Raw genomic sequence first — 68556 nt, forward strand, 5'->3', positions numbered from 1 at the left:
CAATTGGTCCATGCAGGCGCTGGACTTTGCGTTCCTCCTTCTGGAGGTCCACCCCCCTCAGACCATGACGTCCCAACTTGGATGCAAAGATGCTGTGGCAGACCATGTCCAAAACCTTGTTAAAGACAAGGGAGACAACATCGCCTGTTGTCCCTCCATCCATGGATGGATATAGTGAAGAGGACTTGCTCCACGGCCTTCCAAGGGACTGACGTGAGGCTGAGTGGCCTGGGGTTCCCCAGATAGTCTTTATTCCCCTGTTTGGAGACTGGTGCAGCACTTGTCTTTCTCCAGGCATCAGGGACTTCCCCTGCTCTCTGCTCCCCAATCTGCAGAGCCCCCAAGATGTCTCTTTCTGTCTTGAAGGTACAAGCCAGCTTTAGGGTCTCAGCTCAAATGTTGTCTTTGTGTGTGTGTGGACTTATTCACAGGAGAAAGAGCTGTGGTGGGAAAGTTTCCTGCTCATGCGACAATCCCACCTCACTGCCTGCCCTGGGGAAAAGAGCTTTCCTGTTAAACGGTTGCAGAGTTGAAGGGAAGTGTCCAGATGGTGCGTATGGTGACAGCCCAAGAAGGATGACTTCTCTTTCTCATTCTAGCTGGGTTGTTTCAGAAGTGTGTTAACACCCCGCTCTTCTAGTTTGATCTGTCATTAGAGGAGAGACTAACAGGGCGGGGATTCATTAGCCAGGAGAAGACCATGCTGAGGAGGAACTTATCAATGTGTATAAAAGCTAGGCAACAGTGATGAATTCAGAAGCCTGCGGCGGGAGCCTTCACAGGGCTACTGGGAAGCTCTCAGGGCAGAGATGGAGAAATTTCAGGAGTCTGGTGGCAGGAGAGAGTGAAACTCTGGGAAAGGAAAAAGAGAAGGGAGTGAGGAGAGGGGGAATCCTTATCTTGGAGCTCAGCAGTGAAGGATTTTCTTTGGAAAGCTGCCTACTTTCCTGCGGAGTCATTGTGGGACACGCCACGTAATGTGGAGAGTCTGATCTCACACAAGATCATTTCCCCCATAGCAGGCATGAGGCTGGCACTGTGAGGGTCAGCTGAGAAATGGAGGTAGCAAGCACTAGAGAGCAGTGTGATGGCATTCAGTATTTGCTTCCTGGAAGTACCCCTACATTGGAAAAAGAGAAGGGAGCGAGGAGAGGGGGAATGAAGGGCTGAAGAGCTGCATGAGCGAGGGCACGTGATGCACAGTCCAGCTTGTGTGCTAAACGGGACAGTGTTACTAGCGAACTTAGCCTGAAAAGAGGATTTGTACCACACAGATTGCCTTCAGCTCATGCCCCTCCTCATGGTGAGCATGGCTATCAGCCATAGTGGAATTTAGCCATGACGGACACCTGAAGCTCAACAGCAAGGAAGGACCCTTTCACCGTGACTGATCCCACGAACCCATCCTGCCCCTGGGACTGACAGCAGTGCCCCTTCTCCTGCCCTTTCCCCATCCCCGCCTCTGAAGCCGTTTTGGGCGCTGGCTCCCCGCATCGTCTCTCCTCCCTTGTCCCTGACGGCCGGTTCTGCCTGAGGGATCCAGCGCTGGGTCGCAGAAGAGCTGAGGTGGGAAGGAACCTCTGGAGGCTGTCTAGTGCACTCCCATGCTCAAAGCAGGGTCCAGCAGAGGGGGCTGCTCAGGGCCTTGTGCAGTCAGGTTGAGAATGGCTGCGAGGATGGAGCCTCCAGAAGCTCTCTGGGGAACCCATTCCCATGTTTGACCACCCTCACAGGAGAAGAGTCGTCTTCTGTGCGCTTAAGTGGGATTTGCTGTATTGCAGCTTGTGCCTGCTACTGCTTGCCCTGTGGTGGGGCCCCAGTGAGAAGCAGCTGACTCTTTCTTCTTCACTCCCCTGCCCCTGCCCTCTCCACCGCCTCAGGTACTGATGCATATCAATAAGGTCCCCCTGAGCCCTCTCTTCTCTTCTCTTCTCTTCTCTTCTCTTCTCTTCTCTTCTCTTCTCTTCTCTTCTCTTCTCTTCTCTTCTCTTCTCTTCTCTTCTCTTCTCTTCTCTTCTCTTCTCTTCTCTTCTCTTCTCTTCTCTTCTCTTTTCTCTTCTCTTCTCTTCTCTTCTCTTCTCTTCTCTTCTCTTCTCTTCTCTTCTCTTCTCTTCTCTTCTCTTCTCTTCTCTTCTCTTCTCTTCTCCAAGCTGAACAATCCCAGCTCCTGCCCAGCCTCTCCTGCTTTGACAGATGATCCAAGGCCTCAACCATTTTCGTAGCCCTTTGCTGGCCTCACGCCAATAGGTCCATCTTCCTCGTACCGGGAAGCCCAGAATGGGACACAGCACTCCAGCACTCCAGGTGGTGTCAGCAGTGCTGAGGAGAGGCAAAGGGAAGGATCTGCTCTCTTGAGCGGCAGGCAATTCTCTTTTCCCTTTCTTGCTGCCAGGCCTTTCATCCTCGCCACTCATCACACCCTTAGGTCTGCCTTGCCTTCCTGACACAAGCGTCACTCTCAGGAGATGCAACATCCGATGGGATGCTGAAGTTCAAAGAGGACGCAAGGAGTCACCAAATCTGCCTGGTTTTGAGGGTCCGCATTCCCTTGTGCAAGGGCACATTTGCTGACTGCTGAAAATACCTATTGCCACCCTTCCCGGCACGCTCCCTTACGGCCTCTGCCCTCCACCTCTCTGCATCCTGCCCCTGCACAGCAGCACAGCAAGCAGCTGAAGGCAGGTTCACCTGCAAGCAGCAGAAGGGCTCCAACTCCACGTCCTTCTCGAGGGCAGTGGGCTGCCTGGCGGGCTTCCAATGTATGGAAAGAGGGAGGCAGCTCAGCACAATTCCTAAGACACGTTCAAGGCCCACCGGGTACGTTGGCAGAGGAAAATGAAGACCCCTGAAGGGAGATTGTGAGTGCTTTTGGTGGAGGGCCTCACAGCTGACCCTGAGAGCCATCGGGGGGCCGGGATGACCAGGCAGCAGAGTCATGCTCTGTTCCTCTGAGGCTCACAGAGACTGAAAAGTCGCCTTTGCCTGTGGCCTTGATAGTGCCGGTCTTCCATCCTTCTGAGCCCATTTGCTTAGTTTTGGTGCTCTGGGATCCATTGAGGGAGCTCCACCCAAATCTGGCAGTGCCCCATGCTTACAGGTACCTGATTACACGTGTCCCATGTGCTGGGAGAGGGGAGGTAGTCCCTCCCCAGCTGCCGGCAGAGAGAAGTAAGCTCAGGACAGAGGGCAATGCTTTTGCAGGCAGAGCGGGTGGCTAACGGAGGCTGGAGGAGAAAGAAACAGCACCACAAGTCTCCAGCTATGCTGCACAACGTCTTTAATGAGAAGGGAGGCAAAAGGGCAGTGAAGCAGTACAGAGAGCAAGACACACGTTCCCAGGGTTCAGTGAAGCACAGAGAATTGCTCGTTTCCCCAGCACAAGCACCAGGCAAAGTGCTTGCCTCTTCCCATTCCCCCTCTACCTTGTGGCAATCACGTCCCCACAACAGCAATTCCTAACCCTGGTACCCTGTGCCCATCAAGCGGAGATGCAGCCAAGTGGAAGAGCAGGAGCTCTTTCCCGAGGAGTTTGGAGAAAAGCAGAGCCAGAGGCAGCGTGGCAAGACCTGCCATGCAGCGAGGCGCAGCGGGCACCGTTGGCTCGCCCCAGGTGGGATGGGGGTACCCAGCTCGTCTGCAAGCCATGGCCGTGCTTGCAGTCTCGGGTGCCCATTTCCTTCCAGGTTCCTGGGTGGTGGCGCCGAAGGGGATGATCGTCTGGCTTCAGCAGTTTAGACTGCAGCGGGGGGGAGGCAGACACAGTCCGACCGCGCCCAGATCAAGGGAGCCGCCAGATGTGATGGGCACCCCCGCAGCACTGAGGGAGCTGCCAACAGCAGCTGACAGAGAGGATCCCACGGCTGTGCTCTGAGGGAAGGAGGTGAGAATGGGGCCAGGCAGGGTCACCACGACCGGGGAGGCCTGGATGGCAACCGTCGAGTCAGCGCAGCGGGCGATGCACGGCTCATTGCAGCTGCTTGCAAGTGGGGATGGGCCAGAGGTGCCGCAGGGGCGTGGCAGGCAGGGTCTGAAGCAAGACATCTCTCTGTGAGGGAGGCAAAGCTGAAACACAGAGCAGGGGAGGGAAAAGAGGGCAGAAGTTGGAGGACCCCGGATAATGCCGAGTGTGTGGCAACTGCCCCGCGCCTGGGTTTGGAGCAGAACTGATTTAGCAAGGCCAGCCCCATGCTTGGACGAGATCCCGCAAGGAGCTGCAGGCATGGTTTGGGCAAGCCCACAATGCCTTCCCCTAGCTCTTCGTCTGCCATGCCACACAGGCCTTCCCCTGTGGCTGTCCTATTGGAAACCACCAAGCTGGAAGAGCTCTGCTCCCTCTTCTCACTCAAGAGGCTGCCCTCGTCCCTGAGAGCGGGGGGAGGCTGCTGAGGCCTCCCTTCACTCCTGCTTCCAGAGCGACCTCAGGACGCACGGTTGCATGCCCCCCAAGTCACACAGCACGGGAATGCTGACCAGCTTTTCACGTGAAATGCATCAGAGTGGGCTTAAAGCAGCTCTGCAAAGACCGCTCATACCACATCTCCAAAAGAAATGTTTCTGCCTTCAAGATGGCAGGGGATGCGCTGGGCTATTTGGTTAGGGACGACCTGCTGCAGGTGGAAATTCTGGGGCACTCGCATGCCCGCAGCTGAACCCAGAGATCCCCCTTCTGCTTGAATGCACCCTCCTCTTCCCAGCTCTCCATCACCACCCCGCTGGAAAGGAGAAAGAGGTAAAGGACCTTAAACATTTCTTTTCAAGTGCCAAGCTTGCCAGCCACCTATCAAGGTTGAGTAGCCAGCATGAGAGCCGTTCAGCCCGTAGGAAGAGAGGGAGCGGAGCCAGGCTTACCTAGTTCCCCAAGGAAAGTGAGGCAAAGAGAGGAGGATGGCAGAGCCTGGCGCAGCACAGGCTTTTATGCTGTGTCCCAGAGCCCCAGGGGGCCCAAAACATTCCTTGCTCATGAAGCACCCAAACACTCGTGGCTGCTGCTGCTTGCAGAGCTCTCGCTGGTGATTAAGCCCTTGCCTCTCTCAGCTGAAATGTTTTGCTCCCACTTCATAGGAGTTGATGGTGGAACGACTCATCTGTGTCGCAGCCACCCCTGCGGACTCCTAGGGTCCGTGAAGTTGGAGGTGTCAGGCTCGCTGTCCAGAGAGGTTTTTAAGCGGATTTGCGTCATGCGGATTGCCTTTGGCTCCTCCGCCTCTGCCCGTGGTGAGCATGGCCATGAGCCGTGGTGAGGTTTGGCCATGAAGGACACCTCAAGCCAGCGCTCGAGTGCTTTCCGTGGAGGGACTCAGGCTGACCCTGAGAGACATCTCTCCCTGCAGGTTATGGCAGACGCTCCGGAGGTGGTGGGCTAAGTTCAGGGAGAACGTGAAGGCTGCGCAGTCCCGTAAGGGAGACGAGAGTCAGGTCTGCAGGGCCGAGGCAAAGCTCCACAGCAAGGAAGGATGCTAGTGAGCTGGAGGCAAGCGCCTTGGGGGCAGGAGTGAGGGCTGTGACAATGTTGCTAGTTCTGATGCTGGTCAGGCTGCACCACAGCCTCCGTCAGCTGCCTTGGAGCCTGGGAACGACGGCAGGTTCATGGTGAGCAGGACGAAGCCAGAGAGCGGGTTGGTCTCCTCCAGTGTGGAAAGGGCAAGCGGTCACTCTCTGGGATCTCCATAGCCATGTGCGTAGGGGACTTGAGTGGGCCTTCACGCTTCTTGCAGGCGGGGGTCTGGGCTCTGCTTGGGCAGTGGAGAATCTCCTGCAAACAAGCAGATCAAGGTGTAGGAGGGAGATCAAAGAGGTTCCTGCGTCCTTCCCTGAAAGTGACCCACACCCAAATGGACCTGTTTTGCGCAGCAGCTTCATTGCGGAGGCCAAAAGCCTGCATGGGCTGCTTCTTAGGAGTGGCTCGGGGCAGCGAGCTGCAGCGTGCGGCTGTTTCTCCTGGGTGAGGGATGGCGTGGCGCATTCAAGGCATTTTCATTCCAGAGCAACGTTGGATCGGTCTCCCGGAGCAGCTGGGAGCCATCGTACTGTGGAAGAGCTGGGAAAATCCCTGAACTCCAGGGAAACGTGAGTCGCCCTGCTGTTGACTTTGGTGGAGATGGCGTCCTGGCCTCAGGCGTGCCAGGAATACCGAGCTTGTGTCCTCATTCTTCCTGAAGTGCCACTTTCCTGAAGGGCATTTCCAAATGGTTTGCGTTATTGCTGAAGCCCCTGGTGCCTCTAGGCAGTCGCATGCTCCTGCCTTCCAGCCCTTTTGTGGCTGGTCAAGGGCCCTTGTGACTCAGCACATCCCCAAAGAGGTGAGGGAGGAAGGACCGCCCTAAAGGTCCTCAGGGCCAACGTCCTGCTCCAAACAGGCCAAACTTCCCAGCTCCACCCGGCGGCTCAGGGTCTGAGCACCGACACGCACGGAGATGCCAGTGTCCCTCGCGCAGCCTGTGTCAGGGCTGCACCGTACTCACTGAGGCTTGTTTTCCCATTGCCAGAGCTGGGTTTTCCCTTCCCCGCCTCCCCTCCGGGCCTTCTCTCCTCCAGGCTGCACAAAGCCAATGCCGTCGACCTCTGCTCCTACGGCATGGGCTTCAGCCCCGCCTGACTGAGTCTGGCCCTGGGCCTGTTGCTCTCTCCAGGTTTCTGATGCGTCTCTGGTCCTGGGGGACCCAGACAGGGCACTGCAATGCAGGTGTTGCCCCAGCAGCAGTGAGAAGGGCAGAGCATCGATCGCTTTGCTCAGCTTGCATTGAACCGTTTGAGTTGGAAGGGACCTCTGTGAGTGAGCTAGTCCAATGCCCTGCTCGAAGCAGTGACGACTACGTCGGGTTGCTCAGGGATGTGTGTAGGCAAGCTTTTTCCTCTCCCCAAGAAGGGCAATCCAGCAACCACGCTCTTCCAGGGCTTGACCACCCCCATGATGCAAAAGATTCTTCATCTTAATCTGTGTTATATGTAGCTGGACTTTACAGTGCTACAGCTTGTGTCCTCTGCTCCTTGCCCAGTCACTGTGAGCTCCAGAAGCGCCTTCTTTTCTTTCTCCTCCCGCGGGGCAACTGCAGAGAGGAATGAGATCTCCCCTGAGCCTTCTCTTCCTAGGGCTGCCAAAAGCTAGCCTCTCCTCATATGTCACATGCACCAGACCCCTAGTCACCCTGGTGACCCTGTCTTCCTGCCTGGGACTCGCTCCACAAGGGCAATGCCTTTCCAGTACTGGAGATTCAAGACCGGGCACACTGTCGGTCTCCCAGGTGCCAAAGAGAGGGGAAGGGTCGCTGCCCTCGCCCTCGCTGTCGCCGTTGCCCTGCTGGCTGCAGCTTGCCAATGCAGCCCAGGATGTGGCTGTCTGTCCTCGCAGCCAGAGCATAGTGCTGGCTCAGGTTTGGCTTCTTGTCCGCCTGGCCCCACCAAGACCCTTTTAAGCAAGCTGCTTCCTAGCCAGTCGGCCTCCAGCCTGCCCTGTGTTATTTCAGCCCAGGGGAGGACGAGCCTTTGCCGTTGTTGACCTGTAGGCACTGGCTGTCAGCCCCTTTCTCCAGCCTGGTGAGTTTTCCCTGAATACCAGCCTGGGCCTCCAGTGTGCCAGCTGCATGTCCCCGGTCTGGCCTCTTGTAAGAATGTACTGAAAGTACCCTGTGGCACCGTTCAAGCTGCTCAGGACACTGTCCAGTCCGGTGTTGAATATCTCCAGTGATGGAGACTCCACAGCCTCTGTGGGCAGTGTGTTGCAGCGCTTGGCCACCCTCACCATCAGCAATTTTTTTCTTATGTGGAGATGAAATTTTCTGTGTCTCCATTTGTGCCTAATGCCCCTTGTATGCTCACTGCATGACACTGAAAAGAGTCTGGCTCCATGTTTGCTACACCCTCCCACAGGTGTTCATGCGCACGGAGAAGATCACCCCCCTCCTCGCCTTCTTCAGGCTAAACAGTGCCAGCTCTCTCAGCCTCTGCTCGTAGGACAGATGCTCCAGCCCCTTCATGCTCTTTGTGGCCCTCTGCTGGGCTTGCTCCAGAAGGTCCATGCCTGTCTTGTCCTGCGGAGCCCAGAACTGGACGCAGCACTCCGCATGTGGTCTCGCCAGGGCTGTGCAGCGGGCAATCATCAACGCCCTTGACCTGGTGGCTCTTCATGATGCAGCGAAGGATGATGCTGGCTTTCTTGTTGCAGAGGAACCTTGCCGGCTCATGTTCAACTTGGTGTCCACCCAGAGTCCCAGCTCCTTCTCTGCAAAGCTGCTTGCCAGGCGGTCGGCTCCCAACAGGTACTGCTGCATGGGTTATGAGCGCTGAGGGCCCTCTGACTGGCACTACACCCTTCTGGTGTATCGGCCACCCCTCCCCGTTTCGTATCATCTGCAAACCTGCTGAGGGTGCGCTGGGGTCCCATGATCTAGGCCATTAATGAAGAGGCTGGAGAGCACTGGACGCAGTATCGACCCCTGGGGGACGCCACTGGTGACTGGCCTCCAGCTGGTCTTTGTGCTGCGGATCACAGCCCTTGTGATAAACAGCATCTGCTGCTCTCCCCTCATCCACTAACTCAGCCATCGCATCGTAGAAGGCCCGTAGGAGTGCATAGTTGTGCATGTCCCGCCTGTTCAAATATTGCCTAGCCTGATCCTCCTCCACTGAGGGCAAGTGTGCCTGGGCCTGGACTTTCCCCCTGGTTTCAGGGACCTGGGATTCCTGACGTGCGGTCACCCCGGTAAAGAGCAAGGCAAAGAAGGCCGTCAGTACCTTGGCCTTTTCTTTGTCCTTTGTGACCGGGTCGCCTTTGCCAGTGAGCAGAAGGCCCCTGCTTTCGCTGGTCTTTCTTCTGCCGCTGAGGTACCCGTAGAAACACCTCTTGTTCCCCTTCACGTCCCTCCTGAGATTAAGCCCCAGGTGGCCTTTGGCCTTCCTAACCCCATCCCTGCATGCTTGGAGAGTGTCTCTGCGTTCTTCCCAGCTCACATGTCCCTGCCTCCACCTGCTGTATGCTTCCTTTAGATGTCGGAGTTCCTCCAGGAGCTCCTTATGCACCCATGCGGGCCTCCTGCGGCCTTTGCTTGTTGGGATGGACCATTCTGGAGCTTGAGGAGGTGATCCTTCCTTGAAACTCAGCCATCACTCCTGGACCCCTCTTCTCTCCAGGATGGTGTCCCATGGGATTCTTCCAAGCAGATCCCTGAAGAGGCCAAAGTCTGCTCTTCTGAAGTCCAGGGCTGTGATTGTGGCTTTGGGCTTTCTCTCCTCCGCTCAGGAGCCTGAACTCCATCTCGTGACCACTGTGCCGAGGTTGCTCCCAGCCTTCCCGTTCCCGACCAGTTAGGTCTTCTTTGTTCGTAAGCATGAGGTCCAGCAGAGCACCTGCCCTCCTCAGCTCCTCCGTCGCCTGTGTCAGGCACTTGTCGTCAAGACCCTCCAGAAACCTCCTGGATGATCCGTCTTGGACAGGGAGCTCTCTGTGATAAAAGCTCACAGCACAGGCATTTCCACAAGGTGAACGCAGGATCTCCTCTTGACAGGGAAGGGAGTTAAACCAGAGCATGGGTGGCCCCTCCTTGCTTGGCCAGCCTCTGAGAGGAGCAGCAGAGCAGCCTGATGCTCCCCAGGGGATGCATCAGAAGCAGGTCTGACCCCCAGCACAGCACTTCTCCCAGCAGCAGAGCTGCAGTCTGCTTCCCTTGGCCCCGCTGCCCTCCTGAGCCAGAGCTCTCCAGAAGGGACCCCCCAGGAATGATGGCGCTACCCCGCTCTGCGCTCTGGAACTGGAGCTGTGAGTTCACATCTCAGTGGGGCCTCAAGCTGCTGCTTCTCTGGTGGCTTTCCTCAGCGTGTTTGCATTTTTATACCCGTGCATGGCTGTTGGGTAGATTGCTTTATGCACTCTGGTCTTCCTTGCTTCCCTGCCCTCCGGCTCTGTTCTTTCAGCGTGACTGAACCCATCCTGCGCCTGGGGCTGACAGCGGTGTCCTTTGTCCTGCCCTTTCCCCATGCCCGCCTCTGTAGTCGTTCTGGGCCCTGGCTCCCCGCATCTTGGTGCTGCCACCAAGAGGGAACTTGGCAGGCTGGAGAAATGAGCAGAAAGGAACCTCATGAAGCTTGACAAAGGGAAGTGCAAGGTGCCGCACCTGGGGAAGAGTAACCCCATGTACCAGTAAAGGCTTGGCTCTGAGCAGCAAGGAGGAGCTTTGCAGGGGAAGACGCAGGTGTCCGAGCAGGCAGCAGGTTGAACATGAGACAGCAATGCGCCCTCATGGCAGAGAAGGCCAACAGCATCCTGGGCTGCAACAGGAAAAGCGTAGCCACCAGGCAGAGGAGGTGATCCTTCCCCTCCACTCAACACAGGTCAGGCCACATCTGGAGTGCTGTGTCTGGCTCTGGGCTCCCCAGCATAAGAAAGACATAGACGTACAGGAGCAAGCCCAGCAAACAGCCACAAAGATGAAGAAGGGACTGCAGCATCTGTCATAGGGGGAGAGGCTGGGACACGTGGGATTGTTCAGCCTGGAGAAGACAAGGCTCAGGGGCGATCTTATCAACATACACAAGTATCTGATGGGAAGGTGTAAAGAAGTCAGAGTGCGACTCTTCTCGGTGATGCCCAGCGACAAGACAAGAGGCAACAGGTACACACTGAAACAGAGGAAATTCCATCTCAACAGAAGGGAAAGCTGTTTTATTGTGAGTGTGGTTGAATGCTGGAACAGGCTACCCAGAGAAGCTGAGCTCCCACCCTTGGAGATAGTCAAAACCTCCCAGGGCACAGTCCTGGGAAACCTGCCCTGTCTGGCTCTGCTTTGAGCGGGGTTTGGACTAGATGATCTCCAGAGGTCCCTTCCAACCTCAACGGTTCTGTGATACCGTGCTCCTGTGACTTGCCTTTGCCCTTGTTGAACTGCAGGTGGTTCCTGTTGGCCCCCTTCTCCCACCTGTCGAGGTTCTCCTATTACCAGCGCTGCCCTCCAGTTTCTCGGCTGCATTGGCCCCGCCCCAGACTCGTCTCTCCAACAAATGTGCTACAAGCACCCTCTGTCCCACTGTCCAGGTCACCCCTTAAGACGTTAAAGCCCGTTGGCACCCCGAGTGATCCCTCAGGGACGACACTGGGAAGCAGCCACCAGCTGGCCTTTGTACCACCCAGCACAAACCTTTGAGCCTGACAGCCCAGCCCATTTGCCACACAAGTCAGCATCCAGGTCTCCTCTCCGCAACTCAGCAGACTAGCTCCAATGATACTGAGAGACCATGCCAAAGGCCTTGCTGCAGTCAGGGATAACAAGGGTAGCAACAGCGTTGCAGCAGTAAAAGCTCTCCTTCTTGCTCTCGATGTCCCTTGCCAGTCCCAACACAAGTCGAGCTTTGCCTTTCCTAAGACCATCGCAGCATGCCCAAGCACTGTGGCTTTATTCCTGCTGTTGGTCATTAAGTCTCCGGCCAAGTTTTCCCTGTTCATGAGGAGCAGGTCCAACCTTGGCCTCCTATGTCACATCTCAGGGATGTGCAAAGAAGTTTTCCTTGGCTCATTTGGCTGGTTGGAGCAGGAGGTGGATAAACAGGGTTCATGGCCCAGGCAGGGACTCTGGTCGGACCTATGGTCTGGGCTGGGGATTGAGGGACCTGCAGGTGTGCATGTACGTGTGAATCAGGAGAGGAGGGGGTGTCCACTGTGGCACTGCAGTCCTGACTAGCCCACGAGGAAGAAAGGATTGGGCCATTCGTGGTGGTGACGCCAGCGTGAGTGGGTGTTTCTGTGGGTGCTCATGAAGGCACTGCTCTCTGTCTGCATTCATACATGTGGCCAGGTCATGGGTGTGTATTCTGTGTGAGTGTGTGTGTGCGCGCGTGCACACGTGCCCATTGTGAAAGCTTGCTCAGCCTTGCCCCGGGCTGACCTACGAATGGGAGTGGCAGCCAAGAGGCTAGGAAGGAGAAATCCCCCAGGTCTTCCAGACCGCTGGATTTGTCTTCGCTGAACAAGCACCAGCCTTCACCTCCTCTCCACCTGCACAGCGGTGAAGGTCCCCGCTTGCCACCAGGAAGCTGGGGGTTTAGCTCCCTGAAGGGAAGGAAGAACCAGCTTTGTCCCCAGGACACCCACACTCCTGTGGGGGGACCTCTCTGTGTTCCTGTCTGCCTGGTGATCCACAGCCTTCTCTGCTCCTCAGGCGCACTTTGTGAGGTCTGGATGCTAAGAAAGCAAAGGAGAAGGTGAGAGAAGATGCTAAGAAAGCAAAAGAGAGGGCAGGAGCAGCACAGGCAAGGGGCTGAGGAGCAGGACAACTGCCACCAGCCCTGGAGCACCGCACAGAGGGGAGTGCTGGTGGAAGTGTGCAAAGTGAGAGGCCTCAGCTGGGAGGGGACTGGGAAAAAAGGGCCTTAGCAGAGGATGGTTTTGATCCATCGACCTCTGGGTTATGGGCCCAGCACGCTTCCGCTGCGCCACTCTGCTCCCCCCAGGATCTGGGTGGGGAGCTTGCAGAGCCCTCCCTGCCGCTCCTGCACACTGACAGCACCAGCGCTTGGGCTCAAGGGGGCTTCTGTTCCTCTTGCCTGGGCCTGAGCCTGGGCCTGGGCCCATGGAGGAAAAATGTCTCCCCAGGAAGCCCAAAGGCTGTGTGCCCGAGCTGAGGCCCCCTTGGTTTGCCCTTCTGACACTGTCTCCTGCGCATCACACATGGGAGGAGTCTGTGTTTGCCCCACTGAGCTGCCTCTGCAGGGGAGGACAGAAACTCCCTTGCAGTGCAGCCTTGCTTTTGCTGACCCTGACAACCCAGCAGCTGCCCCTAACACTGCACCAGGGCCACGGAAATGACAGAAATGCCTCCTATGCATCCCTGGAGCCATACATTGGATTTCAAGCAAGATCAGCCTCTTGACTTGGGTTGTGGTCACCATCCAGACAAAACCGTGCACAGGCAGACCTCTACAGTGGCTCATTCTCGGACATCAAACTTTCTCTTTCCCCCCACTCGTCTACGTCCCTCCGGTTCCCTTCACCCCACCATTTGCCCTTCCACGTAGCTCACCCCTCCTAACGCCTCCCCTGAGTTCTTTCTCCAGCTCTCTAGAGCCGGAGGGCAGCCACGCCAGCAGACAGTGCCGTTTGTGTGTCTCCTGTTTCCACTGTCTCAAAACTTCAAGACCGGGGTCCTTGGATTCCTTGCAGTCTTTCCTCTTCAGCTCCTGCTCTTGGGCTCTCTGCTTTCTCTTCCGTCTTAAGAGACCTGATACATGGAGCTCCCTTCCCTTCCTCCCCTCCAGCCACAGAGATGCCAGAGGGAGAGTCAAATGCTGCTCCGGCATCAGCATATCCCAGATGCCACCCTGACAACCAGGCGCTGGGAGCTGCAGCCGTAGCCCTGGGGTTACGCCTCTGAAACCCTGGATGCAGGCACTTCTCCTTCGCAGCGCAGGTCCCAACCCTAGTGCTTAGAGCCCCCAGGCCTCAGAGGCAGGCAGGGAGGAAAGACTCCTCACCCTGGGGAGGCAGCTGGAACTCCGGGACTTCCCCAGCAGTGCTTCCTCCGCGGGGCTGGGCATCTGGTGGCGCCTCTTGTCCAGTCCACCTCACTGCACAGCAGGGACTGGGAGGTAAATGAGACACCTCCCTCAGAGTCCCAGGTGTGGTGAATGCGCTCTGAATGTGCTCATCTGTTTGTGGGTGCCCAGCTGTGGTGTGTCCCAAGGATGGAAAGGAAAACCCCAACACAGTCTGGCCCTGAAACTCGCAGCAAGCTGGATGACGTTGCACAGGGCACGTGATCACTGCTGCCAAGAGGTTTGGGGCGGGTAGCTGCGGCTGAGCGAGGAAGGCAATGGATGTGAAGTCCAGGGGAGTTTCCCCACACAGGTTGGAATCCTGCCAGCTACAGGGCACCGTCCTCTTCTGGGCTGCCTGGAGCGACGAAGCTCCAGCCCTGGACAAAGCCCCGCAGCCGCAGTCCCTCCAGCTGCACAGCATGCCCAGTGCACCCCCCATCCCTCTAGTCATCCTCAGCTTCCCCCAGCATCGCCAGGGTGTGTGGGAACCACCTTTCTCCTTTCCCAGCTGCACAGGCTCACAGCTTTCCTGACAGAGGACTGCTCACCTATGGGGAGGGGTGGATTTTCTTCAAAGGGGCATGTTTTCCCACGCGGCCTGAGCCGAGATGTGTGTGCTTCTGTGACGGGAAGGGAGGCCCCCCACGTGGAAACGTCTGCAAGTTTTTGCAGCAGCAGGAGAAGAGATGGGGGAAGGGAAAGACCCTATCCAAATGCCGCTTCCTGTTCTTTTTCCTTCTGCTACATCTTCCTCACCTTTCGGACTCCTGGCATAGTCCTGAAAGCTCAGAGAGGGTCAGATGGTGCCTGGGAGGAGCAGGAGGAGGCGGGTGTAGGTCTGCATGCGTTGGTGGTATAGTGGTGAGCATAGCTGCCTTCCAAGCAGTTTACCCGGGTTCGATTCCCGGCCAACGCACGCACGCGCCCTTTTCTCCTTCCAGGCGCCTGCTGCAGAGGCACTTCCACCTCCTGCTAGAAAAGAGTCCAGCTTTCACCAACAAGTTCATGTTCCCTGGGGGAGCCACTCCCCTTAGTGCATGCACAGGCAGGATGGGGCACCCCCCCAGAGCCCAGGAGAGACAGGCCTGGCTTCAGCAATGCCTGCCTTGGTGAAAGTGCATGCCAGGGACTGGAGTCAAGCAGAGATGGGCTGCTTGGCAGGCGGCTGTGCTCATCACAGTGAAAGAAGTGCTTGCAGGCACATGCCTCTGCCCCACTTCTCCCAGCGCCCACGTCAGTCCTGCCTCCCCCTCCCTGCACACAGCCTCTGGCCGCTCCTCCACGTTTCACACCCCAAGCATCTCTGCCTGCTCCCAGGCCTGTAAGAGCGGAAATACCCCAGCGCCGCTGCTGCTTCCCACATGAACGCACCCACCCAGGCACTTCTGTAGAGACATTCTCCCGGCTGCACTGGCTGTACTGGGATCCGTGCCTGTGCTGAGCGAGCCAAGAACACTGCAGCCCACCCATGGCTTCCATATCATGGACACACAGCCCTGTCAGAGATCACCCTCAGGGCTGGTGTGAGCAGAGCAGCACAGAGGGAAGGCACAGTCCCCACAGCCCTGGGCGGAGAGGCACCAGCCTCTGCTCTGCCCCTGTCCTCCCTCCCCAGACACCCGCCTTGGCTTCTCTTGGCAGAGTCTCTCCATGGGCCGTCTCCTCACCCATGGATGGGTCTCGCCCGCCTCTTTGTCTGTGGGGCTCCACACTTTCTCTCCCAGGGCCCCCAGGTGAGGGTGCTGAAGAGAACTGCTGATATGGCACCAGGACTGCTTGGGGCAGCTACGGGCTCCCAGCTGAGACCAGTGCTGACTGCCTGCTGAGGAGGGACTCCACGCTGACGGCCTCTCTGCACTGCTGACACGTGGGCCAGAGGAGAGGGATTTCCTGCCTGGCCCAGAGCTCAACCTGCTGCTGTTGGACGTTGTACCTGGCAAGCAGAAGATTAATGCCCTGGAAGGTTAAAGATGAAGATTGAAAATAACACCTCAGAAAATTGCTGTGAGGAGTACAGTGTGTGTGTGTGTGTGCGCGCATGTGTGTGTGCGTGCGTGTGTGTGTGTGTGCATGGGTGGGTGGGGGCGGGGGGGATGAGTGGGCTTGGCAGTGTTCCTTTACAGTGCAAGAAGGGAGAGGTGCCCACAGGCTCAATTTGCACTCCAAGCTGTGCGGGGAGGGGATGTTCACATGGAAAAACCCCAGAGCCAGGCGTGGGGCTGCCCACGGTGCCTGATCTACACTCCCAGCCCTAACACACTGCCTCTGCCCACCCAGAGCATCCAGGGGGCTGGGCCATTTCTGAGGCAGGAAAAGGTGGCCCTGAGAGGCCCCACAGGGGCAGCGCTGTGGCGCCAGTGGGGAGGACATCTGGCTGCTCCCCAAAGGCTGGTGGCCTGAGCCCACCCCAGGACGCCGTGCCACGAGCAGCGGAGCTGGGGAAGTGGTGCTTCCCGACTCGCCAGGTTCTGCCCAGCTTGTGCTTCCCCAGCCACCAGCCAGGCCAGCTTTGGAGGTGGGCAGGAACAGGAGAGCAGGGGCAGAACTGGGGCCAGCAGGAAGGCCGTGGGGCAGGAAACATCAGGAACCACCCCCTCCTGTCTGCTGGGGAGAGGCAGCCAGAGACAGGCTCCAGAGGGGACAGCCTTCAGAGCAGGAGCTGCCTTGCGGATGGCAAGGCCACCGCTGGAACGGAGCTGTCCCCTGGTCTTCTGGGGTTTGCATCTGCCCAAGGAGGGACTGGCAGCCTCCCTGCCCAAAGAAAGACTGTCTCCTATGCACAGAGCCAGGCTCACCAAATGGCACAAGGACCTGTACATGGGTGCCCAAGCAGGCACATGCATGGAGAGAGAAAGAGGCGGTGGCAGTGCCTGAAGCCATTGGGTGTAGCGGGGCTTGCAGGCAAGAAATCAAAGGTGCCAAAGCGTGCTGCTGGGACCTGCAGACCCACGAGTTTCCTCTGGCGTCCTCGTTGGTTTACGACAGTGTCAGAGCCCTGAGGAGCCAAGAGCAGGTGACTGTGGGCATCTTGAACCGCCTGCCCCGCGAGTTCCTTTGGTTCTGTCATTGAAGAATTCCCTTTTGCATTCTCACAGCCGGAAGAAGTTTCCTGACCATGTGCCTTGGGCCCCTCTGCTCCCTGCTCTGAAATGCCTCCAGCTCCTGCTGTTGCCTCCAAAGAGCCCAGCGCCACAAGGGGAGAGGTCCTGCCAGCAGCCAGCTCTCTGTGCCCCACGCACAGGAGGAGCCTGAATCCATCCCCCCCCTGCCCGGCTCAGGCAGGCTCTAGGGAGAAGAGCGGAGGCTGGTCAAGAGGTCAGGATGGCCGAGCGGTCTAAGGCGCTGCGTTCAGGTCGCAGTCTCCGTGGGAGGCGTGGGTTCAAGTCCCACTCCTGACAGACTTCTGCCTGCCAGTCTTTTCCTTCCCCAGACTGGGAAGTGTGGAGACTTTCCTCCCAGAAATCCTTCTCCGCGCATGCTGTGCTCTCCAGTCTGCGCCGCTCAGAGAAGCCCATGGCTTGTGGTGAAGGAGCGAGGGGAGTCCCTCGGGTCGGATCAGCTCCCTGAACGGGCTCTGGGGTTGATAGGATTTGCACCTCTGCTGTCCCCAAAGAGGTCAGGGCCTCGGGGCTGGCACCCATTTCAACTCCTGCCTAGCTACTGGCTCTCATCCTCCCACCTTCTCGTAGGTACTCAACGGCTGCAATTAGATCCCCCCAAAACCTTCCCATCTGGGTCCCACCTAAACAAGGGCAGTTCCCTCAGCTTCCGCTCACAGGGCCAGTGCCTCCCGCGCCGGTGCCAGGCCCCACCCTGGCAGGCTGCACTGCCAGCTGCTCACAAGGACCCCCAAGGGCCTGTCCAGCAGAGCAGCTCCCCACCCAGTCAGTCCCCAGTGCAGGGCAATTGGTCCATGCAGGCGCTGGACTTTGCGTTCCTCCTTCTGGAGGTCCACCCCCCTCAGACCATGACGTCCCAACTTGGATGCAAAGATGCTGTGGCAGACCATGTCCAAAACCTTGCTAAAGACAAGGGAGACAACATCGCCTGTTGTCCCTCCATCCATGGATGGATATAGTGAAGAGGACTTGCTCCACGGCCTTCCAAGGGACTGACGTGAGGCTGAGTGGCCTGGGGTTCCCCAGATAGTCTTTCTTCCCCTGTTTGGAGACTGGTGCAGCACTTGTCTTTCTCCAGGCATCAGGGACTTCCCCTGCTCTCTGCTCCCCAATCTGCAGAGCCCCCAAGATGTCTCTTTCTGTCTTGAAGGTACAAGCCAGCTTTAGGGTCTCAGCTCAAATGTTGTCTTTGTGTGTGTGTGTGTGTGTGGACTTATTCACAGGAGAAAGAGCTGTGGTGGGAAAGTTTCCTGCTCATGTGACAATCCCACCTCACTGCCTGCCCTGGGGGAAAAGAGCTTTCCTGTTAAACGGTTGCAGAGTGGAAGGGAAGTGTCCAGATGGTGCGTATGGTGACAGCCCAAGAAGGATGACTTCTCTTTCTCATTCTAGCTGGGTTGTTTCAGAAGTGTGTTAACACCCCGCTCTTCCAGTTTGATCTGTCATTAGAGGAGAGACTAACAGGGCGGGGATTCATTAGCCAGGAGAAGACCATGCTGAGGAGGAACTTATCAATGTGTATAAAAGCTAGGCAACAGTGATGAATTCAGAAGCCTGCGGCGGGAGCCTTCACAGGGCTACTGGGAAGCTCTCAGGGCAGAGATGGAGAAATTTCAGGAGTCTGGTGGCAGGAGAGAGTGAAACTCTGGGAAAGGAAAAAGAGAAGGGAGCGAGGAGAGGGGGAATCCTTATCTTGGAGCTCAGCAGTGAAGGATTTTCTTTGGAAAGCTGCCTACTTTCCTGCGGAGTCATTGTGGGACACGCCACGTAATGTGGAGAGTCTGATCTCACACAAGATCATTTCCCCCATAGCAGGCATGAGGCTGGCACTGTGAGGGTCAGCTGAGAAATGGAGGTAGCAAGCACTAGAGAGCAGTGTGATGGCGTTCAGTATTTGCTTCCTGGAAGTACCTCTACATTGGAAAAAGAGAAGGGAGCGAGGAGAGGGGGAATGAAGGGCTGAAGAGCTGCATGAGCGAGGGCACGTGATGCACAGTCCAGCTTGTGTGCTAAACGGGACAGTGTTACTAGCGAACTTAGCCTGAAAAGAGGATTTGTACCACACAGATTGCCTTCAGCTCATGCCCCTCCTCATGGTGAGCATGGCTATCAGCCATAGTGGAATTTAGCCATGACGGACACCTGAAGCTCAACAGCAAGGAAGGACCCTTTCACCGTGACTGATCCCACGAACCCATCCTGCCCCTGGGACTGACAGCAGTGCCCCTTCTCCTGCCCTTTCCCCATCCCCGCCTCTGAAGCCGTTTTGGGCGCTGGCTCCCCGCATCGTCTCTCCTCCCTTGTCCCTGACGGCCGGTTCTGCCTGAGGGATCCAGCGCTGGGTCGCAGAAGAGCTGAGGTGGGAAGGAACCTCTGGAGGCTGTCTAGTGCACTCCCATGCTCAAAGCAGGGTCCAGCAGAGGGGGCTGCTCAGGGCCTTGTGCAGTCAGGTTGAGAATGGCTGCGAGGATGGAGCCTCCAGAAGCTCTCTGGGGAACCCATTCCCATGTTTGACCACCCTCACAGGAGAAGAGTCGTCTTCTGTGCGCTTAAGTGGGATTTGCTGTATTGCAGCTTGTGCCTGCTACTGCTTGCCCTGTGGTGGGGCCCCAGTGAGAAGCAGCTGACTCTTTCCTCTTCACTCCCCTGCCCCTGCCCTCTCCACCGCCTCAGGTACTGATGCATATCAGTAAGGTCCCCCTGAGCCCTCCTCTTCTCTTCTCTTCTCTTCTCTTCTCTTCTCTTCTCTTCTCTTCTCTTCTCTTCTCTTCTCTTCTCTTCTCTTCTCTTCTCTTCTCTTCTCTTCTCTTCTCTTCTCTTCTCCAAGCTGAACAATCCCAGCTCCTGCCCAGCCTCTCCTGCTTTGACAGATGATCCAAGGCCTCAACCATTTTCGTAGCCCTTTGCTGGCCTCACGCCAATAGGTCCATCTTCCTCGTACCGGGAAGCCCAGAATGGGACACAGCACTCCAGCACTCCAGGTGGTGTCAGCAGTGCTGAGGAGAGGCAAAGGGAAGGATCTGCTCTCTTGAGCGGCAGGCAATTCTCTTTTCCCTTTCTTGCTGCCAGGCCTTTCATCCTTGCCACTCATCACACCCTTAGGTCTGCCTTGCCTTCCTGACACAAGCGTCACTCTCAGGAGATGCAACATCCGATGGGATGCTGAAGTTCAAAGAGGACGCAAGGAGTCACCAAATCTGCCTGGTTTTGAGGGTCCGCATTCCCTTGTGCAAGGGCACATTTGCTGACTGCTGAAAATACCTATTGCCACCCTTCCCGGCACGCTCCCTTACGGCCTCTGCCCTCCACCTCTCTGCATCCTGCCCCTGCACAGCAGCACAGCAAGCAGCTGAAGGCAGGTTCACCTGCAAGCAGCAGAAGGGCTCCAACTCCACGTCCTTCTCGAGGGCAGTGGGCTGCCTGGCGGGCTTCCAATGTATGGAAAGAGGGAGGCAGCTCAGCACAATTCCTAAGACACGTTCAAGGCCCACCGGGTACGTTGGCAGAGGAAAATGAAGACCCCTGAAGGGAGATTGTGAGTGCTTTTGGTGGAGGGCCTCACAGCTGACCCTGAGAGCCATCGGGGGGCCGGGATGACCAGGCAGCAGAGTCATGCTCTGTTCCTCTGAGGCTCACAGAGACTGAAAAGTCGCCTTTGCCTGTGGCCTTGATAGTGCCGGTCTTCCATCCTTCTGAGCCCATTTGCTTAGTTTTGGTGCTCTGGGATCCATTGAGGGAGCTCCACCCAAATCTGGCAGTGCCCCATGCTTACAGGTACCTGATTACACGTGTCCCATGTGCTGGGAGAGGGGAGGTAGTCCCTCCCCAGCTGCCGGCAGAGAGAAGTAAGCTCAGGACAGAGGGCAATGCTTTTGCAGGCAGAGCGGGTGGCTAACGGAGGCTGGAGGAGAAAGAAACAGCACCACAAGTCTCCAGCTATGCTGCACAACGTCTTTAATGAGAAGGGAGGCAAAAGGGCAGTGAAGCAGTACAGAGAGCAAGACACACGTTCCCAGGGTTCAGTGAAGCACAGAGAATTGCTCGTTTCCCCAGCACAAGCACCAGGCAAAGTGCTTGCCTCTTCCCATTCCCCCTCTACCTTGTGGCAATCACGTCCCCACAACAGCAATTCCTAACCCTGGTACCCTGTGCCCATCAAGCGGAGATGCAGCCAAGTGGAAGAGCAGGAGCTCTTTCCCGAGGAGTTTGGAGAAAAGCAGAGCCAGAGGCAGCGTGGCAAGACCTGCCATGCAGCGAGGCGCAGCGGGCACCGTTGGCTCGCCCCAGGTGGGATGGGGGTACCCAGCTCGTCTGCAAGCCATGGCCGTGCTTGCAGTCTCGGGTGCCCATTTCCTTCCAGGTTCCTGGGTGGTGGCGCCGAAGGGGATGATCGTCTGGCTTCAGCAGTTTAGACTGCAGCGGGGGGGAGGCAGACACAGTCCGACCGCGCCCAGATCAAGGGAGCCGCCAGATGTGATGGGCACCCCCGCAGCACTGAGGGAGCTGCCAACAGCAGCTGACAGAGAGGATCCCACGGCTGTGCTCTGAGGGAAGGAGGTGAGAATGGGGCCAGGCAGGGTCACCACGACCGGGGAGGCCTGGATGGCAACCGTCGAGTCAGCGCAGCGGGCGATGCACGGCTCATTGCAGCTGCTTGCAAGTGGGGTTGGGCCAGAGGTGCCGCAGGGGCGTGGCAGGCAGGGTCTGAAGCAAGACATCTCTCTGTGAGGGAGGCAAAGCTGAAACACAGAGCAGGGGAGGGAAAAGAGGGCAGAAGTTGGAGGACCCCGGATAATGCTGAGTGCGTGGCAACTGCCCCGTGCCTGGGTTTGGAGCAGAACTGATTTAGCAAGGCCAGCCCCATGCTTGGACGAGATCCCGCAAGGAGCTGCAGGCATGGTTTGGGCAAGCCCACAATGCCTTCCCCTAGCTCTTCGTCTGCCATGCCACACAGGCCTTCCCCTGTGGCTGTCCTATTGGAAACCACCAAGCTGGAAGAGCTCTGCTCCCTCTTCTCACTCAAGAGGCTGCCCTCGTCCCTGAGAGCGGGGGGAGGCTGCTGAGGCCTCCCTTCACTCCTGCTTCCAGAGCGACCTCAGGACGCACGGTCACATGCCCTCCGAGTCACACAGCACGGGAATGCTGACCAGCTTTTCACGTGAAATGCATCAGAGTGGGCTTAAAGCAGCTCTGCAAAGACCGCTCATACCACATCTCCAAAAGAAACGTTTCTGCCTTCAAGATGGCAGGGGATGCGCTGGGCTATTTGGTTAGGGACGACCTGCTGCAGGTGGAAATTCTGGGGCACTCGCATGCCCGCAGCTGAACCCAGAGATCCCCCTTCTGCTTGAATGCACCCTCCTCTTCCCAGCTCTCCATCACCACCCCGCTGGAAAGGAGAAAGAGGTAAAGGACCTTAAACATTTCTTTTCAAGTGCCAAGCTTGCCAGCCACCTATCAAGGTTGAGTAGCCAGCATGAGAGCCGTTCAGCCCGTAGGAAGAGAGGGAGCGGAGCCAGGCTTACCTAGTTCCCCAAGGAAAGTGAGGCAAAGAGAGGAGGATGGCAGAGCCTGGCGCAGCACAGGCTTTTATGCTGTGTCCCAGAGCCCCAGGGGGCCCAAAACATTCCTTGCTCATGAAGCACCCAAACACTCGTGGCTGCTGCTGCTTGCAGAGCTCTCGCTGGTGATTAAGCCCTTGCCTCTCTCAGCTGAAATGTTTTGCTCCCACTTCATAGGAGTTGATGGTGGAACGACTCATCTGTGTCGCAGCCACCCCTGCGGACTCCTAGGGCCCGTGAAGTTGGAGGTGTCAGGCTCGCTGTCCAGAGAGGTTTTTAAGCGGATTTGCGTCATGCGGATTGCCTTTGGCTCCTCCGCCTCTGCCCGTGGTGAGCATGGCCATGAGCCGTGGTGAGGTTTGGCCATGAAGGACACCTCAAGCCAGCGCTCGAGTGCTTTCCGTGGAGGGACTCAGGCTGACCCTGAGAGACATCTCTCCCTGCAGGTTATGGCAGACGCTCCGGAGGTGGTGGGCTAAGTTCAGGGAGAACGTGAAGGCTGCGCAGTCCCATAAGGGAGACGAGAGTCAGGTCTGCAGGGCCGAGGCAAAGCTCCACAGCAAGGAAGGATGCTAGTGAGCTGGAGGCAAGCGCCTTGGGGGCAGGAGTGAGGGCTGTGACAATGTTGCTAGTTCTGATGCTGGTCAGGCTGCACCACAGCCTCCGTCAGCTGCCTTGGAGCCTGGGAACGACGGCAGGTTCATGGTGAGCAGGACGAAGCCAGAGAGCGGGTTGGTCTCCTCCAGTGTGGAAAGGGCAAGCGGTCACTCTCTGGGATCTCCATAGCCATGTGCGTAGGGGACTTGAGTGGGCCTTCACGCTTCTTGCAGGCGGGGGTCTGGGCTCTGCTTGGGCAGTGGAGAATCTCCTGCAAACAAGCAGATCAAGGTGTAGGAGGGAGATCAAAGAGGTTCCTGCGTCCTTCCCTGAAAGTGACCCACACCCAAATGGACCTGTTTTGCGCAGCAGCTTCATTGCGGAGGCCAAAAGCCTGCATGGGCTGCTTCTTAGGAGTGGCTCGGGGCAGCGAGCTGCAGCGTGCGGCTGTTTCTCCTGGGTGAGGGATGGCGTGGCGCATTCAAGGCATTTTCATTCCAGAGCAACGTTGGATCGGTCTCCCGGAGCAGCTGGGAGCCATCGTACTGTGGAAGAGCTGGGAAAATCCCTGAACTCCAGGGAAACGTGAGTCGCCCTGCTGTTGACTTTGGTGGAGATGGCGTCCTGGCCTCAGGCGTGCCAGGAATACCGAGCTTGTGTCCTCATTCTTCCTGAAGTGCCACTTTCCTGAAGGGCATTTCCAAATGGTTTGCGTTATTGCTGAAGCCCCTGGTGCCTCTAGGCAGTCGCATGCTCCTGCCTTCCAGCCCTTTTGTGGCTGGTCAAGGGCCCTTGTGACTCAGCACATCCCCAAAGAGGTGAGGGAGGAAGGACCGCCCTAAAGGTCCTCAGGGCCAACGTCCTGCTCCAAACAGGCCAAACTTCCCAGCTCCACCCGGCGGCTCAGGGTCTGAGCACCGACACGCACGGAGATGCCAGTGTCCCTCGCGCAGCCTGTGTCAGGGCTGCACCGTACTCACTGAGGCTTGTTTTCCCATTGCCAGAGCTGGGTTTTCCCTTCCCCGCCTCCCCTCCGGGCCTTCTCTCCTCCAGGCTGCACAAAGCCAATGCCGTCGACCTCTGCTCCTACGGCATGGGCTTCAGCCCCGCCTGACTGAGTCTGGCCCTGGGCCTGTTGCTCTCTCCAGGTTTCTGATGCGTCTCTGGTCCTGGGGGACCCAGACAGGGCACTGCAATGCAGGTGTTGCCCCAGCAGCAGTGAGAAGGGCAGAGCATCGATCGCTTTGCTCAGCTTGCATTGAACCGTTTGAGTTGGAAGGGACCTCTGTGAGTGAGCTAGTCCAATGCCCTGCTCGAAGCAGTGACGACTACGTCGGGTTGCTCAGGGATGTGTGTAGGCAAGCTTTTTCCTCTCCCCAAGAAGGGCAATCCAGCAACCACGCTCTTCCAGGGCTTGACCACCCCCATGATGCAAAAGATTCTTCATCTTAATCTGTGTTATATGTAGCTGGACTTTACAGTGCTACAGCTTGTGTCCTCTGCTCCTTGCCCAGTCACTGTGAGCTCCAGAAGCGCCTTCTTTTCTTTCTCCTCCCGCGGGGCAACTGCAGAGAGGAATGAGATCTCCCCTGAGCCTTCTCTTCCTAGGGCTGCCAAAAGCTAGCCTCTCCTCATATGTCACATGCACCAGACCCCTAGTCACCCTGGTGACCCTGTCTTCCTGCCTGGGACTCGCTCCACAAGGGCAATGCCTTTCCAGTACTGGAGATTCAAGACCGGGCACACTGTCGGTCTCCCAGGTGCCAAAGAGAGGGGAAGGGTCGCTGCCCTCGCCCTCGCTGTCGCCGTTGCCCTGCTGGCTGCAGCTTGCCAATGCAGCCCAGGATGTGGCTGTCTGTCCTCGCAGCCAGAGCATAGTGCTGGCTCAGGTTTGGCTTCTTGTCCGCCTGGCCCCACCAAGACCCTTTTAAGCAAGCTGCTTCCTAGCCAGTCGGCCTCCAGCCTGCCCTGTGTTATTTCAGCCCAGGGGAGGACGAGCCTTTGCCGTTGTTGACCTGTAGGCACTGGCTGTCAGCCCCTTTCTCCAGCCTGGTGAGTTTTCCCTGAATACCAGCCTGGGCCTCCAGTGTGCCAGCTGCATGTCCCCGGTCTGGCCTCTTGTAAGAATGTACTGAAAGTACCCTGTGGCACCGTTCAAGCTGCTCAGGACACTGTCCAGTCCGGTGTTGAATATCTCCAGTGATGGAGACTCCACAGCCTCTGTGGGCAGTGTGTTGCAGCGCTTGGCCACCCTCACCATCAGCAATTTTTTTCTTATGTGGAGATGAAATTTTCTGTGTCTCCATTTGTGCCTAATGCCCCTTGTATGCTCACTGCATGACACTGAAAAGAGTCTGGCTCCATGTTTGCTACACCCTCCCACAGGTGTTCATGCGCACGGAGAAGATCACCCCCCTCCTCGCCTTCTTCAGGCTAAACAGTGCCAGCTCTCTCAGCCTCTGCTCGTAGGACAGATGCTCCAGCCCCTTCATGCTCTTTGTGGCCCTCTGCTGGGCTTGCTCCAGAAGGTCCATGCCTGTCTTGTCCTGCGGAGCCCAGAACTGGACGCAGCACTCCGCATGTGGTCTCGCCAGGGCTGTGCAGCGGGCAATCATCAACGCCCTTGACCTGGTGGCTCTTCGTGATGCAGCGAAGGATGATGCTGGCTTTCTTGTTGCAGAGGAACCTTGCCGGCTCATGTTCAACTTGGTGTCCACCCAGAGTCCCAGCTCCTTCTCTGCAAAGCTGCTTGCCAGGCGGTCGGCTCCCAACAGGTACTGCTGCATGGGTTATGAGCGCTGAGGGCCCTCTGACTGGCACTACACCCTTCTGGTGTATCGGCCACCCCTCCCCGTTTCGTATCATCTGCAAACCTGCTGAGGGTGCGCTGGGGTCCCATGATCTAGGCCATTAATGAAGAGGCTGGAGAGCACTGGACGCAGTATCGACCCCTGGGGGACGCCACTGGTGACTGGCCTCCAGCTGGTCTTTGTGCTGCGGATCACAGCCCTTGTGATAAACAGCATCTGCTGCTCTCCCCTCATCCACTAACTCAGCCATCGCATCGTAGAAGGCCCGTAGGAGTGCATAGTTGTGCATGTCCCGCCTGTTCAAATATTGCCTAGCCTGATCCTCCTCCACTGAGGGCAAGTGTGCCTGGGCCTGGACTTTCCCCCTGGTTTCAGGGACCTGGGATTCCTGACGTGCGGTCACCCCGGTAAAGAGCAAGGCAAAGAAGGCCGTCAGTACCTTGGCCTTTTCTTTGTCCTTTGTGACCGGGTCGCCTTTGCCAGTGAGCAGAAGGCCCCTGCTTTCGCTGGTCTTTCTTCTGCCGCTGAGGTACCCGTAGAAACACCTCTTGTTCCCCTTCACGTCCCTCCTGAGATTAAGCCCCAGGTGGCCTTTGGCCTTCCTAACCCCATCCCTGCATGCTTGGAGAGTGTCTCTGCGTTCTTCCCAGCTCACATGTCCCTGCCTCCACCTGCTGTATGCTTCCTTTAGATGTCGGAGTTCCTCCAGGAGCTCCTTATGCACCCATGCGGGCCTCCTGCGGCCTTTGCTTGTTGGGATGGACCATTCTGGAGCTTGAGGAGGTGATCCTTCCTTGAAACTCAGCCATCACTCCTGGACCCCTCTTCTCTCCAGGATGGTGTCCCATGGGATTCTTCCAAGCAGATCCCTGAAGAGGCCAAAGTCTGCTCTTCTGAAGTCCAGGGCTGTGATTGTGGCTTTGGGCTTTCTCTCCTCCGCTCAGGAGCCTGAACTCCATCTCGTGACCACTGTGCCGAGGTTGCTCCCAGCCTTCCCGTTCCCGACCAGTTAGGTCTTCTTTGTTCGTAAGCATGAGGTCCAGCAGAGCACCTGCCCTCCTCAGCTCCTCCGTCGCCTGTGTCAGGCACTTGTCGTCAAGACCCTCCAGAAACCTCCTGGATGATCCGTCTTGGACAGGGAGCTCTCTGTGATAAAAGCTCACAGCACAGGCATTTCCACAAGGTGAACGCAGGATCTCCTCTTGACAGGGAAGGGAGTTAAACCAGAGCATGGGTGGCCCCTCCTTGCTTGGCCAGCCTCTGAGAGGAGCAGCAGAGCAGCCTGATGCTCCCCAGGGGATGCATCAGAAGCAGGTCTGACCCCCAGCACAGCACTTCTCCCAGCAGCAGAGCTGCAGTCTGCTTCCCTTGGCCCCGCTGCCCTCCTGAGCCAGAGCTCTCCAGAAGGGACCCCCCAGGAATGATGGCGCTACCCCGCTCTGCGCTCTGGAACTGGAGCTGTGAGTTCACATCTCAGTGGGGCCTCAAGCTGCTGCTTCTCTGGTGGCTTTCCTCAGCGTGTTTGCATTTTTATACCCGTGCATGGCTGTTGGGTAGATTGCTTTATGCACTCTGGTCTTCCTTGCTTCCCTGCCCTCCGGCTCTGTTCTTTCAGCGTGACTGAACCCATCCTGCGCCTGGGGCTGACAGCGGTGTCCTTTGTCCTGCCCTTTCCCCATGCCCGCCTCTGTAGTCGTTCTGGGCCCTGGCTCCCCGCATCTTGGTGCTGCCACCAAGAGGGAACTTGGCAGGCTGGAGAAATGAGCAGAAAGGAACCTCATGAAGCTTGACAAAGGGAAGTGCAAGGTGCCGCACCTGGGGAAGAGTAACCCCATGTACCAGTAAAGGCTTGGCTCTGAGCAGCAAGGAGGAGCTTTGCAGGGGAAGACGCAGGTGTCCGAGCAGGCAGCAGGTTGAACATGAGACAGCAATGCGCCCTCATGGCAGAGAAGGCCAACAGCATCCTGGGCTGCAACAGGAAAAGCGTAGCCACCAGGCAGAGGAGGTGATCCTTCCCCTCCACTCAACACAGGTCAGGCCACATCTGGAGTGCTGTGTCTGGCTCTGGGCTCCCCAGCATAAGAAAGACATAGACGTACAGGAGCAAGCCCAGCAAACAGCCACAAAGATGAAGAAGGGACTGCAGCATCTGTCATAGGGGGAGAGGCTGGGACACGTGGGATTGTTCAGCCTGGAGAAGACAAGGCTCAGGGGCGATCTTATCAACATACACAAGTATCTGATGGGAAGGTGTAAAGAAGTCAGAGTGCGACTCTTCTCGGTGATGCCCAGCGACAAGACAAGAGGCAACAGGTACACACTGAAACAGAGGAAATTCCATCTCAACAGAAGGGAAAGCTGTTTTATTGTGAGTGTGGTTGAATGCTGGAACAGGCTACCCAGAGAAGCTGAGCTCCCACCCTTGGAGATAGTCAAAACCTCCCAGGGCACAGTCCTGGGAAACCTGCCCTGTCTGGCTCTGCTTTGAGCGGGGTTTGGACTAGATGATCTCCAGAGGTCCCTTCCAACCTCAACGGTTCTGTGATACCGTGCTCCTGTGACTTGCCTTTGCCCTTGTTGAACTGCAGGTGGTTCCTGTTGGCCCCCTTCTCCCACCTGTCGAGGTTCTCCTATTACCAGCGCTGCCCTCCAGTTTCTCGGCTGCATTGGCCCCGCCCCAGACTCGTCTCTCCAACAAATGTGCTACAAGCACCCTCTGTCCCACTGTCCAGGTCACCCCTTAAGACGTTAAAGCCCGTTGGCACCCCGAGTGATCCCTCAGGGACGACACTGGGAAGCAGCCACCAGCTGGCCTTTGTACCACCCAGCACAAACCTTTGAGCCTGACAGCCCAGCCCATTTGCCACACAAGTCAGCATCCAGGTCTCCTCTCCGCAACTCAGCAGACTAGCTCCAATGATACTGAGAGACCATGCCAAAGGCCTTGCTGCAGTCAGGGATAACAAGGGTAGCAACAGCGTTGCAGCAGTAAAAGCTCTCCTTCTTGCTCTCGATGTCCCTTGCCAGTCCCAACACAAGTCGAGCTTTGCCTTTCCTAAGACCATCGCAGCATGCCCAAGCACTGTGGCTTTATTCCTGCTGTTGGTCATTAAGTCTCCGGCCAAGTTTTCCCTGTTCATGAGGAGCAGGTCCAACCTTGGCCTCCTATGTCACATCTCAGGGATGTGCAAAGAAGTTTTCCTTGGCTCATTTGGCTGGTTGGAGCAGGAGGTGGATAAACAGGGTTCATGGCCCAGGCAGGGACTCTGGTCGGACCTATGGTCTGGGCTGGGGATTGAGGGACCTGCAGGTGTGCATGTACGTGTGAATCAGGAGAGGAGGGGGTGTCCACTGTGGCACTGCAGTCCTGACTAGCCCACGAGGAAGAAAGGATTGGGCCATTCGTGGTGGTGACGCCAGCGTGAGTGGGTGTTTCTGTGGGTGCTCATGAAGGCACTGCTCTTTGTCTGCATTCATACATGTGGCCAGGTCATGGGTGTGTATTCTGTGTGAGTGTGTGTGTGCGCGTGTGCACACGTGCCCATTGTGAAAGCTTGCTCAGCCTTGCCCCGGGCTGACCTACGAATGGGAGTGGCAGCCAAGAGGCTAGGAAGGAGAAATCCCCCAGGTCTTCCAGACCGCTGGATTTGTCTTCGCTGAACAAGCACCAGCCTTCACCTCCTCTCCACCTGCACAGCGGTGAAGGTCCCCGCTTGCCACCAGGAAGCTGGGGGTTTAGCTCCCTGAAGGGAAGGAAGAACCAGCTTTGTCCCCAGGACACCCACACTCCTGTGGGGGGACCTCTCTGTGTTCCTGTCTGCCTGGTGATCCACAGCCTTCTCTGCTCCTCAGGCGCACTTTGTGAGGTCTGGATGCTAAGAAAGCAAAGGAGAAGGTGAGAGAAGATGCTAAGAAAGCAAAAGAGAGGGCAGGAGCAGCACAGGCAAGGGGCTGAGGAGCAGGACAACTGCCACCAGCCCTGGAGCACCGCACAGAGGGGAGTGCTGGTGGAAGTGTGCAAAGTGAGAGGCCTCAGCTGGGAGGGGACTGGGAAAAAAGGGCCTTAGCAGAGGATGGTTTTGATCCATCGACCTCTGGGTTATGGGCCCAGCACGCTTCCGCTGCGCCACTCTGCTCCCCCCAGGATCTGGGTGGGGAGCTTGCAGAGCCCTCCCTGCCGCTCCTGCACACTGACAGCACCAGCGCTTGGGCTCAAGGGGGCTTCTGTTCCTCTTGCCTGGGCCTGAGCCTGGGCCTGGGCCCATGGAGGAAAAATGTCTCCCCAGGAAGCCCAAAGGCTGTGTGCCCGAGCTGAGGCCCCCTTGGTTTGCCCTTCTGACACTGTCTCCTGCGCATCACACATGGGAGGAGTCTGTGTTTGCCCCACTGAGCTGCCTCTGCAGGGGAGGACAGAAACTCCCTTGCAGTGCAGCCTTGCTTTTGCTGACCCTGACAACCCAGCAGCTGCCCCTAACACTGCACCAGGGCCACGGAAATGACAGAAATGCCTCCTATGCATCCCTGGAGCCATACATTGGATTTCAAGCAAGATCAGCCTCTTGACTTGGGTTGTGGTCACCATCCAGACAAAACCGTGCACAGGCAGACCTCTACAGTGGCTCATTCTCGGACATCAAACTTTCTCTTTCCCCCCACTCGTCTACGTCCCTCCGGTTCCCTTCACCCCACCATTTGCCCTTCCACGTAGCTCACCCCTCCTAACGCCTCCCCTGAGTTCTTTCTCCAGCTCTCTAGAGCCGGAGGGCAGCCACGCCAGCAGACAGTGCCGTTTGTGTGTCTCCTGTTTCCACTGTCTCAAAACTTCAAGACCGGGGTCCTTGGATTCCTTGCAGTCTTTCCTCTTCAGCTCCTGCTCTTGGGCTCTCTGCTTTCTCTTCCGTCTTAAGAGACCTGATACATGGAGCTCCCTTCCCTTCCTCCCCTCCAGCCACAGAGATGCCAGAGGGAGAGTCAAATGCTGCTCCGGCATCAGCATATCCCAGATGCCACCCTGACAACCAGGCGCTGGGAGCTGCAGCCGTAGCCCTGGGGTTACGCCTCTGAAACCCTGGATGCAGGCACTTCTCCTTCGCAGCGCAGGTCCCAACCCTAGTGCTTAGAGCCCCCAGGCCTCAGAGGCAGGCAGGGAGGAAAGACTCCTCACCCTGGGGAGGCAGCTGGAACTCCGGGACTTCCCCAGCAGTGCTTCCTCCGCGGGGCTGGGCATCTGGTGGCGCCTCTTGTCCAGTCCACCTCACTGCACAGCAGGGACTGGGAGGTAAATGAGACACCTCCCTCAGAGTCCCAGGTGTGGTGAATGCGCTCTGAATGTGCTCATCTGTTTGTGGGTGCCCAGCTGTGGTGTGTCCCAAGGATGGAAAGGAAAACCCCAACACAGTCTGGCCCTGAAACTCGCAGCAAGCTGGATGACGTTGCACAGGGCACGTGATCACTGCTGCCAAGAGGTTTGGGGCGGGTAGCTGCGGCTGAGCGAGGAAGGCAATGGATGTGAAGTCCAGGGGAGTTTCCCCACACAGGTTGGAATCCTGCCAGCTACAGGGCACCGTCCTCTTCTGGGCTGCCTGGAGCGACGAAGCTCCAGCCCTGGACAAAGCCCCGCAGCCGCAGTCCCTCCAGCTGCACAGCATGCCCAGTGCACCCCCCATCCCTCTAGTCATCCTCAGCTTCCCCCAGCATCGCCAGGGTGTGTGGGAACCACCTTTCTCCTTTCCCAGCTGCACAGGCTCACAGCTTTCCTGACAGAGGACTGCTCACCTATGGGGAGGGGTGGATTTTCTTCAAAGGGGCATGTTTTCCCACGCGGCCTGAGCCGAGATGTGTGTGCTTCTGTGACGGGAAGGGAGGCCCCCCACGTGGAAACGTCTGCAAGTTTTTGCAGCAGCAGGAGAAGAGATGGGGGAAGGGAAAGACCCTATCCAAATGCCGCTTCCTGTTCTTTTTCCTTCTGCTACATCTTCCTCACCTTTCGGACTCCTGGCATAGTCCTGAAAGCTCAGAGAGGGTCAGATGGTGCCTGGGAGGAGCAGGAGGAGGCGGGTGTAGGTCTGCATGCGTTGGTGGTATAGTGGTGAGCATAGCTGCCTTCCAAGCAGTTGACCCGGGTTCGATTCCCGGCCAACGCACGCACGCGCCCTTTTCTCCTTCCAGGCGCCTGCTGCAGAGGCACTTCCACCTCCTGCTAGAAAAGAGTCCAGCTTTCACCAACAAGTTCATGTTCCCTGGGGGAGCCACTCCCCTTAGTGCATGCACAGGCAGGATGGGGCACCCCCCCAGAGCCCAGGAGAGACAGGCCTGGCTTCAGCAATGCCTGCCTTGGTGAAAGTGCATGCCAGGGACTGGAGTCAAGCAGAGATGGGCTGCTTGGCAGGCGGCTGTGCTCATCACAGTGAAAGAAGTGCTTGCAGGCACATGCCTCTGCCCCACTTCTCCCAGCGCCCACGTCAGTCCTGCCTCCCCCTCCCTGCACACAGCCTCTGGCCGCTCCTCCACGTTTCACACCCCAAGCATCTCTGCCTGCTCCCAGGCCTGTAAGAGCGGAAATACCCCAGCGCCGCTGCTGCTTCCCACATGAACGCACCCACCCAGGCACTTCTGTAGAGACATTCTCCCGGCTGCACTGGCTGTACTGGGATCCGTGCCTGTGCTGAGCGAGCCAAGAACACTGCAGCCCACCCATGGCTTCCATATCATGGACACACAGCCCTGTCAGAGATCACCCTCAGGGCTGGTGTGAGCAGAGCAGCACAGAGGGAAGGCACAGTCCCCACAGCCCTGGGCGGAGAGGCACCAGCCTCTGCTCTGCCCCTGTCCTCCCTCCCCAGACACCCGCCTTGGCTTCTCTTGGCAGAGTCTCTCCATGGGCCGTCTCCTCACCCATGGATGGGTCTCGCCCGTCTCTTTGTCTGTGGGGCTCCACACTTTCTCTCCCAGGGCCCCCAGGTGAGGGTGCTGAAGAGAACTGCTGATATGGCACCAGGACTGCTTGGGGCAGCTACGGGCTCCCAGCTGAGACCAGTGCTGACTGCCTGCTGAGGAGGGACTCCACGCTGACGGCCTCTCTGCACTGCTGACACGTGGGCCAGAGGAGAGGGATTTCCTGCCTGGCCCAGAGCTCAACCTGCTGCTGTTGGACGTTGTACCTGGCAAGCAGAAGATTAATGCCCTGGAAGGTTAAAGATGAAGATTGAAAATAACACCTCAGAAAATTGCTGTGAGGAGTACAGTGTGTGTGTGTGTGTGCGCGCATGTGTGTGTGCGTGCGTGTGTGTGTGTGTGCATGGGTGGGTGGGGGCGGGGGGGATGAGTGGGCTTGGCAGTGTTCCTTTAGAGTGCAAGAAGGGAGAGGTGCCCACAGGCTCAATTTGCACTCCAAGCTGTGCGGGGAGGGGATGTTCACATGGAAAAACCCCAGAGCCAGGCGTGGGGCTGCCCACGGTGCCTGATCTACACTCCCAGCCCTAACACACTGCCTCTGCCCACCCAGAGCATCCAGGGGGCTGGGCCATTTCTGAGGCAGGAAAAGGTGGCCCTGAGAGGCCCCACAGGGGCAGCGCTGTGGCGCCAGTGGGGAGGACATCTGGCTGCTCCCCAAAGGCTGGTGGCCTGAGCCCACCCCAGGACGCCGTGCCACGAGCAGCGGAGCTGGGGAAGTGGTGCTTCCCGACTCGCCAGGTTCTGCCCAGCTTGTGCTTCCCCAGCCACCAGCCAGGCCAGCTTTGGAGGTGGGCAGGAACAGGAGAGCAGGGGCAGAACTGGGGCCAGCAGGAAGGCCGTGGGGCAGGAAACATCAGGAACCACCCCCTCCTGTCTGCTGGGGAGAGGCAGCCAGAGACAGGCTCCAGAGGGGACAGCCTTCAGAGCAGGAGCTGCCTTGCGGATGGCAAGGCCACCGCTGGAACGGAGCTGTCCCCTGGTCTTCTGGGGTTTGCATCTGCCCAAGGAGGGACTGGCAGCCTCCCTGCCCAAAGAAAGACTGTCTCCTATGCACAGAGCCAGGCTCACCAAATGGCACAAGGACCTGTACATGGGTGCCCAAGCAGGCACATGCATGGAGAGAGAAAGAGGCGGTGGCAGTGCCTGAAGCCATTGGGTGTAGCGGGGCTTGCAGGCAAGAAATCAAAGGTGCCAAAGCGTGCTGCTGGGACCTGCAGACCCACGAGTTTCCTCTGGCGTCCTCGTTGGTTTACGACAGTGTCAGAGCCCTGAGGAGCCAAGAGCAGGTGACTGTGGGCATCTTGAACCGCCTGCCCCGCGAGTTCCTTTGGTTCTGCCATTGAAGAATTCCCTTTTGCATTCTCACAGCCGGAAGAAGTTTCCTGACCATGTGCCTTGGGCCCCTCTGCTCCCTGCTCTGAAATGCCTCCAGCTCCTGCTGTTGCCTCCAAAGAGCCCAGCGCCACAAGGGGAGAGGTCCTGCCAGCAGCCAGCTCTCTGTGCCCCACGCACAGGAGGAGCCTGAATCAATCCCCCCCCCCCTCCCCGGCTCAGGCAGGCTCTAGGGAGAAGAGCGGAGGCTGGTCAAGAGGTCAGGATGGCCGAGCAGTCTAAGGCGCTGCGTTCAGGTCGCAGTCTCCGTGGGAGGCGTGGGTTCAAGTCCCACTCCTGACAGACTTCTGCCTGCCAGTCTTTTCCTTCCCCAGACTGGGAAGTGTGGAGACTTTCCTCCCAGAAATCCTTCTCCGCGCATGCTGTGCTCTCCAGTCTGCGCCGCTCAGAGAAGCCCATGGCTTGTGGTGAAGGAGCGAGGGGAGTCCCTCGGGTCGGATCAGCTCCCTGAACGGGCTCTGGGGTTGATAGGATTTGCACCTCTGCTGTCCCCAAAGAGGTCAGGGCCTCGGGGCTGGCACCCATTTCAACTCCTGCCTAGCTACTGGCTCTCATCCTCCCACCTTCTCGTAGGTACTCAACGGCTGCAATTAGATCCCCCCAAAACCTTCCCATCTGGGTCCCACCTAAACAAGGGCAGTTCCCTCAGCTTCCGCTCACAGGGCCAGTGCCTCCCGCGCCGGTGCCAGGCCCCACCCTGGCAGGCTGCACTGCCAGCTGCTCACAAGGACCCCCAAGGGCCTGTCCAGCAGAGCAGCTCCCCACCCAGTCAGTCCCCAGTGCAGGGCAATTGGTCCATGCAGGCGCTGGACTTTGCGTTCCTCCTTCTGGAGGTCCACCCCCCTCAGACCATGACGTCCCAACTTGGATGCAAAGATGCTGTGGCAGACCATGTCCAAAACCTTGCTAAAGACAAGGGAGACAACATCGCCTGTTGTCCCTCCATCCATGGATGGATATAGTGAAGAGGACTTGCTCCACGGCCTTCCAAGGGACTGACGTGAGGCTGAGTGGCCTGGGGTTCCCCAGATAGTCTTTCTTCCCCTGTTTGGAGACTGGTGCAGCACTTGTCTTTCTCCAGGCATCAGGGACTTCCCCTGCTCTCTGCTCCCCAATCTGCAGAGCCCCCAAGATGTCTCTTTCTGTCTTGAAGGTACAAGCCAGCTTTAGGGTCTCAGCTCAAATGTTGTCTTTGTGTGTGTGTGTGTGTGTGTGTGTGTGTGTGTGTGTGTGTGTGTGTGTGTGTGGACTTATTCACAGGAGAAAGAGCTGTGGTGGGAAAGTTTCCTGCTCATGTGACAATCCCACCTCACTGCCTGCCCTGGGGGAAAAGAGCTTTCCTGTTAAACGGTTGCAGAGTGGAAGGGAAGTGTCCAGATGGTGCGTATGGTGACAGCCCAAGAAGGATGACTTCTCTTTCTCATTCTAGCTGGGTTGTTTCAGAAGTGTGTTAACACCCCGCTCTTCCAGTTTGATCTGTCATTAGAGGAGAGACTAACAGGGCGGGGATTCATTAGCCAGGAGAAGACCATGCTGAGGAGGAACTTATCAATGTGTATAAAAGCTAGGCAACAGTGATGAATTCAGAAGCCTGCGGCGGGAGCCTTCACAGGGCTACTGGGAAGCTCTCAGGGCAGAGATGGAGAAATTTCAGGAGTCTGGTGGCAGGAGAGAGTGAAACTCTGGGAAAGGAAAAAGAGAAGGGAGCGAGAAGAGGGGGAATCCTTATCTTGGAGCTCAGCAGTGAAGGATTTTCTTTGGAAAGCTGCCTACTTTCCTGCGGAGTCATTGTGGGACACGCCACGTAATGTGGAGAGTCTGATCTCACACAAGATCATTTCCCCCATAGCAGGCATGAGGCTGGCACTGTGAGGGTCAGCTGAGAAATGGAGGTAGCAAGCACTAGAGAGCAGTGTGATGGCGTTCAGTATTTGCTTCCTGGAAGTACCTCTACATTGGAAAAAGAGAAGGGAGCGAGGAGAGGGGGAATGAAGGGCTGAAGAGCTGCATGAGCGAGGGCACGTGATGCACAGTCCAGCTTGTGTGCTAAACGGGACAGTGTTACTAGCGAACTTAGCCTGAAAAGAGGATTTGTACCACACAGATTGCCTTCAGCTCATGCCCCTCCTCATGGTGAGCATGGCTATCAGCCATAGTGGAATTTAGCCATGACGGACACCTGAAGCTCAACAGCAAGGAAGGACCCTTTCACCGTGACTGATCCCACGAACCCATCCTGCCCCTGGGACTGACAGCAGTGCCCCTTCTCCTGCCCTTTCCCCATCCCCGCCTCTGAAGCCGTTTTGGGCGCTGGCTCCCCGCATCGTCTCTCCTCCCTTGTCCCTGACGGCCGGTTCTGCCTGAGGGATCCAGCGCTGGGTCGCAGAAGAGCTGAGGTGGGAAGGAACCTCTGGAGGCTGTCTAGTGCACTCCCATGCTCAAAGCAGGGTCCAGCAGAGGGGGCTGCTCAGGGCCTTGTGCAGTCAGGTTGAGAATGGCTGCGAGGATGGAGCCTCCAGAAGCTCTCTGGGAAACCCATTCCCATGTTTGACCACCCTCACAGGAGAAGAGTCGTCTTCTGTGCGCTTAAGTGGGATTTGCTGTATTGCAGCTTGTGCCTGCTACTGCTTGCCCTGTGGTGGGGCCCCAGTGAGAAGCAGCTGACTCTTTCCTCTTCACTCCCCTGCCCCTGCCCTCTCCACCGCCTCAGGTACTGATGCATATCAGTAAGGTCCCCCTGAGCCCTCCTCTTCTCTTCTCTTCTCTTCTCTTCTCTTCTCTTCTCTTCTCTTCTCTTCTCTTCTCTTCTCTTCTCTTCTCTTCTCTTCTCTTCTCTTCTCTTCTCTTCTCTTCTCTTCTCTTCTCTTCTCTTCTCTTCTCTTCTCTTCTCTTCTCTTCTCTTCTCTTCTCTTCTCTTCTCTTCTCTTCTCTTCTCTTCTCTTCTCTTCTCTTCTCTTCTCTTCTCTTCTCTTCTCTTCTCTTCTCTTCTCTTCTCTTCTCCAAGCTGAACAATCCCAGCTCCTGCCCAGCCTCTCCTGCTTTGACAGATGATCCAAGGCCTCAACCATTTTCGTAGCCCTTTGCTGGCCTCACGCCAATAGGTCCATCTTCCTCGTACCGGGAAGCCCAGAATGGGACACAGCACTCCAGCACTCCAGGTGGTGTCAGCAGTGCTGAGGAGAGGCAAAGGGAAGGATCTGCTCTCTTGAGCGGCAGGCAATTCTCTTTTCCCTTTCTTGCTGCCAGGCCTTTCATCCTCGCCACTCATCACACCCTTAGGTCTGCCTTGCCTTCCTGACACAAGCGTCACTCTCAGGAGATGCAACATCCGATGGGATGCTGAAGTTCAAAGAGGACGCAAGGAGTCACCAAATCTGCCTGGTTTTGAGGGTCCGCATTCCCTTGTGCAAGGGCACATTTGCTGACTGCTGAAAATACCTATTGCCACCCTTCCCGGCACGCTCCCTTACGGCCTCTGCCCTCCACCTCTCTGCATCCTGCCCCTGCACAGCAGCACAGCAAGCAGCTGAAGGCAGGTTCACCTGCAAGCAGCAGAAGGGCTCCAACTCCACGTCCTTCTCGAGGGCAGTGGGCTGCCTGGCGGGCTTCCAATGTATGGAAAGAGGGAGGCAGCTCAGCACAATTCCTAAGACACGTTCAAGGCCCACCGGGTACGTTGGCAGAGGAAAATGAAGACCCCTGAAGGGAGATTGTGAGTGCTTTTGGTGGAGGGCCTCACAGCTGACCCTGAGAGCCATCGGGGGGCCGGGATGACCAGGCAGCAGAGTCATGCTCTGTTCCTCTGAGGCTCACAGAGACTGAAAAGTCGCCTTTGCCTGTGGCCTTGATAGTGCCGGTCTTCCATCCTTCTGAGCCCATTTGCTTAGTTTTGGTGCTCTGGGATCCATTGAGGGAGCTCCACCCAAATCTGGCAGTGCCCCATGCTTACAGGTACCTGATTACACGTGTCCCATGTGCTGGGAGAGGGGAGGTAGTCCCTCCCCAGCTGCCAGCAGAGAGAAGTAAGCTCAGGACAGAGGGCAATGCTTTTGCAGGCAGAGCGGGTGGCTAACGGAGGCTGGAGGAGAAAGAAACAGCACCACAAGTCTCCAGCTATGCTGCACAACGTCTTTAATGAGAAGGGAGGCAAAAGGGCAGTGAAGCAGTACAGAGAGCAAGACACACATTCCCAGGGTTCAGTGAAGCACAGAGAATTGCTCGTTTCCCCAGCACAAGCACCAGGCAAAGTGCTTGCCTCTTCCCATTCCCCCTCTACCTTGTGGCAATCACGTCCCCACAACAGCAATTCCTAACCCTGGTACCCTGTGCCCATCAAGCGGAGATGCAGCCAAGTGGAAGAGCAGGAGCTCTTTCCCGAGGAGTTTGGAGAAAAGCAGAGCCAGAGGCAGCGTGGCAAGACCTGCCATGCAGCGAGGCGCAGCGGGCACCGTTGGCTCGCCCCAGGTGGGATGGGGGTACCCAGCTCGTCTGCAAGCCATGGCCGTGCTTGCAGTCTCGGGTGCCCATTTCCTTCCAGGTTCCTGGGTGGTGGCGCCGAAGGGGATGATCGTCTGGCTTCAGCAGTTTAGACTGCAGCGGGGGGGAGGCAGACACAGTCCGACCGCGCCCAGATCAAGGGAGCCGCCAGATGTGATGGGCACCCCCGCAGCACTGAGGGAGCTGCCAACAGCAGCTGACAGAGAGGATCCCACGGCTGTGCTCTGAGGGAAGGAGGTGAGAATGGGGCCAGGCAGGGTCACCACGACCGGGGAGGCCTGGATGGCAACCGTCGAGTCAGCGCAGCGGGCGATGCACGGCTCATTGCAGCTGCTTGCAAGTGGGGTTGGGCCAGAGGTGCCGCAGGGGCGTGGCAGGCAGGGTCTGAAGCAAGACATCTCTCTGTGAGGGAGGCAAAGCTGAAACACAGAGCAGGGGAGGGAAAAGAGGGCAGAAGTTGGAGGACCCCGGATAATGCTGAGTGCGTGGCAACTGCCCCGTGCCTGGGTTTGGAGCAGAACTGATTTAGCAAGGCCAGCCCCATGCTTGGACGAGATCCCGCAAGGAGCTGCAGGCATGGTTTGGGCAAGCCCACAATGCCTTCCCCTAGCTCTTCGTCTGCCATGCCACACAGGCCTTCCCCTGTGGCTGTCCTATTGGAAACCACCAAGCTGGAAGAGCTCTGCTCCCTCTTCTCACTCAAGAGGCTGCCCTCGTCCCTGAGAGTGGGGGGAGGCTGCTGAGGCCTCCCTTCACTCCTGCTTCCAGAGCGACCTCAGGACGCACGGTCACATGCCCTCCGAGTCACACAGCACGGGAATGCTGACCAGCTTTTCACGTGAAATGCATCAGAGTGGGCTTAAAGCAGCTCTGCAAAGACCGCTCATACCACATCTCCAAAAGAAACGTTTCTGCCTTCAAGATGGCAGGGGATGTGCTGGGCTATTTGGTTAGGGACGACCTGCTGCAGGTGGAAATTCTGGGGCACTCGCATGCCCGCAGCTGAACCCAGAGATCCCCCTTCTGCTTGAATGCACCCTCCTCTTCCCAGCTCTCCATCACCACCCCGCTGGAAAGGAGAAAGAGGTAAAGGACCTTAAACATTTCTTTTCAAGTGCCAAGCTTGCCAGCCACCTATCAAGGTTGAGTAGCCAGCATGAGAGCCGTTCAGCCCGTAGGAAGAGAGGGAGCGGAGCCAGGCTTACCTAGTTCCCCAAGGAAAGTGAGGCAAAGAGAGGAGGATGGCAGAGCCTGGCGCAGCACAGGCTTTTATGCTGTGTCCCAGAGCCCCAGGGGGCCCAAAACATTCCTTGCTCATGAAGCACCCAAACACTCGTGGCTGCTGCTGCTTGCAGAGCTCTCGCTGGTGATTAAGCCCTTGCCTCTCTCAGCTGAAATGTTTTGCTCCCACTTCATAGGAGTTGATGGTGGAACGACTCATCTGTGTCGCAGCCACCCCTGCGGACTCCTAGGGTCCGTGAAGTTGGAGGTGTCAGGCTCGCTGTCCAGAGAGGTTTTTAAGCGGATTTGCGTCATGCGGATTGCCTTTGGCTCATCCGCCTCTGCCCGTGGTGAGCATGGCCATGAGCCGTGGTGAGGTTTGGCCATGAAGGACACCTCAAGCCAGCGCTCGAGTGCTTTCCGTGGAGGGACTCAGGCTGACCCTGAGAGACATCTCTCCCTGCAGGTTATGGCAGACGCTCCGGAGGTGGTGGGCTAAGTTCAGGGAGAACGTGAAGGCTGCGCAGTCCCGTAAGGGAGACGAGAGTCAGGTCTGCAGGGCCGAGGCAAAGCTCCACAGCAAGGAAGGATGCTAGTGAGCTGGAGGCAAGCGCCTTGGGGGCAGGAGTGAGGGCTGTGACAATGTTGCTAGTTCTGATGCTGGTCAGGCTGCACCACAGCCTCCGTCAGCTGCCTTGGAGCCTGGGAACGACGGCAGGTTCATGGTGAGCAGGACGAAGCCAGAGAGCGGGTTGGTCCCCTCCAGTGTGGAAAGGGCAAGCGGTCACTCTCTGGGATCTCCATAGCCATGTGCGTAGGGGACTTGAATGGGCCTTCACGCTTCTTGCAGGCGGGGGTCTGGGCTCTGCTTGGGCAGTGGAGAATCTCCTGCAAACAAGCAGATCAAGGTGTAGGAGGGAGATCAAAGAGGTTCCTGCGTCCTTCCCTGAAAGTGACCCACACCCAAATGGACCTGTTTTGCGCAGCAGCTTCATTGCGGAGGCCAAAAGCCTGCATGGCGGGGCAGCGAGCTGCAGCGTGCGGCTGTTTCTCCTGGGTGAGGGATGGCGTGGCGCATTCAAGGCATTTTCATTCCAGAGCAACGTTGGATCGGTCTCCCGGAGCAGCTGGGAGCCATCGTACTGTGGAAGAGCTGGGAAAATCCCTGAACTCCAGGGAAACGTGAGTCGCCCTGCTGTTGACTTTGGTGGAGATGGCGTCCTGGCCTCAGGCGTGCCAGGAATACCGAGCTTGTGTCCTCATTCTTCCTGAAGTGCCACTTTCCTGAAGGGCATTTCCAAATGGTTTGCGTTATTGCTGAAGCCCCTGGTGCCTCTAGGCAATCGCATGCTCCTGCCTTCCAGCCCTTTTGTGGCTGGTCAAGGGCCCTTGTGACTCAGCACATCCCCAAAGAGGTGAGGGAGGAAGGACCGCCCTAAAGGTCCTCAGGGCCAACGTCCTGCTCCAAACAGGCCAAACTTCCCAGCTCCACCCGGCGGCTCAGGGTCTGAGCACCGACACGCACGGAGATGCCAGTGTCCCTCGCGCAGCCTGTGTCAGGGCTGCACCGTACTCACTGAGGCTTGTTTTCCCATTGCCAGAGCTGGGTTTTCCCTTCCCCGCCTCCCCTCTGGGCCTTCTCTCCTCCAGGCTGCACAAAGCCAATGCCGTCGACCTCTGCTCCTACGGCATGGGCTTCAGCCCCGCCTGACTGAGTCTGGCCCTGGGCCTGTTGCTCTCTCCAGGTTTCTGATGCGTCTCTGGTCCTGGGGGACCCAGACAGGGCACTGCAATGCAGGTGTTGCCCCAGCAGCAGTGAGAAGGGCAGAGCATCGATCGCTTTGCTCAGCTTGCATTGAACCGTTTGAGTTGGAAGGGACCTCTGTGAGTGAGCTAGTCCAATGCCCTGCTCGAAGCAGTGACGACTACGTCGGGTTGCTCAGGGATGTGTGTAGGCAAGCTTTTTCCTCTCCCCAAGAAGGGCAATCCAGCAACCACGCTCTTCCAGGGCTTGACCACCCCCATGATGCAAAAGATTCTTCATCTTAATCTGTGTTATATGTAGCTGGACTTTACAGTGCTACAGCTTGTGTCCTCTGCTCCTTGCCCAGTCACTGTGAGCTCCAGAAGCGCCTTCTTTTCTTTCTCCTCCCGCGGGGCAACTGCAGAGAGGAATGAGATCTCCCCTGAGCCTTCTCTTCCTAGGGCGGCCAAAAGCTAGGTCTCCCAGCCTCTCCTCGTATGTCACATGCACCAGACCCCTAGTCACCCTGGTGACCCTGTCTTCCTGCCCGGGACTCACTCCACAAGGGCAATGCCTTTCCAGTACTGGAGATTCAAGACCGGGCACACTGTCGGTCTCCCAGGTGCCAAAGAGAGGGGAAGGGTCCCGGCCCTCGCCCTCGCCCTCGCCCTCAGCCTCGCCCTCGCCCTCGCCCTCGCTGTCACCGTTGCCCTGCTGGCTGCAGCTTGCCAACGCAGCCCAGGATGTGGCTGTCTGTCCTTGCAGCCAGAGCATAGTGCTGGCTCAGGTTTGGCTTCTTGTCCGCCTGGCCCCACCAAGACCCTTTTAAGCAAGCTGCTTCCTAGCCAGTCGGCCTCCAGCCTGCCCTGTGTTATTTCAGCCCAGGGGAGGACGAGCCTTTGCCGTTGTTGACCTGTAGGCACTGGCTGTCAGCCCCTTTCTCCAGCCTGGTGAGTTTTCCCTGAATACCAGCCTGGGCCTCCAGTGTGCCAGCTGCATGTCCCCGGTCTGGCCTCTTGTAAGAATGTACTGAAAGTACCCTGTGGCACCGTTCAAGCTGCTCAGGACACTGTCCAGTCCGGTGTTGAATATCTCCAGTGATGGAGACTCCACAGCCTCTGTGGGCAGTGTGTTGCAGCGCTTGGCCACCCTCACCATCAGCAATTTTTTTCTTATGTGGAGATGAAATTTTCTGTGTCTCCATTTGTGCCTAATGCCCCTTGTATGCTCACTGCATGACACTGAAAAGAGTCTGGCTCCATGTTTGCTACACCCTCCCACAGGTGTTCATGCGCACGGAGAAGATCACCCCCCTCCTCGCCTTCTTCAGGCTAAACAGTGCCAGCTCTCTCAGCCTCTGCTCGTAGGACAGATGCTCCAGCCCCTTCATGCTCTTTGTGGCCCTCTGCTGGGCTTGCTCCAGAAGGTCCATGCCTGTCTTGTCCTGCGGAGCCCAGAACTGGACGCAGCACTCCGCATGTGGTCTCGCCAGGGCTGTGCAGCGGGCAATCATCAACGCCCTTGACCTGGTGGCTCTTCGTGATGCAGCGAAGGATGATGCTGGCTTTCTTGTTGCAGAGGAACCTTGCCGGCTCATGTTCAACTTGGTGTCCACCCAAGCTTCTTTGTTTGTAAGCATGAGGTCCAGCAGAGCTCCTTCTCTGCAAAGCTGCTTGCCAGGCGGTCGGCTCCCAACAGGTACTGCTGCATGGGTTATGAGCGCTGAGGGCCCTCTGACTGGCACTACACCCTTCTGGTGTATCGGCCACCCCTCCCCATTTCGTATCATCTGCAAACCTGCTGAGGGTGCGCTGGGGTCCCATGATCTAGGCCATTAATGAAGAGGCTGGAGAGCACTGGACGCAGTATCGACCCCTGGGGGACGCCACTGGTGACTGGCCTCCAGCTGGTCTTTGTGCTGCGGATCACAGCCCTTGTGATAAACAGCATCTGCTGCTCTCCCCTCATCCACTAACTCAGCCATTGCATCGTAGAAGGCCCGTAGGAGTGCATAGTTGTGCATGTCCCGCCTGTTCAAATATTGCCTAGCCTGATCCTCCTCCACTGAGGGCAAGTGTGCCTGGGCCTGGACTTTCCCCCTGGTTTCAGGGACCTGGGATTCCTGACGTGCGGTCACCCCGGTAAAGAGCAAGGCAAAGAAGGCCGTCAGTACCTTGGCCTTTTCTTTGTCCTTTGTGACCGGGTCGCCTTTGCCAGTGAGCAGAAGGCCCCTGCTTTCGCTGGTCTTTCTTTTGCCGCTGAGGTACCCGTAGAAACACCTCTTGTTCCCCTTCACGTCCCTCCTGAGATTAAGCCCCAGGTGGCCTTTGGCCTTCCTAACCCCATCCCTGCATGCTTGGAGAGTGTCTCTGCGTTCTTCCCAGCTCACATGTCCCTGCCTCCACCTGCTGTATGCTTCCTTTAGATGTCGGAGTTCCTCCAGGAGCTCCTTATGCACCCATGCGGGCCTCCTGCGGCCTTTGCTTGTTGGGATGGACCATTCTGGAGCTTGAGGAGGTGATCCTTCCTTGAAACTCAGCCATCACTCCTGGACCCCTCTTCTCTCCAGGATGGTGTCCCATGGGATTCTTCCAAGCAGATCCCTGAAGAGGCCAAAGTCTGCTCTTCTGAAGTCCAGGGCTGTGATTGTGGCTTTGGGCTTTCTCTCCTCCGCTCAGGAGCCTGAACTCCATCTCGTGACCACTGTGCCGAGGTTGCTCCCAGCCTTCCCGTTCCCGACCAGTTAGGTCTTCTTTGTTCGTAAGCATGAGGTCCAGCAGAGCACCTGCCCTCCTCAGCTCCTCCGTCGCCTGTGTCAGGCACTTGTCGTCAAGACCCTCCAGAAACCTCCTGGATGATCCGTCTTGGACAGGGAGCTCTCTGTGATAAAAGCTCACAGCACAGGCATTTCCACAAGGTGAACGCAGGATCTCCTCTTGACAGGGAAGGGAGTTAAACCAGAGCATGGGTGGCCCCTCCTTGCTTGGCCAGCCTCTGAGAGGAGCAGCAGAGCAGCCTGATGCTCCCCGGGGGATGCATCAGAAGCAGGTCTGACCCCCAGCACAGCACTTCTCCCAGCAGCAGAGCTGCAGTCTGCTTCCCTTGGCCCCGCTGCCCTCCTGAGCCAGAGCTCTCCAGAAGGGACCCCCCAGGAATGACGGCGCTACCCCGCTCTGCGCTCTGGAACTGGAGCTGTGAGTTCACATCTCAGTGGGGCCTCAAGCTGCTGCTTCTCTGGTGGCTTTCCTCAGCGTGTTTGCATTTTTATACCCGTGCATGGCTGTTGGGTAGATTGCTTTATGCACTCTGGTCCTCCTTACTTCCCTGCCCTCCGGCTCTGTTCTTTCAGCGTGACTGAACCCATCCTGCCCCTGGGACTGACAGCAGTGCCCCTTCTCCTGCCCCTTCCCCATGCCCGCCTCTGTAGTCGTTTTGGGCCCTGGCTCCCCGCATCGTCTCTCCTCCCTTGTCCCTGACAGCCGGTTCTGCCTGAGGGATCCAGCGCTGGGTCACAGAAGAGCTGAGGTGGGAAGGAACCTCTGGAGACTGTCTAGTGCACTCCCATGCTCAAAGCAGGGTCCAGCAGAGGGGGCTGCTCAGGGCCTTGTGCAGTCAGGTTGAGAATGGCTGCGAGGATGGAGCCTCCAGAAGCTCTCTGGGGAACCCATTCCCATGTTTGACCACCCTCACAGGAGAAGAGTTGTCTTCTGTGCGTTTAAGTGGGATTTGCTGTATTGCAGCTTGTGCCCGCTACTGCTTGCCCTGTTGTGGGGCCCCAGTGAGAAGCAGCTGACTCTTTCTTCTTCACTCCCCTGCCCCTGCCCCCTCCACCGCCTCAGGTACTGATGCATATCGATAAGGTCCCCCTGAGCCCTCTCTTCCCTTCCCTTCCCTTCCCTTCCCTTCCCTTCCCTTCCCTTCCCTTCCCTTCCCTTCCCTTCCCTTCCCTTCCCTTCCCTTCCCTTCCCTTCCCTTCCCTTCCCTTCCCTTCCCTTCCCTTCCCTTCCCTTCCCTTCCCTTCCCTTCCCTTCCCTTCCCTTCCCTTCCCTTCCCTTCCCTTCCCTTCCCTTCCCTTCCCTTCCCTTCCCTTCCCTTCCCTTCCCTTCCCTTCCCTTCCCTTCCCTTCCCTTCCCTTCCCTTCCCTTCCCTTCCCTTCCCTTCCCTTCCCTTCCCTTCCCTTCCCTTCCCTTCCCTTCCCTTCCCTTCCCTTCTCCAAGCTGAACCGTCCCAGCTCCTGCCCAGCCTCTCCTGCTTTGACAGATGATCCAAGGCCTCAACCATTTTCGTGGCCCTTTGCTGGCCTCACGCCAGTAGGTCCATCTCCCTCGTACCGGGAAGCCCAGAATGGGACACAGCACTCCAGCACTCCAGGTGGTGTCAGCAGTGCGGAGGAGAGGCAGAGGGAAGGATCTGCTCTCTTGAGCGGCAGGCAATTCTCTTCTGACACCACCCAGCCTGCTTCTGACCACCTTTGCTGCAAGGACATGTTGCCGCCTCAGGCACTGAAGCCCTTCTGTGGCACAGCATCCTTCCTCTGAAATAAATACCCACGAGCTACCAAGGTGCTGGGGAGCCACCTGCGTTAGCAAAAAGAAATGAAGCCTGGAGTCGCTGATACCCAGAGGAACGCCAGGACTCCAGCCGAGATTCGGACTCAGAAGGGCCACTTCTCCCTGCCTGTCACTGAAGGTGCCCTCCACAACTCAGCTGAGAACCCACATCCCTTTCTTGCTGCCAGGCCTTTCATCCTCGCCACTCATCACACCCTTAGGTCTGCCTTGCCTTCCTGACACAAGCGTCACTCTCAGGAGATGCAACATCCGATGGGATGCTGAAGTTCAAAGAGGACGCAAGGAGTCACCAAATCTGCCTGGTTTTGAGGGTCCGCATTCCCTTGTGCAAGGGCACATTTGCTGACTGCTGAAAATACCTATTGCCACCCTTCCCGGCACGCTCCCTTACGGCCTCTGCCCTCCACCTCTCTGCATCCTGCCCCTGCACAGCAGCACAGCAAGCAGCTGAAGGCAGGTTCACCTGCAAGCAGCAGAAGGGCTCCAACTCCACGTCCTTCTCGAGGGCAGTGGGCTGCCTGGCGGGCTTCCAATGTATGGAAAGAGGGAGGCAGCTCAGCACAATTCCTAAGACACGTTCAAGGCCCACCGGGTACGTTGGCAGAGGAAAATGAAGACCCCTGAAGGGAGATTGTGAGTGCTTTTGGTGGAGGGCCTCACAGCTGACCCTGAGAGCCATCGGGGGGCCGGGATGACCAGGCAGCAGAGTCATGCTCTGTTCCTCTGAGGCTCACAGAGACTGAAAAGTCGCCTTTGCCTGTGGCCTTGATAGTGCCGGTCTTCCATCCTTCTGAGCCCATTTGCTTAGTTTTGGTGCTCTGGGATCCATTGAGGGAGCTCCACCCAAATCTGGCAGTGCCCCATGCTTACAGGTACCTGATTACACGTGTCCCATGTGCTGGGAGAGGGGAGGTAGTCCCTCCCCAGCTGCCGGCAGAGAGAAGTAAGCTCAGGACAGAGGGCAATGCTTTTGCAGGCAGAGCGGGTGGCTAACGGAGGCTGGAGGAGAAAGAAACAGCACCACAAGTCTCCAGCTATGCTGCACAACGTCTTTAATGAGAAGGGAGGCAAAAGGGCAGTGAAGCAGTACAGAGAGCAAGACACACGTTCCCAGGGTTCAGTGAAGCACAGAGAATTGCTCGTTTCCCCAGCACAAGCACCAGGCAAAGTGCTTGCCTCTTCCCATTCCCCCTCTACCTTGTGGCAATCACGTCCCCACAACAGCAATTCCTAACCCTGGTACCCTGTGCCCATCAAGCGGAGATGCAGCCAAGTGGAAGAGCAGGAGCTCTTTCCCGAGGAGTTTGGAGAAAAGCAGAGCCAGAGGCAGCGTGGCAAGACCTGCCATGCAGCGAGGCGCAGCGGGCACCGTTGGCTCGCCCCAGGTGGGATGGGGGTACCCAGCTCGTCTGCAAGCCATGGCCGTGCTTGCAGTCTCGGGTGCCCATTTCCTTCCAGGTTCCTGGGTGGTGGCGCCGAAGGGGATGATCGTCTGGCTTCAGCAGTTTAGACTGCAGCGGGGGGGAGGCAGACACAGTCCGACCGCGCCCAGATCAAGGGAGCCGCCAGATGTGATGGGCACCCCCGCAGCACTGAGGGAGCTGCCAACAGCAGCTGACAGAGAGGATCCCACGGCTGTGCTCTGAGGGAAGGAGGTGAGAATGGGGCCAGGCAGGGTCACCACGACCGGGGAGGCCTGGATGGCAACCGTCGAGTCAGCGCAGCGGGCGATGCACGGCTCATTGCAGCTGCTTGCAAGTGGGGTTGGGCCAGAGGTGCCGCAGGGGCGTGGCAGGCAGGGTCTGAAGCAAGACATCTCTCTGTGAGGGAGGCAAAGCTGAAACACAGAGCAGGGGAGGGAAAAGAGGGCAGAAGTTGGAGGACCCCGGATAATGCTGAGTGCGTGGCAACTGCCCCGTGCCTGGGTTTGGAGCAGAACTGATTTAGCAAGGCCAGCCCCATGCTTGGACGAGATCCCGCAAGGAGCTGCAGGCATGGTTTGGGCAAGCCCACAATGCCTTCCCCTAGCTCTTCGTCTGCCATGCCACACAGGCCTTCCCCTGTGGCTGTCCTATTGGAAACCACCAAGCTGGAAGAGCTCTGCTCCCTCTTCTCACTCAAGAGGCTGCCCTCGTCCCTGAGAGTGGGGGGAGGCTGCTGAGGCCTCCCTTCACTCCTGCTTCCAGAGCGACCTCAGGACGCACGGTCACATGCCCTCCGAGTCACACAGCACGGGAATGCTGACCAGCTTTTCACGTGAAATGCATCAGAGTGGGCTTAAAGCAGCTCTGCAAAGACCGCTCATACCACATCTCCAAAAGAAACGTTTCTGCCTTCAAGATGGCAGGGGATGTGCTGGGCTATTTGGTTAGGGACGACCTGCTGCAGGTGGAAATTCTGGGGCACTCGCATGCCCGCAGCTGAACCCAGAGATCCCCCTTCTGCTTGAATGCACCCTCCTCTTCCCAGCTCTCCATCACCACCCCGCTGGAAAGGAGAAAGAGGTAAAGGACCTTAAACATTTCTTTTCAAGTGCCAAGCTTGCCAGCCACCTATCAAGGTTGAGTAGCCAGCATGAGAGCCGTTCAGCCCGTAGGAAGAGAGGGAGCGGAGCCAGGCTTACCTAGTTCCCCAAGGAAAGTGAGGCAAAGAGAGGAGGATGGCAGAGCCTGGCGCAGCACAGGCTTTTATGCTGTGTCCCAGAGCCCCAGGGGGCCCAAAACATTCCTTGCTCATGAAGCACCCAAACACTCGTGGCTGCTGCTGCTTGCAGAGCTCTCGCTGGTGATTAAGCCCTTGCCTCTCTCAGCTGAAATGTTTTGCTCCCACTTCATAGGAGTTGATGGTGGAACGACTCATCTGTGTCGCAGCCACCCCTGCGGACTCCTAGGGTCCGTGAAGTTGGAGGTGTCAGGCTCGCTGTCCAGAGAGGTTTTTAAGCGGATTTGCGTCATGCGGATTGCCTTTGGCTCCTCCGCCTCTGCCCGTGGTGAGCATGGCCATGAGCCGTGGTGAGGTTTGGCCATGAAGGACACCTCAAGCCAGCGCTCGAGTGCTTTCCGTGGAGGGACTCAGGCTGACCCTGAGAGACATCTCTCCCTGCAGGTTATGGCAGACGCTCCGGAGGTGGTGGGCTAAGTTCAGGGAGAACGTGAAGGCTGCGCAGTCCCGTAAGGGAGACGAGAGTCAGGTCTGCAGGGCCGAGGCAAAGCTCCACAGCAAGGAAGGATGCTAGTGAGCTGGAGGCAAGCGCCTTGGGGGCAGGAGTGAGGGCTGTGACAATGTTGCTAGTTCTGATGCTGGTCAGGCTGCACCACAGCCTCCGTCAGCTGCCTTGGAGCCTGGGAACGACGGCAGGTTCATGGTGAGCAGGACGAAGCCAGAGAGCGGGTTGGTCCCCTCCAGTGTGGAAAGGGCAAGCGGTCACTCTCTGGGATCTCCATAGCCATGTGCGTAGGGGACTTGAGTGGGCCTTCACGCTTCTTGCAGGCGGGGGTCTGGGCTCTGCTTGGGCAGTGGAGAATCTCCTGCAAACAAGCAGATCAAGGTGTAGGAGGGAGATCAAAGAGGTTCCTGCGTCCTTCCCTGAAAGTGACCCACACCCAAATGGACCTGTTTTGCGCAGCAGCTTCATTGCGGAGGCCAAAAGCCTGCATGGGCTGCTTCTTAGGAGTGGCTCGGGGCAGCGAGCTGCAGCGTGCGGCTGTTTCTCCTGGGTGAGGGATGGCGTGGCGCATTCAAGGCATTTTCATTCCAGAGCAACGTTGGATCGGTCTCCCGGAGCAGCTGGGAGCCATCGTACTGTGGAAGAGCTGGGAAAATCCCTGAACTCCAGGGAAACGTGAGTCGCCCTGCTGTTGACTTTGGTGGAGATGGCGTCCTGGCCTCAGGCGTGCCAGGAATACCGAGCTTGTGTCCTCATTCTTCCTGAAGTGCCACTTTCCTGAAGGGCATTTCCAAATGGTTTGCGTTATTGCTGAAGCCCCTGGTGCCTCTAGGCAATCGCATGCTCCTGCCTTCCAGCCCTTTTGTGGCTGGTCAAGGGCCCTTGTGACTCAGCACATCCCCAAAGAGGTGAGGGAGGAAGGACCGCCCTAAAGGTCCTCAGGGCCAACGTCCTGCTCCAAACAGGCCAAACTTCCCAGCTCCACCCGGCGGCTCAGGGTCTGAGCACCGACACGCACGGAGATGCCAGTGTCCCTCGCGCAGCCTGTGTCAGGGCTGCACCGTACTCACTGAGGCTTGTTTTCCCATTGCCAGAGCTGGGTTTTCCCTTCCCCGCCTCCCCTCCGGGCCTTCTCTCCTCCAGGCTGCACAAAGCCAATGCCGTCGACCTCTGCTCCTACGGCATGGGCTTCAGCCCCGCCTGACTGAGTCTGGCCCTGGGCCTGTTGCTCTCTCCAGGTTTCTGATGCGTCTCTGGTCCTGGGGGACCCAGACAGGGCACTGCAATGCAGGTGTTGCCCCAGCAGCAGTGAGAAGGGCAGAGCATCGATCGCTTTGCTCAGCTTGCATTGAACCGTTTGAGTTGGAAGGGACCTCTGTGAGTGAGCTAGTCCAATGCCCTGCTCGAAGCAGTGACGACTACGTCGGGTTGCTCAGGGATGTGTGTAGGCAAGCTTTTTCCTCTCCCCAAGAAGGGCAATCCAGCAACCACGCTCTTCCAGGGCTTGACCACCCCCATGATGCAAAAGATTCTTCATCTTAATCTGTGTTATATGTAGCTGGACTTTACAGTGCTACAGCTTGTGTCCTCTGCTCCTTGCCCAGTCACTGTGAGCTCCAGAAGCGCCTTCTTTTCTTTCTCCTCCCGCGGGGCAACTGCAGAGAGGAATGAGATCTCCCCTGAGCCTTCTCTTCCTAGGGCGGCCAAAAGCTAGGTCTCCCAGCCTCTCCTCGTATGTCACATGCACCAGACCCCTAGTCACCCTGGTGACCCTGTCTTCCTGCCCGGGACTCACTCCACAAGGGCAATGCCTTTCCAGTACTGGAGATTCAAGACCGGGCACACTGTCGGTCTCCCAGGTGCCAAAGAGAGGGGAAGGGTCGCTGCCCTAGCCCTCGCCCTCGCCCTCAGCCTCGCCCTCGCCCTCGCTGTCACCGTTGCCCTGCTGGCTGCAGCTTGCCAACGCAGCCCAGGATGTGGCTGTCTGTCCTTGCAGCCAGAGCATAGTGCTGGCTCAGGTTTGGCTTCTTGTCCGCCTGGCCCCACCAAGACCCTTTTAAGCAAGCTGCTTCCTAGCCAGTCGGCCTCCAGCCTGCCCTGTGTTATTTCAGCCCAGGGGAGGACGAGCCTTTGCCGTTGTTGACCTGTAGGCACTGGCTGTCAGCCCCTTTCTCCAGCCTGGTGAGTTTTCCCTGAATACCAGCCTGGGCCTCCAGTGTGCCAGCTGCATGTCCCCGGTCTGGCCTCTTGTAAGAATGTACTGAAAGTACCCTGTGGCACCGTTCAAGCTGCTCAGGACACTGTCCAGTCCGGTGTTGAATATCTCCAGTGATGGAGACTCCACAGCCTCTGTGGGCAGTGTGTTGCAGCGCTTGGCCACCCTCACCATCAGCAATTTTTTTCTTATGTGGAGATGAAATTTTCTGTGTCTCCATTTGTGCCTAATGCCCCTTGTATGCTCACTGCATGACACTGAAAAGAGTCTGGCTCCATGTTTGCTACACCCTCCCACAGGTGTTCATGCGCACGGAGAAGATCACCCCCCTCCTCGCCTTCTTCAGGCTAAACAGTGCCAGCTCTCTCAGCCTCTGCTCGTAGGACAGATGCTCCAGCCCCTTCATGCTCTTTGTGGCCCTCTGCTGGGCTTGCTCCAGAAGGTCCATGCCTGTCTTGTCCTGCGGAGCCCAGAACTGGACGCAGCACTCCGCATGTGGTCTCGCCAGGGCTGTGCAGCGGGCAATCATCAACGCCCTTGACCTGGTGGCTCTTCGTGATGCAGCGAAGGATGATGCTGGCTTTCTTGTTGCAGAGGAACCTTGCCGGCTCATGTTCAACTTGGTGTCCACCCAAGCTTCTTTGTTTGTAAGCATGAGGTCCAGCAGAGCTCCTTCTCTGCAAAGCTGCTTGCCAGGCGGTCGGCTCCCAACAGGTACTGCTGCATGGGTTATGAGCGCTGAGGGCCCTCTGACTGGCACTACACCCTTCTGGTGTATCGGCCACCCCTCCCCATTTCGTATCATCTGCAAACCTGCTGAGGGTGCGCTGGGGTCCCATGATCTAGGCCATTAATGAAGAGGCTGGAGAGCACTGGACGCAGTATCGACCCCTGGGGGACGCCACTGGTGACTGGCCTCCAGCTGGTCTTTGTGCTGCGGATCACAGCCCTTGTGATAAACAGCATCTGCTGCTCTCCCCTCATCCACTAACTCAGCCATTGCATCGTAGAAGGCCCGTAGGAGTGCATAGTTGTGCATGTCCCGCCTGTTCAAATATTGCCTAGCCTGATCCTCCTCCACTGAGGGCAAGTGTGCCTGGGCCTGGACTTTCCCCCTGGTTTCAGGGACCTGGGATTCCTGACGTGCGGTCACCCCGGTAAAGAGCAAGGCAAAGAAGGCCGTCAGTACCTTGGCCTTTTCTTTGTCCTTTGTGACCGGGTCGCCTTTGCCAGTGAGCAGAAGGCCCCTGCTTTCGCTGGTCTTTCTTTTGCCGCTGAGGTACCCGTAGAAACACCTCTTGTTCCCCTTCACGTCCCTCCTGAGATTAAGCCCCAGGTGGCCTTTGGCCTTCCTAACCCCATCCCTGCATGCTTGGAGAGTGTCTCTGCGTTCTTCCCAGCTCACATGTCCCTGCCTCCACCTGCTGTATGCTTCCTTTAGATGTCGGAGTTCCTCCAGGAGCTCCTTATGCACCCATGCGGGCCTCCTGCGGCCTTTGCTTGTTGGGATGGACCATTCTGGAGCTTGAGGAGGTGATCCTTCCTTGAAACTCAGCCATCACTCCTGGACCCCTCTTCTCTCCAGGATGGTGTCCCATGGGATTCTTCCAAGCAGATCCCTGAAGAGGCCAAAGTCTGCTCTTCTGAAGTCCAGGGCTGTGATTGTGGCTTTGGGCTTTCTCTCCTCCGCTCAGGAGCCTGAACTCCATCTCGTGACCACTGTGCCGAGGTTGCTCCCAGCCTTCCCGTTCCCGACCAGTTAGGTCTTCTTTGTTCGTAAGCATGAGGTCCAGCAGAGCACCTGCCCTCCTCAGCTCCTCCGTCGCCTGTGTCAGGCACTTGTCGTCAAGACCCTCCAGAAACCTCCTGGATGATCCGTCTTGGACAGGGAGCTCTCTGTGATAAAAGCTCACAGCACAGGCATTTCCACAAGGTGAACGCAGGATCTCCTCTTGACAGGGAAGGGAGTTAAACCAGAGCATGGGTGGCCCCTCCTTGCTTGGCCAGCCTCTGAGAGGAGCAGCAGAGCAGCCTGATGCTCCCCGGGGGATGCATCAGAAGCAGGTCTGACCCCCAGCACAGCACTTCTCCCAGCAGCAGAGCTGCAGTCTGCTTCCCTTGGCCCCGCTGCCCTCCTGAGCCAGAGCTCTCCAGAAGGGACCCCCCAGGAATGACGGTGCTACCCCGCTCTGCGCTCTGGAACTGGAGCTGTGAGTTCACATCTCAGTGGGGCCTCAAGCTGCTGCTTCTCTGGTGGCTTTCCTCAGCGTGTTTGCATTTTTATACCCGTGCATGGCTGTTGGGTAGATTGCTTTATGCACTCTGGTCCTCCTTACTTCCCTGCCCTCCGGCTCTGTTCTTTCAGCGTGACTGAACCCATCCTGCCCCTGGGACTGACAGCAGTGCCCCTTCTCCTGCCCCTTCCCCATGCCCGCCTCTGTAGTCCTTTTGGGCCCTGGCTCCCCGCATCGTCTCTCCTCCCTTGTCCCTGACAGCCGGTTCTGCCTGAGGGATCCAGCGCTGGGTCACAGAAGAGCTGAGGTGGGAAGGAACCTCTGGAGACTGTCTAGTGCACTCCCATGCTCAAAGCAGGGTCCAGCAGAGGGGGCTGCTCAGGGCCTTGTGCAGTCAGGTTGAGAATGGCTGCGAGGATGGAGCCTCCAGAAGCTCTCTGGGGAACCCATTCCCATGTTTGACCACCCTCACAGGAGAAGAGTTGTCTTCTGTGCGTTTAAGTGGGATTTGCTGTATTGCAGCTTGTGCCCGCTACTGCTTGCCCTGTTGTGGGGCCCCAGTGAGAAGCAGCTGACTCTTTCTTCTTCACTCCCCTGCCCCTGCCCCCTCCACCGCCTCAGGTACTGATGCATATCGATAAGGTCCCCCTGAGCCCTCTCTTCCCTTCCCTTCCCTTCCCTTCCCTTCCCTTCCCTTCCCTTCCCTTCCCTTCCCTTCCCTTCCCTTCCCTTCCCTTCCCTTCCCTTCCCTTCCCTTCCCTTCCCTTCCCTTCCCTTCCCTTCCCTTCCCTTCCCTTCCCTTCCCTTCCCTTCCCTTCCCTTCCCTTCCCTTCCCTTCCCTTCCCTTCCCTTCCCTTCCCTTCCCTTCCCTTCCCTTCCCTTCCCTTCCCTTCCCTTCCCTTCCCTTCCCTTCCCTTCCCTTCCCTTCCCTTCCCTTCCCTTCCCTTCCCTTCCCTTCCCTTCCCTTCCCTTCCCTTCCCTTCCCTTCCCTTCCCTTCCCTTCCCTTCCCTTCCCTTCCCTTCCCTTCCCTTCCCTTCCCTTCCCTTCCCTTCCCTTCCCTTCCCTTCCCTTCCCTTCCCTTCCCTTCCCTTCCCTTCCCTTCTCCAAGCTGAACCGTCCCAGCTCCTGCCCAGCCTCTCCTGCTTTGACAGATGATCCAAGGCCTCAACCATTTTCGTGGCCCTTTGCTGGCCTCACGCCAGTAGGTCCATCTCCCTCGTACCGGGAAGCCCAGAATGGGACACAGCACTCCAGCACTCCAGGTGGTGTCAGCAGTGCGGAGGAGAGGCAGAGGGAAGGATCTGCTCTCTTGAGCGGCAGGCAATTCTCTTCTGACACCACCCAGCCTGCTTCTGACCACCTTTGCTGCAAGGACATGTTGCCGCCTCAGGCACTGAAGCCCTTCTGTGGCACAGCATCCTTCCTCTGAAATAAATACCCACGAGCTACCAAGGTGCTGGGGAGCCACCTGCGTTAGCAAAAAGAAATGAAGCCTGGAGTCGCTGATACCCAGAGGAACGCCAGGACTCCAGCCGAGATTCGGACTCAGAAGGGCCACTTCTCCCTGCCTGTCACTGAAGGTGCCCTCCACAACTCAGCTGAGAACCCACATCCCTTTCTTGCTGCCAGGCCTTTCATCCTCGCCACTCATCACACCCTTAGGTCTGCCTTGCCTTCCTGACACAAGCGTCACTCTCAGGAGATGCAACATCCGATGGGATGCTGAAGTTCAAAGAGGACGCAAGGAGTCACCAAATCTGCCTGGTTTTGAGGGTCCGCATTCCCTTGTGCAAGGGCACATTTGCTGACTGCTGAAAATACCTATTGCCACCCTTCCCGGCACGCTCCCTTACGGCCTCTGCCCTCCACCTCTCTGCATCCTGCCCCTGCACAGCAGCACAGCAAGCAGCTGAAGGCAGGTTCACCTGCAAGCAGCAGAAGGGCTCCAACTCCACGTCCTTCTCGAGGGCAGTGGGCTGCCTGGCGGGCTTCCAATGTATGGAAAGAGGGAGGCAGCTCAGCACAATTCCTAAGACACGTTCAAGGCCCACCGGGTACGTTGGCAGAGGAAAATGAAGACCCCTGAAGGGAGATTGTGAGTGCTTTTGGTGGAGGGCCTCACAGCTGACCCTGAGAGCCATCGGGGGGCCGGGATGACCAGGCAGCAGAGTCATGCTCTGTTCCTCTGAGGCTCACAGAGACTGAAAAGTCGCCTTTGCCTGTGGCCTTGATAGTGCCGGTCTTCCATCCTTCTGAGCCCATTTGCTTAGTTTTGGTGCTCTGGGATCCATTGAGGGAGCTCCACCCAAATCTGGCAGTGCCCCATGCTTACAGGTACCTGATTACACGTGTCCCATGTGCTGGGAGAGGGGAGGTAGTCCCTCCCCAGCTGCCGGCAGAGAGAAGTAAGCTCAGGACAGAGGGCAATGCTTTTGCAGGCAGAGCGGGTGGCTAACGGAGGCTGGAGGAGAAAGAAACAGCACCACAAGTCTCCAGCTATGCTGCACAACGTCTTTAATGAGAAGGGAGGCAAAAGGGCAGTGAAGCAGTACAGAGAGCAAGACACACGTTCCCAGGGTTCAGTGAAGCACAGAGAATTGCTCGTTTCCCCAGCACAAGCACCAGGCAAAGTGCTTGCCTCTTCCCATTCCCCCTCTACCTTGTGGCAATCACGTCCCCACAACAGCAATTCCTAACCCTGGTACCCTGTGCCCATCAAGCGGAGATGCAGCCAAGTGGAAGAGCAGGAGCTCTTTCCCGAGGAGTTTGGAGAAAAGCAGAGCCAGAGGCAGCGTGGCAAGACCTGCCATGCAGCGAGGCGCAGCGGGCACCGTTGGCTCGCCCCAGGTGGGATGGGGGTACCCAGCTCGTCTGCAAGCCATGGCCGTGCTTGCAGTCTCGGGTGCCCATTTCCTTCCAGGTTCCTGGGTGGTGGCGCCGAAGGGGATGATCGTCTGGCTTCAGCAGTTTAGACTGCAGCGGGGGGGAGGCAGACACAGTCCGACCACGCCCAGATCAAGGGAGCCGCCAGATGTGATGGGCACCCCCGCAGCACTGAGGGAGCTGCCAACAGCAGCTGACAGAGAGGATCCCACGGCTGTGCTCTGAGGGAAGGAGGTGAGAATGGGGCCAGGCAGGGTCACCACGACCGGGGAGGCCTGGATGGCAACCGTCGAGTCAGCGCAGCGGGCGATGCACGGCTCATTGCAGCTGCTTGCAAGTGGGGATGGGCCAGAGGTGCCGCAGGGGCGTGGCAGGCAGGGTCTGAAGCAAGACATCTCTCTGTGAGGGAGGCAAAGCTGAAACACAGAGCAGGGGAGGGAAAAGAGGGCAGAAGTTGGAGGACCCCGGATAATGCCGAGTGCGTGGCAACTGCCCCGCGCCTGGGTTTGGAGCAGAACTGATTTAGCAAGGCCAGCCCCATGCTTGGACGAGATCCCGCAAGGAGCTGCAGGCATGGTTTGGGCAAGCCCACAATGCCTTCCCCTAGCTCTTCGTCTGCCATGCCACACAGGCCTTCCCCTGTGGCTGTCCTATTGGAAACCACCAAGCTGGAAGAGCTCTGCTCCCTCTTCTCACTCAAGAGGCTGCCCTCGTCCCTGAGAGCGGGGGGAGGCTGCTGAGGCCTCCCTTCACTCCTGCTTCCAGAGCGACCTCAGGACGCACGGTTGCATGCCCCCCAAGTCACACAGCACGGGAATGCTGACCAGCTTTTCACGTGAAATGCATCAGAGTGGGCTTAAAGCAGCTCTGCAAAGACCGCTCATACCACATCTCCAAAAGAAATGTTTCTGCCTTCAAGATGGCAGGGGATGCGCTGGGCTATTTGGTTAGGGACGACCTGCTGCAGGTGGAAATTCTGGGGCACTCGCATGCCCGCAGCTGAACCCAGAGATCCCCCTTCTGCTTGAATGCACCCTCCTCTTCCCAGCTCTCCATCACCACCCCGCTGGAAAGGAGAAAGAGGTAAAGGACCTTAAACATTTCTTTTCAAGTGCCAAGCTTGCCAGCCACCTATCAAGGTTGAGTAGCCAGCATGAGAGCCGTTCAGCCCGTAGGAAGAGAGGGAGCGGAGCCAGGCTTACCTAGTTCCCCAAGGAAAGTGAGGCAAAGAGAGGAGGATGGCAGAGCCTGGCGCAGCACAGGCTTTTATGCTGTGTCCCAGAGCCCCAGGGGGCCCAAAACATTCCTTGCTCATGAAGCACCCAAACACTCGTGGCTGCTGCTGCTTGCAGAGCTCTCGCTGGTGATTAAGCCCTTGCCTCTCTCAGCTGAAATGTTTTGCTCCCACTTCATAGGAGTTGATGGTGGAACGACTCATCTGTGTCGCAGCCACCCCTGCGGACTCCTAGGGCCCGTGAAGTTGGAGGTGTCAGGCTCGCTGTCCAGAGAGGTTTTTAAGCGGATTTGCGTCATGCGGATTGCCTTTGGCTCCTCCGCCTCTGCCCGTGGTGAGCATGGCCATGAGCCGTGGTGAGGTTTGGCCATGAAGGACACCTCAAGCCAGCGCTCGAGTGCTTTCCGTGGAGGGACTCAGGCTGACCCTGAGAGACATCTCTCCCTGCAGGTTATGGCAGACGCTCCGGAGGTGGTGGGCTAAGTTCAGGGAGAACGTGAAGGCTGCGCAGTCCCGTAAGGGAGACGAGAGTCAGGTCTGCAGGGCCGAGGCAAAGCTCCACAGCAAGGAAGGATGCTAGTGAGCTGGAGGCAAGCGCCTTGGGGGCAGGAGTGAGGGCTGTGACAATGTTGCTAGTTCTGATGCTGGTCAGGCTGCACCACAGCCTCCGTCAGCTGCCTTGGAGCCTGGGAACGATGGCAGGTTCATGGTGAGCAGGACGAAGCCAGAGAGCGGGTTGGTCCCCTCCAGTGTGGAAAGGGCAAGCGGTCACTCTCTGGGATCTCCATAGCCATGTGCGTAGGGGACTTGAGTGGGCCTTCACGCTTCTTGCAGGCGGGGGTCTGGGCTCTGCTTGGGCAGTGGAGAATCTCCTGCAAACAAGCAGATCAAGGTGTAGGAGGGAGATCAAAGAGGTTCCTGCGTCCTTCCCTGAAAGTGACCCACACCCAAATGGACCTGTTTTGCGCAGCAGCTTCATTGCGGAGGCCAAAAGCCTGCATGGGCTGCTTCTTAGGAGTGGCTCGGGGCAGCGAGCTGCAGCGTGCGGCTGTTTCTCCTGGGTGAGGGATGGCGTGGCGCATTCAAGGCATTTTCATTCCAGAGCAACGTTGGATCGGTCTCCCGGAGCAGCTGGGAGCCATCGTACTGTGGAAGAGCTGGGAAAATCCCTGAACTCCAGGGAAACGTGAGTCGCCCTGCTGTTGACTTTGGTGGAGATGGCGTCCTGGCCTCAGGCGTGCCAGGAATACCGAGCTTGTGTCCTCGTTCTTCCTGAAGTGCCACTTTCCTGAAGGGCATTTCCAAATGGTTTGCGTTATTGCTGAAGCCCCTGGTGCCTCTAGGCAATCGCATGCTCCTGCCTTCCAGCCCTTTTGTGGCTGGTCAAGGGCCCTTGTGACTCAGCACATCCCCAAAGAGGTGAGGGAGGAGGGACCCGCCTAAAGGTCCTCAGGGCCAACGTCCTGCTCCAAACAGGCCAAACTTCCCAGCTCCACCCGGCGGCTCAGGGTCTGAGCACCGACACGCACGGAGATGCCAGTGTCCCTCGCGCAGCCTGTGTCAGGGCTGCACCGTACTCACTGAGGCTTGTTTTCCCATTGCCAGAGCTGGGTTTTCCCTTCCCCGCCTCCCCTCTGGGCCTTCTCTCCTCCAGGCTGCACAAAGCCAATGCCGTCGACCTCTGCTCCTACGGCATGGGCTTCAGCCCCGCCTGACTGAGTCTGGCCCTGGGCCTGTTGCTCTCTCCAGGTTTCTGATGCGTCTCTGGTCCTGGGGGACCCAGACAGGGCACTGCAATGCAGGTGTTGCCCCAGCAGCAGTGAGAAGGGCAGAGCATCGATCGCTTTGCTCAGCTTGCATTGAACCGTTTGAGTTGGAAGGGACCTCTGTGAGTGAGCTAGTCCAATGCCCTGCTCGAAGCAGTGACGACTACGTCGGGTTGCTCAGGGATGTGTGTAGGCAAGCTTTTTCCTCTCCCCAAGAAGGGCAATCCAGCAACCACGCTCTTCCAGGGCTTGACCACCCCCATGATGCAAAAGATTCTTCATCTTAATCTGTGTTATATGTAGCTGGACTTTACAGTGCTACAGCTTGTGTCCTCTGCTCTTTGCCCAGTCACTGTGAGCTCCAGAAGCGCCTTCTTTTCTTTCTCCTCCCGTGGGGCAACTGCAGAGAGGAATGAGATCTCCCCTGAGCCTTCTCTTCCTAGGGCTGCCAAAAGCTAGGTCTCCCAGCCTCTCCTCGTATGTCACATGCACCAGACCCCTAGTCACCCTGGTGTCCCTGTCTTCCTGCCCGGGACTCACTCCACAAGGGCAATGCCTTTCCAGTACTGGAGATTCAAGACCGGGCACACTGTCGGTCTCCCAGGTGCCAAAGAGAGGGGAAGGGTCGCTGCCCTAGCCCTCGCCCTCGCCCTCAGCCTCGCCCTCGCCCTCGCTGTCACCGTTGCCCTGCTGGCTGCAGCTTGCCAACGCAGCCCAGGATGTGGCTGTCTGTCCTCGCAGCCAGAGCATAGTGCTGGCTCAGGTTTGGCTTCTTGTCCGCCTGGCCCCACCAAGACCCTTTTAAGCAAGCTGCTTCCTAGCCAGTCGGCCTCCAGCCTGCCCTGTGTTATTTCAGCCCAGGGGAGGACGAGCCTTTGCCGTTGTTGACCTGTAGGCACTGGCTGTCAGCCCCTTTCTCCAGCCTGGTGAGTTTTCCCTGAATACCAGCCTGGGCCTCCAGTGTGCCAGCTGCATGTCCCCGGTCTGGCCTCTTGTAAGAATGTACTGAAAGTACCCTGTGGCACCGTTCAAGCTGCTCAGGACACTGTCCAGTCCGGTGTTGAATATCTCCAGTGATGGAGACTCCACAGCCTCTGTGGGCAGTGTGTTGCAGCGCTTGGCCACCCTCACCATCAGCAATTTTTTTCTTATGTGGAGATGAAATTTTCTGTGTCTCCATTTGTGCCTAATGCCCCTTGTATGCTCACTGCATGACACTGAAAAGAGTCTGGCTCCATGTTTGCTACACCCTCCCACAGGTGTTCATGCGCACGGAGAAGATCACCCCCCTCCTCGCCTTCTTCAGGCTAAACAGTGCCAGCTCTCTCAGCCTCTGCTCGTAGGACAGATGCTCCAGCCCCTTCATGCTCTTTGTGGCCCTCTGCTGGGCTTGCTCCAGAAGGTCCATGCCTGTCTTGTCCTGCGGAGCCCAGAACTGGACGCAGCACTCCGCATGTGGTCTCGCCAGGGCTGTGCAGCGGGCAATCATCAACGCCCTTGACCTGGTGGCTCTTCGTGATGCAGCGAAGGATGATGCTGGCTTTCTTGTTGCAGAGGAACCTTGCCGGCTCATGTTCAACTTGGTGTCCACCCAAGCTTCTTTGTTTGTAAGCATGAGGTCCAGCAGAGCTCCTTCTCTGCAAAGCTGCTTGCCAGGCGGTCGGCTCCCAACAGGTACTGCTGCATGGGTTATGAGCGCTGAGGGCCCTCTGACTGGCACTACACCCTTCTGGTGTATCGGCCACCCCTCCCCATTTCGTATCATCTGCAAACCTGCTGAGGGTGCGCTGGGGTCCCATGATCTAGGCCATTAATGAAGAGGCTGGAGAGCACTGGACGCAGTATCGACCCCTGGGGGACGCCACTGGTGACTGGCCTCCAGCTGGTCTTTGTGCTGCGGATCACAGCCCTTGTGATAAACAGCATCTGCTGCTCTCCCCTCATCCACTAACTCAGCCATTGCATCGTAGAAGGCCCGTAGGAGTGCATAGTTGTGCATGTCCCGCCTGTTCAAATATTGCCTAGCCTGATCCTCCTCCACTGAGGGCAAGTGTGCCTGGGCCTGGACTTTCCCCCTGGTTTCAGGGACCTGGGATTCCTGACGTGCGGTCACCCCGGTAAAGAGCAAGGCAAAGAAGGCCGTCAGTACCTTGGCCTTTTCTTTGTCCTTTGTGACCGGGTCGCCTTTGCCAGTGAGCAGAAGGCCCCTGCTTTCGCTGGTCTTTCTTTTGCCGCTGAGGTACCCGTAGAAACACCTCTTGTTCCCCTTCACGTCCCTCCTGAGATTAAGCCCCAGGTGGCCTTTGGCCTTCCTAACCCCATCCCTGCATGCTTGGAGAGTGTCTCTGCGTTCTTCCCAGCTCACATGTCCCTGCCTCCACCTGCTGTATGCTTCCTTTAGATGTCGGAGTTCCTCCAGGAGCTCCTTATGCACCCATGCGGGCCTCCTGCGGCCTTTGCTTGTTGGGATGGACCATTCTGGAGCTTGAGGAGGTGATCCTTCCTTGAAACTCAGCCATCACTCCTGGACCCCTCTTCTCTCCAGGATGGTGTCCCATGGGATTCTTCCAAGCAGATCCCTGAAGAGGCCAAAGTCTGCTCTTCTGAAGTCCAGGGCTGTGATTGTGGCTTTGGGCTTTCTCTCCTCCGCTCAGGAGCCTGAACTCCATCTCGTGACCACTGTGCCGAGGTTGCTCCCAGCCTTCCCGTTCCCGACCAGTTAGGTCTTCTTTGTTCGTAAGCATGAGGTCCAGCAGAGCACCTGCCCTCCTCAGCTCCTCCGTCGCCTGTGTCAGGCACTTGTCGTCAAGACCCTCCAGAAACCTCCTGGATGATCCGTCTTGGACAGGGAGCTCTCTGTGATAAAAGCTCACAGCACAGGCATTTCCACAAGGTGAACGCAGGATCTCCTCTTGACAGGGAAGGGAGTTAAACCAGAGCATGGGTGGCCCCTCCTTGCTTGGCCAGCCTCTGAGAGGAGCAGCAGAGCAGCCTGATGCTCCCCGGGGGATGCATCAGAAGCAGGTCTGACCCCCAGCACAGCACTTCTCCCAGCAGCAGAGCTGCAGTCTGCTTCCCTTGGCCCCGCTGCCCTCCTGAGCCAGAGCTCTCCAGAAGGGACCCCCCAGGAATGACGGTGCTACCCCGCTCTGCGCTCTGGAACTGGAGCTGTGAGTTCACATCTCAGTGGGGCCTCAAGCTGCTGCTTCTCTGGTGGCTTTCCTCAGCGTGTTTGCATTTTTATACCCGTGCATGGCTGTTGGGTAGATTGCTTTATGCACTCTGGTCCTCCTTACTTCCCTGCCCTCCGGCTCTGTTCTTTCAGCGTGACTGAACCCATCCTGCCCCTGGGACTGACAGCAGTGCCCCTTCTCCTGCCCCTTCCCCATGCCCGCCTCTGTAGTCGTTTTGGGCCCTGGCTCCCCGCATCGTCTCTCCTCCCTTGTCCCTGACAGCCGGTTCTGCCTGAGGGATCCAGCGCTGGGTCACAGAAGAGCTGAGGTGGGAAGGAACCTCTGGAGACTGTCTAGTGCACTCCCATGCTCAAAGCAGGGTCCAGCAGAGGGGGCTGCTCAGGGCCTTGTGCAGTCAGGTTGAGAATGGCTGCGAGGATGGAGCCTCCAGAAGCTCTCTGGGGAACCCATTCCCATGTTTGACCACCCTCACAGGAGAAGAGTTGTCTTCTGTGCGTTTAAGTGGGATTTGCTGTATTGCAGCTTGTGCCCGCTACTGCTTGCCCTGTTGTGGGGCCCCAGTGAGAAGCAGCTGACTCTTTCTTCTTCACTCCCCTGCCCCTGCCCCCTCCACCGCCTCAGGTACTGATGCATATCGATAAGGTCCCCCTGAGCCCTCTCTTCCCTTCCCTTCCCTTCCCTTCCCTTCCCTTCCCTTCCCTTCCCTTCCCTTCCCTTCCCTTCCCTTCCCTTCCCTTCCCTTCCCTTCCCTTCCCTTCCCTTCCCTTCCCTTCCCTTCCCTTCCCTTCCCTTCCCTTCCCTTCCCTTCCCTTCCCTTCCCTTCCCTTCCCTTCCCTTCCCTTCCCTTCCCTTCCCTTCCCTTCCCTTCCCTTCCCTTCCCTTCCCTTCCCTTCCCTTCCCTTCCCTTCCCTTCCCTTCCCTTCCCTTCCCTTCCCTTCCCTTCCCTTCCCTTCTCCAAGCTGAACCGTCCCAGCTCCTGCCCAGCCTCTCCTGCTTTGACAGATGATCCAAGGCCTCAACCATTTTCGTGGCCCTTTGCTGGCCTCACGCCAGTAGGTCCATCTCCCTCGTACCGGGAAGCCCAGAATGGGACACAGCACTCCAGCACTCCAGGTGGTGTCAGCAGTGCGGAGGAGAGGCAGAGGGAAGGATCTGCTCTCTTGAGCGGCAGGCAATTCTCTTCTGACACCACCCAGCCTGCTTCTGACCACCTTTGCTGCAAGGACATGTTGCCGCCTCAGGCACTGAAGCCCTTCTGTGGCACAGCATCCTTCCTCTGAAATAAATACCCACGAGCTACCAAGGTGCTGGGGAGCCACCTGCGTTAGCAAAAAGAAATGAAGCCTGGAGTCGCTGATACCCAGAGGAACGCCAGGACTCCAGCCGAGATTCGGACTCAGAAGGGCCACTTCTCCCTGCCTGTCACTGAAGGTGCCCTCCACAACTCAGCTGAGAACCCACATCCCTTTCTTGCTGCCAGGCCTTTCATCCTCGCCACTCATCACACCCTTAGGTCTGCCTTGCCTTCCTGACACAAGCGTCACTCTCAGGAGATGCAACATCCGATGGGATGCTGAAGTTCAAAGAGGACGCAAGGAGTCACCAAATCTGCCTGGTTTTGAGGGTCCGCATTCCCTTGTGCAAGGGCACATTTGCTGACTGCTGAAAATACCTATTGCCACCCTTCCCGGCACGCTCCCTTACGGCCTCTGCCCTCCACCTCTCTGCATCCTGCCCCTGCACAGCAGCACAGCAAGCAGCTGAAGGCAGGTTCACCTGCAAGCAGCAGAAGGGCTCCAACTCCACGTCCTTCTCGAGGGCAGTGGGCTGCCTGGCGGGCTTCCAATGTATGGAAAGAGGGAGGCAGCTCAGCACAATTCCTAAGACACGTTCAAGGCCCACCGGGTACGTTGGCAGAGGAAAATGAAGACCCCTGAAGGGAGATTGTGAGTGCTTTTGGTGGAGGGCCTCACAGCTGACCCTGAGAGCCATCGGGGGGCCGGGATGACCAGGCAGCAGAGTCATGCTCTGTTCCTCTGAGGCTCACAGAGACTGAAAAGTCGCCTTTGCCTGTGGCCTTGATAGTGCCGGTCTTCCATCCTTCTGAGCCCATTTGCTTAGTTTTGGTGCTCTGGGATCCATTGAGGGAGCTCCACCCAAATCTGGCAGTGCCCCATGCTTACAGGTACCTGATTACACGTGTCCCATGTGCTGGGAGAGGGGAGGTAGTCCCTCCCCAGCTGCCGGCAGAGAGAAGTAAGCTCAGGACAGAGGGCAATGCTTTTGCAGGCAGAGCGGGTGGCTAACGGAGGCTGGAGGAGAAAGAAACAGCACCACAAGTCTCCAGCTATGCTGCACAACGTCTTTAATGAGAAGGGAGGCAAAAGGGCAGTGAAGCAGTACAGAGAGCAAGACACACGTTCCCAGGGTTCAGTGAAGCACAGAGAATTGCTCGTTTCCCCAGCACAAGCACCAGGCAAAGTGCTTGCCTCTTCCCATTCCCCCTCTACCTTGTGGCAATCACGTCCCCACAACAGCAATTCCTAACCCTGGTACCCTGTGCCCATCAAGCGGAGATGCAGCCAAGTGGAAGAGCAGGAGCTCTTTCCCGAGGAGTTTGGAGAAAAGCAGAGCCAGAGGCAGCGTGGCAAGACCTGCCATGCAGCGAGGCGCAGCGGGCACCGTTGGCTCGCCCCAGGTGGGATGGGGGTACCCAGCTCGTCTGCAAGCCATGGCCGTGCTTGCAGTCTCGGGTGCCCATTTCCTTCCAGGTTCCTGGGTGGTGGCGCCGAAGGGGATGATCGTCTGGCTTCAGCAGTTTAGACTGCAGCGGGGGGGAGGCAGACACAGTCCGACCGCGCCCAGATCAAGGGAGCCGCCAGATGTGATGGGCACCCCCGCAGCACTGAGGGAGCTGCCAACAGCAGCTGACAGAGAGGATCCCACGGCTGTGCTCTGAGGGAAGGAGGTGAGAATGGGGCCAGGCAGGGTCACCACGACCGGGGAGGCCTGGATGGCAACCGTCGAGTCAGCGCAGCGGGCGATGCACGGCTCATTGCAGCTGCTTGCAAGTGGGGTTGGGCCAGAGGTGCCGCAGGGGCGTGGCAGGCAGGGTCTGAAGCAAGACATCTCTCTGTGAGGGAGGCAAAGCTGAAACACAGAGCAGGGGAGGGAAAAGAGGGCAGAAGTTGGAGGACCCCGGATAATGCTGAGTGCGTGGCAACTGCCCCGTGCCTGGGTTTGGAGCAGAACTGATTTAGCAAGGCCAGCCCCATGCTTGGACGAGATCCCGCAAGGAGCTGCAGGCATGGTTTGGGCAAGCCCACAATGCCTTCCCCTAGCTCTTCGTCTGCCATGCCACACAGGCCTTCCCCTGTGGCTGTCCTATTGGAAACCACCAAGCTGGAAGAGCTCTGCTCCCTCTTCTCACTCAAGAGGCTGCCCTCGTCCCTGAGAGTGGGGGGAGGCTGCTGAGGCCTCCCTTCACTCCTGCTTCCAGAGCGACCTCAGGACGCACGGTCACATGCCCTCCGAGTCACACAGCACGGGAATGCTGACCAGCTTTTCACGTGAAATGCATCAGAGTGGGCTTAAAGCAGCTCTGCAAAGACCGCTCATACCACATCTCCAAAAGAAACGTTTCTGCCTTCAAGATGGCAGGGGATGTGCTGGGCTATTTGGTTAGGGACGACCTGCTGCAGGTGGAAATTCTGGGGCACTCGCATGCCCGCAGCTGAACCCAGAGATCCCCCTTCTGCTTGAATGCACCCTCCTCTTCCCAGCTCTCCATCACCACCCCGCTGGAAAGGAGAAAGAGGTAAAGGACCTTAAACATTTCTTTTCAAGTGCCAAGCTTGCCAGCCACCTATCAAGGTTGAGTAGCCAGCATGAGAGCCGTTCAGCCCGTAGGAAGAGAGGGAGCGGAGCCAGGCTTACCTAGTTCCCCAAGGAAAGTGAGGCAAAGAGAGGAGGATGGCAGAGCCTGGCGCAGCACAGGCTTTTATGCTGTGTCCCAGAGCCCCAGGGGGCCCAAAACATTCCTTGCTCATGAAGCACCCAAACACTCGTGGCTGCTGCTGCTTGCAGAGCTCTCGCTGGTGATTAAGCCCTTGCCTCTCTCAGCTGAAATGTTTTGCTCCCACTTCATAGGAGTTGATGGTGGAACGACTCATCTGTGTCGCAGCCACCCCTGCGGACTCCTAGGGTCCGTGAAGTTGGAGGTGTCAGGCTCGCTGTCCAGAGAGGTTTTTAAGCGGATTTGCGTCATGCGGATTGCCTTTGGCTCCTCCGCCTCTGCCCGTGGTGAGCATGGCCATGAGCCGTGGTGAGGTTTGGCCATGAAGGACACCTCAAGCCAGCGCTCGAGTGCTTTCCGTGGAGGGACTCAGGCTGACCCTGAGAGACATCTCTCCCTGCAGGTTATGGCAGACGCTCCGGAGGTGGTGGGCTAAGTTCAGGGAGAACGTGAAGGCTGCGCAGTCCCGTAAGGGAGACGAGAGTCAGGTCTGCAGGGCCGAGGCAAAGCTCCACAGCAAGGAAGGATGCTAGTGAGCTGGAGGCAAGCGCCTTGGGGGCAGGAGTGAGGGCTGTGACAATGTTGCTAGTTCTGATGCTGGTCAGGCTGCACCACAGCCTCCGTCAGCTGCCTTGGAGCCTGGGAACGACGGCAGGTTCATGGTGAGCAGGACGAAGCCAGAGAGCGGGTTGGTCCCCTCCAGTGTGGAAAGGGCAAGCGGTCACTCTCTGGGATCTCCATAGCCATGTGCGTAGGGGACTTGAGTGGGCCTTCACGCTTCTTGCAGGCGGGGGTCTGGGCTCTGCTTGGGCAGTGGAGAATCTCCTGCAAACAAGCAGATCAAGGTGTAGGAGGGAGATCAAAGAGGTTCCTGCGTCCTTCCCTGAAAGTGACCCACACCCAAATGGACCTGTTTTGCGCAGCAGCTTCATTGCGGAGGCCAAAAGCCTGCATGGGCTGCTTCTTAGGAGTGGCTCGGGGCAGCGAGCTGCAGCGTGCGGCTGTTTCTCCTGGGTGAGGGATGGCGTGGCGCATTCAAGGCATTTTCATTCCAGAGCAACGTTGGATCGGTCTCCCGGAGCAGCTGGGAGCCATCGTACTGTGGAAGAGCTGGGAAAATCCCTGAACTCCAGGGAAACGTGAGTCGCCCTGCTGTTGACTTTGGTGGAGATGGCGTCCTGGCCTCAGGCGTGCCAGGAATACCGAGCTTGTGTCCTCATTCTTCCTGAAGTGCCACTTTCCTGAAGGGCATTTCCAAATGGTTTGCGTTATTGCTGAAGCCCCTGGTGCCTCTAGGCAGTCGCATGCTCCTGCCTTCCAGCCCTTTTGTGGCTGGTCAAGGGCCCTTGTGACTCAGCACATCCCCAAAGAGGTGAGGGAGGAAGGACCGCCCTAAAGGTCCTCAGGGCCAACGTCCTGCTCCAAACAGGCCAAACTTCCCAGCTCCACCCGGCGGCTCAGGGTCTGAGCACCGACACGCACGGAGATGCCAGTGTCCCTCGCGCAGCCTGTGTCAGGGCTGCACCGTACTCACTGAGGCTTGTTTTCCCATTGCCAGAGCTGGGTTTTCCCTTCCCCGCCTCCCCTCCGGGCCTTCTCTCCTCCAGGCTGCACAAAGCCAATGCCGTCGACCTCTGCTCCTACGGCATGGGCTTCAGCCCCGCCTGACTGAGTCTGGCCCTGGGCCTGTTGCTCTCTCCAGGTTTCTGATGCGTCTCTGGTCCTGGGGGACCCAGACAGGGCACTGCAATGCAGGTGTTGCCCCAGCAGCAGTGAGAAGGGCAGAGCATCGATCGCTTTGCTCAGCTTGCATTGAACCGTTTGAGTTGGAAGGGACCTCTGTGAGTGAGCTAGTCCAATGCCC

The 68556-nt window shown here is 57.7% G+C and overlaps 5 non-coding genes across 5 annotated transcripts; 4 read left to right on the forward strand and 1 right to left on the reverse strand.

The window, feature by feature from the left end:
• Positions 1–12355: 12355 nt before the first annotated feature.
• TRNAM-CAU (transfer RNA methionine (anticodon CAU)) lies at positions 12356–12427 on the reverse strand. Its single transcript has one exon. It is a non-coding gene; the product is annotated as a tRNA-Met (tRNA).
• A 1935-nt stretch (positions 12428–14362) lies between these two features.
• Positions 14363–14434, forward strand: TRNAG-UCC (transfer RNA glycine (anticodon UCC)). Its single transcript has one exon. It is a non-coding gene; the product is annotated as a tRNA-Gly (tRNA).
• Positions 14435–16833: 2399 nt separating this feature from the next.
• Positions 16834–16916, forward strand: TRNAL-CAG (transfer RNA leucine (anticodon CAG)). Its single transcript has one exon. It is a non-coding gene; the product is annotated as a tRNA-Leu (tRNA).
• Positions 16917–31676: 14760 nt separating this feature from the next.
• On the forward strand, positions 31677–31748 carry TRNAG-UCC (transfer RNA glycine (anticodon UCC)). The gene has a single exon. It is a non-coding gene; the product is annotated as a tRNA-Gly (tRNA).
• A 2402-nt stretch (positions 31749–34150) lies between these two features.
• TRNAL-CAG (transfer RNA leucine (anticodon CAG)) lies at positions 34151–34233 on the forward strand. Its single transcript has one exon. It is a non-coding gene; the product is annotated as a tRNA-Leu (tRNA).
• The last annotated feature ends 34323 nt before the right edge of the window (positions 34234–68556 follow it).

Source organism: Dromaius novaehollandiae, chromosome 10 (assembly GCF_036370855.1).
Source record: "Dromaius novaehollandiae isolate bDroNov1 chromosome 10, bDroNov1.hap1, whole genome shotgun sequence".
In the NCBI taxonomy this organism is placed as follows: Eukaryota; Metazoa; Chordata; class Aves; order Casuariiformes; family Dromaiidae; genus Dromaius; species Dromaius novaehollandiae.